This window comes from Mangifera indica, chromosome 18, assembly GCF_011075055.1.
Source record: "Mangifera indica cultivar Alphonso chromosome 18, CATAS_Mindica_2.1, whole genome shotgun sequence".
Taxonomy (NCBI): domain Eukaryota; kingdom Viridiplantae; phylum Streptophyta; class Magnoliopsida; order Sapindales; family Anacardiaceae; genus Mangifera; species Mangifera indica.
Window position 1 is genome coordinate 1784201 of NC_058154.1, and position 72089 is coordinate 1856289.

General features: G+C 31.7%; 7 protein-coding genes and 1 long non-coding RNA gene across 11 annotated transcripts in view; 1 reads left to right on the top strand and 7 right to left on the bottom strand.

Moving 5' to 3' along the window:
• Positions 1–8601: 8601 nt before the first annotated feature.
• LOC123201339 (transcription factor DIVARICATA-like) lies at positions 8602–11461 on the bottom strand. The gene is made up of 2 exons (XM_044616794.1): positions 10215–11461; positions 8602–9771 (listed from the first exon to the last, which is right to left on the bottom strand). Exons 1-2 carry the CDS (start codon positions 10640–10642, stop codon positions 9273–9275), a joined length of 927 nt encoding a protein of 308 aa, XP_044472729.1. The 5' UTR covers positions 10643–11461; the 3' UTR covers positions 8602–9272.
• Positions 11462–20956: 9495 nt separating this feature from the next.
• On the bottom strand, positions 20957–23367 carry LOC123201611 (laccase-4-like). Its single transcript, XM_044617186.1, has 5 exons — positions 23215–23367; positions 22841–22992; positions 22390–22763; positions 21388–22314; positions 20957–21299 (listed from the first exon to the last, which is right to left on the bottom strand). The coding sequence occupies exons 1-5, from the start codon at positions 23299–23301 to the stop codon at positions 21169–21171; spliced, it is 1671 nt and encodes a 556-aa protein (XP_044473121.1). The 5' UTR covers positions 23302–23367; the 3' UTR covers positions 20957–21168.
• Positions 23368–25605: 2238 nt separating this feature from the next.
• LOC123201619 (laccase-4-like) lies at positions 25606–28039 on the bottom strand. The gene is given in 6 exon segments (XM_044617199.1): positions 25606–26067; positions 26169–26519; positions 26522–27094; positions 27189–27562; positions 27645–27796; positions 27875–28039. Coding segments are annotated over 6 exon segments (1668 nt in total). The 5' UTR covers positions 27962–28039; the 3' UTR covers positions 25606–25936.
• Positions 28040–30296: 2257 nt separating this feature from the next.
• Positions 30297–32918, bottom strand: LOC123201553 (laccase-4-like). Its single transcript, XM_044617110.1, is given in 6 exon segments — positions 30297–30614; positions 30617–30691; positions 30772–31704; positions 31788–32161; positions 32244–32395; positions 32779–32918. Coding segments are annotated over 6 exon segments (1674 nt in total). The 5' UTR covers positions 32866–32918; the 3' UTR covers positions 30297–30561.
• Positions 32919–46815: 13897 nt separating this feature from the next.
• On the top strand, positions 46816–47778 carry LOC123202374 (josephin-like protein). The gene has a single exon (XM_044618282.1). The coding sequence runs from the start codon at positions 47032–47034 to the stop codon at positions 47422–47424; it is 393 nt and encodes a 130-aa protein (XP_044474217.1). The 5' UTR covers positions 46816–47031; the 3' UTR covers positions 47425–47778.
• A 660-nt stretch (positions 47779–48438) lies between these two features.
• On the bottom strand, positions 48439–51872 carry LOC123201842. Of its 4 annotated transcripts, none has more exons than XR_006498877.1 (6): positions 51626–51872; positions 51143–51196; positions 50962–51052; positions 49504–50754; positions 49192–49249; positions 48439–49083 (listed from the first exon to the last, which is right to left on the bottom strand). It is a non-coding gene; the product is annotated as an uncharacterized LOC123201842 (long non-coding RNA). The 4 variants fall into 4 exon arrangements; XR_006498879.1 differs by having other exon boundaries at positions 49504–49564; positions 50444–51052; XR_006498878.1 differs by having other exon boundaries at positions 49504–49564; positions 49668–51052.
• A 2629-nt stretch (positions 51873–54501) lies between these two features.
• LOC123201408 (glycerol-3-phosphate 2-O-acyltransferase 6-like) lies at positions 54502–57101 on the bottom strand. Its single transcript, XM_044616900.1, has 2 exons — positions 56418–57101; positions 54502–55579 (listed from the first exon to the last, which is right to left on the bottom strand). Exons 1-2 carry the CDS (start codon positions 57033–57035, stop codon positions 54686–54688), a joined length of 1512 nt encoding a protein of 503 aa, XP_044472835.1. The 5' UTR covers positions 57036–57101; the 3' UTR covers positions 54502–54685.
• A 14193-nt stretch (positions 57102–71294) lies between these two features.
• LOC123201417 (aquaporin PIP1-1) overlaps positions 71295–72089 on the bottom strand; it is a 2587-nt gene continuing 1792 nt past the window's right edge. Inside the window, exon 4 of the mRNA XM_044616913.1 lies at positions 71295–71634. Coding sequence (XP_044472848.1) covers positions 71542–71634 — 93 coding nt within the window. The 3' untranslated portion in view covers positions 71295–71541. The remainder of the gene's footprint in view (positions 71635–72089) is intronic.

Here is a 72089-nt window from a genome sequence, read left to right on the forward strand (position 1 = left end):
ATAGGAGGGAGAGAGGTTGGGCTAAAGATGGCGGGTGGAGATGGTAGTTGGAACAGTAAAAAACAAAAATAAACCTTAGAAGAGAAAATGTAACTTTTCAAAATTGGAAAAGTTGAGGCTTGGGGGAAATGAGAAATTTTTAATTTTTTTATATATTTTTTAAAATGATATTTTTACCTTTAATTATAACAGAGAATTTTAACAGAAATATGAGTATTTAGATTCTCGAAAGTTAGCGGGTATGAATGGGGTCTAGACCAAACCTTAGGTGGGAAATTTTTATTATTTAATTTAAAAAAAATGTATGATACGATATATAAAAAAAATTAAAATTTTAATATATAATATAATATATAATTCGAATACCGTACTAAGCCATTTTATGGTTTAATGTGTTAGTAGGGAAATTTATTGTAATAGCCAGTGAAATGGGGCTTAAAATTAATTTAAGGCCAAGGGACTATTTGCCACCCAAGGTAAACTATAATCTCAAGTTTCCATCATTTATCTTTGATAATACCAAATACTCACCCACGAGTAGTTAAAATTAGCGGAACCCTAATCCCTTAAAATTTTATCTCTTTTTGCCCCTCCAAACTTTAAAAACTAAAAGTTTTCCCCCAACCCAAGTGTTCAAAAACTGCATTTCTCCCTCTAGGGTTTCCAAACTTTAGATCCAATTTTTCCAACGACGACCGGTGATCTCTAAACACTTACTCTCCCTCTCCGACGACCCCTCCTTCCAGTCATACACTTCCAAAGCTATAGGTGTTGTCGTTGACGAAGACGAATCGTCTTCATCTCTAATGAAGACAAATCATCTTCGTTCAAAGACGAAGACACATCGTCTTCATTAACGACAACTCCTAGGAGGAGAAAACGTCGCACCGTGGAAAAGAGGAGAGGTCGGGGAAGAAGAGACGTTACCTGAAAATCGTCGATCGTTGTCGAAAAATTCAATCCGAAAGTTTGAAAACTCTAGGGGGGAAAATGTTATTTTTGAAAACTTAGGTTGAAGAAAATTGTTAGTTGTTAGAGTTTGGGGGTAAAAAAGAAATTAAATTTAAGTTTATTTTTAATATTACAGATAAAATAACAATTTTGCCCTTGAATTCGTTTTTTTAATAGCCCATGGGTAGACAAATGGATTTTTCAAAGTTAACGGATGGGAACTTGCAAAAAAGTAAACCTTGGGTGGGAAATAGTCCTTTGGCTTAATTTAAAAGTCTGTGAGAATTGGGTTGGCCCATGAAGAACAATAAATACTTTGGACTTACATAATGTCAATTTAATGGTTGGACCAAATTTAAACTGTCCAAATTTCACCAAGTAAAGCTTATCATGTCAACATTAAATGCAATTCAAGTCGTGTTGATAAAAAATTGATCCCAAAATTCTTTCAACCTTGGCCAACCACTTCTCCAAAATCCTTGCGATATTGTTTTTTTTTTTTTTCCTAAACACTAAAATTGCAAAATATCTTACATATTCAAGTTAGGGGCAGACCTAAGGGTCACCTAGGGCTAGACTTCAACTAAGCCCATTCAAATTCGAACTTGAGCTTGATTTGAATGAGCTCAAAACGAGCCAGTTTTATAAAAACTTAGTCAAGCTCGGGTTACTGATTAAATTTTTCAATTAAAAATTTTAATACAAAATAACATCGTTTTGATCAATATGTATTAAAACGACGTTATTTTAATAACAAAATAGTTAAAAACTTGAACTCAAAAAGAGTTGAACTGAGCCGAGTTCGAGCTTGACTTCCACGAGCTCGAGCTCAAGCTCGAACTCAAACTCTGCTATACATAAACAAAGATGAGCTCGAGCTCGGCTTGACTCATATCCAGCCCTAAGGTCACCTGACCCCCATTGGGTTTGAAAATTTAAAATTACCCTTACTTGTATAAAAATAGGTATTTTAATATCTTTTTAGTCATAAAAAATTACTAATTTAATATATTTAAAATATCAAAATAATCTATAAAATTTTCATTGAACTTTTTAAGATTTTATCATGTCTTAATTGACCCTCTATATTTTTACTTTTATTCAATTTTGGCCAATTTGTATTATATCTCTGGATATGCCATTGATTCAAGCTTTGAAAGAGTTTTGAAAATTCAAATGCCACTTGTTTAATCCAAAAAACTTCAAAATACCTTGGGAAAGTCCATTGGTGTTAAAATTCATTAGAAGCTAATGATTCTTCACATATCTAATTTTTATTTCAATTTAGATGATCATGTGTGAATCTAAGGTGAATACAAGCCATACATGAGCTCTCTCTCTCTCTCTTTGAATTCTTTTCCAAAGCTAAGGAAAATAGGTCCTCAAGTACAATTGAAGACTTTGTGAAGAACTCCGTAGGTCAATAAAAGCTCTATCATGATAATATCTTGTTTGTATTTAGTAATTCTATACGTATCTATTTTAAATATATAAATAAATATATATTTATATGTGTTATCATATGATTAAGTGTTATTTTATCAGTAATTTAAAATTACTTAATTATATAGTAATACATATCAAATATGTATCTATTTATGTACTCAAAATATATATACATAATTTTATCGGTTAGTATTTGCAATGAACCAATAATAAGCACCAAAAAAACACTTTATAACCTTCTAATGTAATAACATCCACACATCACCAATATATTCACCAAGAACACAGACAATCAACCCTAAACCTAACTTTTCCAAAATTATACGAGACAAAAATATAGATCAAAACAATAGTATTCACAAAATAAAAAACAATCTACTATCAAAACACTTAAAACTAACATTTTTTCCCATTGTTCAAACTCAAAGTCATTCTTGTTGATATATATATATATATATATATATATATATATATATATATATATATATATATATATATATATAATGGTTTAACTGGGATTTCTTCGACTAATAACGTTGTTTGACCTTAAACATTTAGTAACTTTCAAGAATCTTTACTTTGTAACCGTTAAATGTTGAAAATCAACATCTCTGATTGAAAGTCAAGTCAACGACAATAACTTTTATACATATTTTTGAGTAAACAAATAAGTATATATATAATGTGTTATAATTTGATTTTCAACATTTGTCATTAATTTAAAATATCTTAATTACACGATAACATATAATCTATTTACATATTTATATACTCAAATGTGTATATGTATAGTTTTATTGATTATAAAATAGTCGTTAAATAAGTATAAAGTTGAGATTTTTGGTATTATTTACTAGAAAATCCTTCAGAATATGATTATTTTAATTATTATTCTGAAAGAACTTTCTTCCGAATCGAAATTCAACAGAAAAAGTCTTCATGGCTCTCTGTTGATTATCTCCAGTTCTTGAGGGGCTTATTTTCCATTGTAAATTACATTGGGCCTCCACTCCTGGGCCTTGCTTTCTGAAAATAAACTAATTTTGTCAATGAAGCTTCAATGTAACAAATATAATAAGAAGTTTGTAAATCATGCTTAGTAGAACTATATGTACTAACAAGCAGTATCAATCTATGAATATATCATCAAATAATTAAGTGATAATCGTTAATATATAAATTAATACTTTATTTGTAAGCATAATTTTATTGTTATTCAAGAGCTTCTAACACACTGAACCATGACTAGCAAAGTTTGAATGTATTAAAATGCTAACGGGCTAACCCTAAGGGTTAATAAAATTGGTAGAGCATTAGTATTTCTATAAAGAAGATTTAAGTTTGAACTTCTATCACGTTTGTGAAACCTTCACTTATCTCTTACAGTGGTTGTGAGTTTGATCATTGTATCTCGAGTTTACTTATCCAACCAATACGGGTGGATCCCGATTACCAAAAAAAAAAATGCTAATGCATCATCCTGAATTGAGCTCACTTGCAATGTAATTGCTAATAAACGAATATTTCAAGAGATGATTAATAAGATATGCTTTAAAATGAATGATTTCATTTTTTAATATGTAGAACAAAAGATTATTGATCTTAGGCTGAAATAGTCACTGAAAACATATACCTTAACAGGCTCTCCTTAAGTGTTATGTATGGGTTAAGCAATTGGTTTTAATCAGCATTAACAAAGTTGGTACTGTGAGTGATTGGTAGGTGATATAGGATTGAAGTAATGCTAAGCGAACATAGTTTTAAGTAGCAAATTGGATATTTAGATGATGTATCATAATATAATTAGAATTTTACTTTTAATTTAAAACTATCTAATCATATGATAATAATATCTAATTAGATACTTAAAATTGGGTGCACATAGTTTTAGCACCTAGATTTTTTTTTTTTTTTGTTTTTTGGTAACAAGGAATTTCACCGGAGTTGGAGTGCCACATTGGAACCTAACCAACCATATCGAGTAAGATAAACTCCGAATTTAGTGACCAACCTCACAATCACTGAACCAAATAAGTCAAGAGTTTGATTTTGATATATTACTCAAGAGACTTGAACCCATATTTCTTATATATTGAATCTCCTCTGTTGTCACTCAAACTATCTTTTAAGGGTCAAATTGTGGCTTTATGATAAATTAGAATACAACCTCAATCATCTGACACTTTTCAAGCTTAAAATGTATATATAACTATAAATGACAATGACTTTTCTCATTCAATTGATATCAGCAAGATATTATCAGGTCATTATCAGATTACAGAAGTTGATTATGCATCAAGCATATTGCTTAAAGCATTAAATGTCAATCAAATAAAGACTTGGAGAACGCCGAGTTCTACACAGTTGCCTAGTCTTTTCACACTTCACAATGTATAAATGATCGATGGTTGCTCAATGAAAATGATCATTGATTGTTGAAATTAAACTTCAACTGCCTTTTTCTGCTTGCAATAATGTCGTTTAACACTTGAACTTGATAGGTTAAACATGAAATTTTGCACTGCAAATTTTTCTGCTTCATGTTTATTGATCTGCGGAAACTATGAGATCATTGAGTTCTTGATCTTCTTGGTATTCTTTCATCTGTATTGTAATTTTCAATGGCTTAAAAATGAGGAAGGTAGATATTTATTTTGACATAGAGCAAGATTCAATATGAGTTGGGTGTTAGAAAATTTCATGATGTAAACTAACATTAATTATAATTTTGGTTCAATAAAATTAGGTGACTGAATAGTTCAATGACAATTTATAAGTGAGCTTAAGTGATCAACAAAGTAAATCTAATATACTTAAAGTTATGTTCTTGTTAGCTAGACAATATTAGTGTGAGCCTATAAGGTTTATTGAAACTTTGATGACAAAGTCTAATAACTTACTAGACATTGGTTAGATCCTCTTTCTGAAACTCATACATTATGACTCTACAAGGAAGTTTCAAGAGTGAAAGACCTACAACTCTAGTACAGATAATTTCAAGAGCTCTATTGATTTAAAACACATGCTGTTCCTTATATTCTTATAATCTTAATATTTTTTATTTAGTCTTGTGGAATTTATAATTTATGCATAAATCCAGTAGAATTAGAATTGAATAATTATATTTTGTTCATTAGATTAAATCTTACATGGAGGGCTTGAAAATGGCATACAGACATGCAAAGACATTGCAACTTGACATGACCATCTCCAATGAAACATATCACAACTCATTACACAATCAAACTACTGTTGTGCTGAGCTAAATCCCATCAACTAGCTAGAGTTCAATTGAAAAAATCCAAGCAGAAAATGGATGCAACATCTTAGTGTGTTCAAACCAATCTAAGTTATTTCCTATAGATGAATGGACACAGAATCCAGGTAAATTTGTTTCACTTGTTTGGAAATGGACACAAAATCTGCTAGAAAATTTTAAATGTTTGCAGTTGTGATGAATTATAGGTACAATGATTTCAAAATCTCCACTTTTCTGTCTTCTCCTTAATGTTGAATCAGTATCGAAAGCACCCACAAGGGATCATTCTTAGATACTCAAAGGCCTACAATGATGCACCACAGAAAAAACAATTGAAGTCCCAATATCAGCTTTCATTCTTTTTATGGGTTCTTTTGTTTTTGGTTTTTCTTTATTACTCACAGGCTCGGTTAGGTTTGAATCCAACTCTCACAACAATAATATCGTAGAAAGAATAAGAATATTGGTAAACAAAAAGGAGAGAGAAAAAGAAGTGGGAATTGAGATATGTGGTCCTGCATCAACCAAAGTGTTTGATGGAAATCAGAATAGAGTAGCCAAAGTGCTTTCCTATACAACTTGCAAAAAATATTCTTTTTAAAAAGAAAGTGGGTAATTTTGTCAATTATTAGAGATGAAGCTTCGAGGAAGGATCCTTGTATTTTGCTCCATGTTGCCTTTAATTGTTTTGTCTAGTGGGTGGGTCCAAAATTGTATGTGCAAACAATGTGGTGGGCACTGGGGCTTTTTCTTGGATGTGCTTCATCTACAGTTGATTTGATGCAAGAAAAACAAAAGAAAGAGCCAACCCAGATTTTGATGTGATCAAAAGATTTATCAGAAGCACTTGATTTGTATATAATTTACAGAGAAAATTGTGAACACTGATCACAACAGTCCAAAACCACTGCTGACATATGAAAAAAACACAAGTTTTTCCTTGTTCAGGGTAAAAAACTTAATATGTGGCGGAGAGCTTACAGGGATTTTCATAAAGTTTTTCGGAAATTAATGTTTCAGGTGGTAGTGGAATTCCTGCAGTGCCATTAATATTGCTACCAAGCTAAGCCTATAGTAGAGATGTTTTACATCTAAAAGAATATAAATTTAAATTATATATTTTAATATTAAAATTTTAATTTGGTATAATGGTTATAGAATTAATCACCAGATTTAAAATTTTATTTATTTAATATAATTGATTGGATTTCAAATTTAGAGTCCAACTGAGATCATTCTTGCACAGTGGGAATGTCAAGATATTCGTTACCAGTCACGTCACTCATTCCACTTCACTCCACCTTTCACTTGGGCGGAATTTCTTGCAATAAAAGAGTTTTTTACAGAATGATCATACGAAAAAAATATTTACCAACCAAATGCGAGAATCTAAAGCCAATTCCCGGATCTTTACCAAAGAAAAATAAAACAGAGAACAAGATGGAGAAAAACCCTATGACTAAGGTTTTTGTATCTGAACCAAATGTTGAACCAGAAAAGAGACTGGTTCGACACAATTGATAGTCGGATTGGCAAACTATTTAAGAGAGATATTGTATTTTTTGTTTTGTTCAAGAGTCATTCAGTTGTTTCCATTTTGTGCAACAACAAAAAAAAAATCCTGTGTTTAAGATCCTCGTTGAACAACCTTAGTTGTATAGTGGTCTCCTTTGGCTTTTCTCTCCACCATCGATCTTATTAATAGCAACTCCTTTCAACAAAGAAATTGTGATTTTCATCTCCTTTAGAAGTTAGATTTCATCATTTGATTCATTTTTAATATCAATTTCTTGATCTGATTCATTTTTAATGTAAATCTCATCATTTTTAATGACTCATTTTTGTCGTAAACAAGTGATTCATATGCGAATAAACACAAGTTTTCCAATTGAACCATGGTTAAATATGGTCCCAAGCCATTGGATTATCAATATTGGACCAATGGGTCATGATCAAACTGGTTAAATCAATCGATCTGATCTGAATTTTAAAATATTGCTGTTAACTCTTTTTTTTTTTAATGAAGAGTTATAGTCCTAAACAGGGACGCAAGACCTCAAAGCAACTATCAAGATTTGTTTATTCACCATGTTGAACTTAAAAGAATCACAAACCAAGATTCCATTGATGAATAGTAAAAGGTTTATGCGGAGTTTGAGTCTTTAAATTAATTGGCTTGGTGGGCAAAAATATTATCTTACATACATGAATAAATGAGTGGGAAACACAGGCCGCCATTGTTCAGTACTATTACTCAGTGATGCATCTGATCTGATCTGATCTCCTACCCACCATCTAATCCATTAAAAGGGAACAAACAGAAAACACAATATGTCATCTTCAAGAAGAGAACCAACATAAAAGAAGACAGAATGAAGCATGAGATGCTTATTTTAGTGGCTCTCAAGTCTTAGGTTTGGTCAAGATTCCAGCTTCCAAATTCAGTCAACTTATTGCCATAAAAACTATACTTTGGCAAAAAGGCATCAGAATAAAGCATTTATTAAAATAATGTCAACACTCAACAGAGAGAATGCAATGTGACTCAGCTAAATTGATCCCAAGCATGCATGACTTTGCCTAATGTCCAAATCAACTACTTCCACTTTGCATTTATGACCGCATATACAACACACTAAACTTTGAAGAATAAAATTATGCATGCAAACTTTTTTGTATAAACTAAAGTGACGGTTTGTGATTGGGTGATGTGATTATTTATTTTTTTTCTTACTTCAAAATCACTCAAATCAAATACTACTATATCAAGTTGTATAAATAAGTTTGTATAATTTGCATATATATGTCGTATTACTCTACTATGAATGTGAACCATACCAAGGGTTTTGAATTCTATATTCATTCAAAATAAAAAGAAGTGCAAGCATCATAGTCTCATTCTTTATGTAGGATGAACTGTAAATGTAAGTTTTGCAGCAAATTAATAAAGATAAATAACCATTACTTCTTGATTTTTATTGACAAAGGTGGAAATTACAAAAGAACTTACAAACTTCATCTAAGAGATGGATTGGATATGCAGTTTCTGAGGGATCCAGCTTCAAATGCATCACAAAATTCATCACCAACAAAGACAGTAACAGAACAGATTTTGAAAATACTGCTTGCCTAAAATATACTAAAGATTATAATTCCACGCAGATGATATTATCCTCACATATGCCTTATTATATCAACCATGCACACATGGGAGTTGAATAATTTACATGAATCTACTCTGAATGGTTGGAGTCTGTAGCATATAATTTTAATCATTTCAGCATCTAGATCATCTGTACATGGCTTTTGCCTAAATGGAAATATTCATAATGCAAACAGAGTACCAGAATGCCTTTTGATTGCAAGGATATAACCAGTGCACAAAGCCAAAGGCTCAAGCTTCTTGCAAACAGGCTCCTCTTATGGTTCAATAGTCCAATTTTCCAATGGCAAATCACAGCACAGCTTAACTGATTCTTCATGGACTCATTCCAGGCTTCATCAACATATTCACATAAAACCAAGATGTTGTTTTGACAGAGTAATCTGAGATCACTGCCAATGAATAAGAATTGGCAAATAAATATCCCTAGTACTCCTATATATTATCTATGAATTACTGATGTTGCATTGATTGCATCGGATAAAATGTGCTGTACATGTCACACTGAGATCCATGAAGAGTTCCACCAAGCAGATTTTGCTCCTGCAACTTAGCTGCATATGAAGATATCCCACAAAAAGGGGGTGTGAAAACGTTGCTATTTGTTGGGTTGAAAACCATGGCTGCTCCTTCATTTGGTGGTTTCCAATCAAATCGCTCATTTCTTATGCTAGTCAATTTTGGTTGCTGTTGCAGCTGAATGACAGCTGTAGAAGAATTTGCAGATGAAGGTTTACTATTTTCTGGCGAAGAATATCCTGTGACTTCCAAACTGACAATAGTAATGTCATGAATGCTAGATCTCCTCTTATCCTTCCCCCCAGTAAGCTGCCGATTGAAGTACTTTTGAGCATGGCTTGCAACCTGAGTTGGTGTTCTAGTGGTCACAAAATTGCGGGAGATATTTCTCCAGTCCCCTTTTCCAAACCTTTTAAGACCCATTAGAAATTGCCTGTAGTTCAATTATCAAACACCCATCATGAGCTGCTGGAGTGTATTAAACCACTGAGAACTACATAATTAAACAAGTGAAAAAGACATCTTCATAAAGGATTCGAGAAACTGCTTTCATTAAATTTACCATTGTATCATACTTAGAATCACATCACTCTCAGGATCAGCCAGAGATCTTATGTAATAAAAAAGTTAATTATTTCAACAAATCAAAGCTTTATATCATAATTTCTTGTTACCAATGATCAGCAATCTCAAAAAATGAAATAAACTTACAACGGTTTATTCACAATAAAACTAATCCGTAGGAGAAAAGCCATACATATGATACAACAGAGTTTTAAAGTCATCCAACCAACTCTAATTAACTTTTCACCATTGCCATACATAAGATTCTGAAGGGAAAATAATATTATAACAAGAAAGAAAGAAAAAAATTACCTGTGTTCTTCTTCTGTCCATGGAATCCCTTTCTTTCTTTCTTGATCAGAAGGCCGAGTTGTGGTGCCTCTCTTCCCACCAGGACTATACAATTGCCTCAATCCATCAAATTCTTGATCACAATTAACCCACTCCAAAGTGAAAGAATCGTTACAATAGACAGGAATTGGAATTAAACCAGCTTCAATATCACTAACATCCTCTTCCAATTCCTTGTATTGTTTGATGACATCACCGACTGTCTTGCCTGGAATCATTGCTGCTACCTTAATCCATCGATCAGGAGTATCTTTATCATACAAAGCCAAAGCATTCTCAAACAGCTTGTTCTCTTGTCGAGTCCATCTTGTTCCTTTGCTTTCTTGAAACAACCAGTTTGAATTCTGTAGATATGAGGCCGGAGACAGAACTTCTACTCCTCGATTCATTTGTTTTTGTTTAGAGAGGAGTGAATCCCAGCTCAGTTTCTCTCTCTTTGAATTCAATGTTCAAAGAGAGAACCCAGATAGAAAATGCAGTGAAATGGAGGTTTTTATGACCAAAGAAGCATCGAATCAACAAGGCATTTGATAAGAATCTGACAAAAACTTTTTTCGCACAAGCACCAATTGAGGAATCTTAAAAAGGCTCAACTTTCCAAAAACAAAGGAAAATTAGTGAAGAAATAGAGAAAAATTCTTTTAAAAAGGCCTCAGTCTTGTACAAAACCTAAACCCTAGGCCATTACCACCGCCCCAAAACACACAAAATCACGAGAGAAAAAGCAACACACAAAGCACAACCCAGATAAAGATTCACCACACTAAACAAGATCCTGAAATAAATTAGAAATTTTGAAGCGAGATTGAAGGTCAGCTGAACCAAAAACAGGGAAGAAGTTGAAGAAAAACAGAGTAAACAGAAAGGTTTTTGAGAAATGAACTGATAAAACTCTTAAAAAAAACCGTGCTTTTCTAGCTTTTCCCCAGAGTTGGTGACCAAAGCAAACGAAAATAAAAAGCAGAGAGAAGAGAAAGAGTTCAAGAGAGACGTGAATAAAAATTCGGTAGCCTGGTTTGTAATTAGTAAGCAAGATAAAGAAGAGAAGAGAGAATGACAGGAAAATGAGTGAGAGTGGTGCTGAGTTGTGGTTGGCTGATATGGTTTTATGCGGGCACTGAAGCTAAACAAAAAGCTCTATAATTAATTATACACGAGAAAGCGCAGAGAACCAATAAGATTGAAGTTGCAGAAAGGACAATCCGTAATCGGCTTGCAGCCGAGAATTGGAGGGAGGTTCTGTTGGTGAAAGTGAAAGAAAGTTATGGATGAATTGGTCATTTATCAGTCCTTCCTTGACAATGGTGTTGACGTTTAGCTGTACCACGTGAGATGTTTGTCCATTACTGCAAAATTACTGTTAAAAAAACTCAATTTTCGCTTTCATTATTAAACAAAAAGTAAGACCTTTTTGTATGATTTTTATACACAATCTTATATATAAATAATAATATATTATTATATAATTAAATAACTAAAAATTAAAAATAAAATAATACTCAATCACATAATGATATATTATTATTTATATACATAGTTTTATTGTATTCACTTGAAAATGTAACTCAATTGGTATTTAATTTATGCGAAAAGAGGATATCAAGTTGAAAAGGAAGTACTCCATAATTCATTTTTTTAATGGTTAAGATTATGGATACATTCAAGTAAAATTAATTAAAAATAAAGATCAACTCAAATTTAATTCAAAACTGAAATGCCCAATTTGAGTTCAAATTCAGTTTGATTAATTGGTAAACAATAATATGGAAAAGAAGAAAACAAGTCGTTGAAAAAAAAAAACTCAAAAGAGAAGAAAAAGAGTTATTAGATAAAAAAAATTGTTGAAGAGACGAACTTTGATGCAATGATGTCAACACTCTTTTGATTTGGAACTCAACGGTTTGAGTTAAATATAGATTCGAACTCAAACTAATTTGACTCGAATTCATCATTTAAATAAGAATATATATTTATTATAATTATTTAAATCCCTTTTAAGGAAAAGGGTACAAAATTTATATTTCATTTCTCTACAATAAAAGAAATAATCAGAAGAGATATTAAAGCTAATTCATCTTAATAAACATATCGAGAAGAATAAAATTATATATATAAACAAATTATATAAATTTATCTGTATATATTAAAATAATAGTTTGTAATTAAGTAATATAATTGTTTATATTTTCTCTTATTTTAAAATCACTGAATTAGATATAACTAACTCATTATGTACAGAATAGTTTATACAAATAGTTTGCACGTATAATATTTCTCTACTTAGAATACTTGGATAGCATATTAAATTTATTAACAAATTTGAGGCTAATTTGTTGTGGGTTGCTTTCATTAATGAAGTCAACTAATATTTTAATAGCTTGTTAAGACTCCACTAATTGAAATTATGAATTGCCATATACTAATTCAACAATCTCATTAATGACCGAACTTTTTTGGTTACTCAATTATAGTTTTTAAGAAAATTGGCCGAATTCTTCCTCCAACACTTCAATTTGAATAAAGACTAGTCGCCTTGCCCTCTTAACACATACATATTTTTTAAATAAATTAATTATTAAGGTTGGTATTAGTGGGGTGGTGTCTAAATGGAGTGATCGGTCTTTATATGATTTATCTTAGAGGTGGATTTGAGTTAAACCTAAATAAATATCAATTCAAATCTAAAATAGCTCATTCGAAATTAAGTTTGACTCTTTTAATTAACAATAAGTTTATTGGAGAAACCTTCAAAATGTTGTTTAAAAAAAAGTCGTTAAAGATGAAAAAGAAAAAAAATTATCATAAAATAAGAAAAATTATTAGAGAAGATGAAAAGTTGCCAAATAAATGAATCTGTTGATGACTTTCTGACGACTCAATCTCAAACTAGAGATACCCTTGCTTAAGCTAAACTTGTTTTAGTCAAATACTAAGCCAAGCCAAGCCAGAGCCAGTTCAACTAAAATTTGACTATAATTTAGATTGATTCTTTGGGCCAACTCTAGTACAAAATTCGCCCGACAAGAATAGTGTATTTTCTTGTAATTGTAATTGTTAAGAGTTTCTTCATATGAAAAAATGAATATGTTTCTTGAAGCCAGACTAAGGCAAATAGGGGGCAGTGAAAAAAAAGTACGGCCAAACTAAAAGTTGGAATAAAAATTGTTTAAAAAATTGATCAATATGGGTGATATTGTATTTTTCGAATTTTTAATTAAAATTATTGTTGGGCTCGGTTAGGGCCTTCAGATCAGTCCCTATCCGAAAGCCTTGGATACTCAGCTCGATCTAGGTCTAATCAACCCTCCTCAGGTCCAGGCCCATCCCTTATGGCTCGGTTCGGGCTTAATCCAAGCTTTTTGTCCAACTCCACTTGAAACTTTTATATAAAAATAATTGAGGTTTGAAAATTTAACATCTTTGGTCCAATAATCTAATTCACTATTAAAATATTGTTTATTTTGAATATAAAGTTTATCATGGTTTTATTTTTAAGTCTTGTAACCCAAAATACATTTTGACAACTTAATGAACTCACTTGCGAGTTAACTGGTTTTATCATAATATCCCTAAAAGAAGTAGAATGCTCATATAAATCTAATATCTCTTTTATGCTTTGTCAATGTGGGATTTACCCAAAGGTATAACGCAAAATATCATAAAATCAAAAGATTAATGCAAAACTGTTAAAAAGTCAAATAGACCAATAGATAGAAGAATGTTACCGCGCTTATAGGTGTAGGCTCAACTCACATTTGCCTATTGTTTAGATTGATTCTTTGGGCCAACTCTAGTACAAAATTTGCCGACAAGAATAGTGTATTTTATTGTAATTGTATGAATGTTTTTTTCTTGTAATTATAATTGTAAGAGTTTCTTCATATAAAAAATGAATATGTTTCTTGAAGCCACACTAAGGCAAATGGGGGGCAGTGAAAAAAAGTACGGCAAAACTTAAAGTTGGAAGAAAAATTATTTAAAAAATTGACCATTAAGGGTGATATTGCATTTTTCAATTTTTTTAATTAAAATTACTGTTGGGCTCAGTCGGGGCCTTCAGATTAGTCCCTAGCCGAAAGCCTTGGATATTTAACTTGATCTAGGTCTAATCACCCCTTCTCAAGTCTAGACTGGCCTAGGCCGACCCCTTATGGCCTCGTTAGGGTTTAATCCAAGCTTTTTGTCCAACTCCTTTTATTTAAGGATAATCGAGTTTTCAAAATTTAATATCTCTAGTCTAATAATCCGGTTTACTATTAAATTATTATTTATTTTAAATACACAGTCTGTTATGATTTTATTTTTAGGTCTTGCAACCCAAGACATATTTTAATAGCTTAATAAACTCACATGCGAGTTAACTAGTTTTATCATAATATCCCTAAAAGATGTGGAATACTCATACAAACCTAACATCTCTCTTACGTTTTGTCAATGTGGGATTTATCCAGAGGTATAACACAAAATATTATAAAATCAAAAGACCAATGTAAAACTGTTAAGAAGTCGAATAGATCGATATAATGTTACTGAGCTTATAGGTGTAGGCTCAACTCACATTTGCCTATTGTTTGGATAGATTCTTTGGGCCATCTCTAGTACAAAATTTGCCGACAAGAATAGTGTATTTTCTTGTAATTGTATGAGTGTTTTTTTCTTGTAATTGTAATTGTAAGAGTTTCTCCATATAAAAAATGAATATGTTTCTTGAAGCCACACTAAGGCAAATAGGGGGCAGTGAAAAAAAGTACGGCCAAACTAAAAGTTGGAATAAAAATTATTTAAAAAATTGACCATTAGGGGAGATATTGTATTTTTCAATTTTTTTAATTAAAATTACTATTGGGCTCAGTCGGGGCCTTCAAATTAGTCCCTAGCCGAAAGCCTTGGATACTTAACTTGATCTAGGTCCAATCACCCCTCCTCAGGTCTAGACTAGCCTAGGTCGACCCCTTATGGCCTGGTTCGGGCTTAATCCAAGTTTTTTGTCCAACTCCATTTGAAACTTTTATTTAAGAATAATTGAGTTTTCAAAATTTAACATCGTTAGTCCAATAATCTGACTCACTATTAAAATATTATTTATTTTGAATACAAAGTTGGTCATGGTTTTGTTTTTGGGTCTTGCAAGCCAAAACACATTTTAATAGCTTAATGAACTCATATGCGAGTTAACTAGTTTTATCATAATATCCTTAAAAGATGTGAAATACTCATACAAACTTAACATCTCTCTTATGTTTTATCAATATGAGATTTATCCAGAGGTGTAACACAAAATATCATAAAATCAAAAGACTAATGTAAAACTGTTAAGAAGTCGAATAGATTGATAAATAGAAGAATGTTACCGAGCTTATGGGTGTAAGGAACTTTGTGCTAAAATTTATCAAACAAACAATGATGTAATTTTAAAATTTTACTTAAAAGGCACAAAACCCTAACCCTGGATTAGGGGTATGAATCAAAACATACAACAAGATAGAAGAAAATTAAGTCTGTGTTGACAACTCATTCTCTTTGCAATTTCTCAATGAAACGATTTTCCACAATCCTTTCCAAGTAGAGGAAGAATGCTTCACATCCACATTGGGCATCAAGGCCACCACTATCAATGGAAAGTATTAGAAAACTCAAGAATGTGCTAGTGATCTGTTGGAGTGGATTGATATAGAGAGAGGAAAGGGTTTTCAAGAGAAATATATGTATTTTTATGAAAAATGAACAGTAACAATTAAGGCAACATAATGTTTTAATTTATATTTTGCATAGAAAAAACATTCCACAATATGAAACGGGCATTCGTCAATGCAAAGCCTAATCAAACTCTTGTCCAACATATGGAATAAGTGTTCCTCAACCCAAACTAAGAATGTCATTCCTTGATATGGAACATGTGTTTTACACTCATAAATCAATCCCAAATCTACTACTTAGCTTTTAGACCCTGGCAATCAACCTTTATTCTGTGTGACTTATTGGTTCCCCGTCGTGTTGATAGTTAACATAATCATGACTAATTTATAATTGGTCCACTCTCTAATCATAAACCAAAATTGTCCTCAAGCAAGATATCATGACCTTCCAAATGATGAACAGTAATTGAAAGAACAATATATGTTTATTGTGCAATTGAATCTTTTCATCATCTAATATTTTATCAAAATTGAGACATAAAAATAGTGTTTATCTATTATCGTCGCTTGAGTTTATCATTTAATTTTCAAAACAATAACAAAATACAATTGGATTTAAGCAACAACTCGATCCCACTATAGCTATAGATTTTAGTGGTCATATTAATTCATCAAATAATGTATCAAATTATTTTTTTCTGTACCCAAGAGTGATTAATGTTATGTCGATCTATCATAGTCTTAATACACTTCTTAACATAGCCAACAATTACCACATTGATAGCCATAGATAAAAGACTATGTTAGGCTAATTTCAAACCATGCCTTAATGCACAAAGTGCTCTGATGATCTCAAGTCTAAGGATTATATGCACTATCGTTCATTAGAAGACTTGCTCCATAGACACTAGGGGTATTATATCTATATAAAAAACATACACTCATGTGTTGCATTAGGATGTCACCAAACAACCTTAATATGTGAGATTTGTCACTACCTCTCGATAGGTCATTCAACATTGATAGTTTTATTGTATTATATGCACCTATGGTCAAGATAATATTGGAGCTACAAACATTTTTAGGCTACTTGATGTGAGCATAGAGTCCTCACAAAATACACTTGGTTTTTTCATCACGATTCTACCATTCTAAGAGCATAATCATCTTATATATAAATACTTATGTAAATGAAAGATGTATAAGTGTTGTTATTATTAATGCATAAATATGATAAAGAAAGATACAAAATGTATACAATACAACCAAAACACAACCGAAAGATTTGGCTTTTCAACGTTGACTCTAACAATAGGGTAGAGTAAAAATAGAATAACCCTAGTTAGAGACTAATAAAAGTCCCTCTCTTAAAGTAAGAAAATCAGTTTTTAAAGTCCCAAAATGCTTGGAAATCAGGATTTATTGGACATTACTAATCACCTCACCCAAAAGAAAGAATCCTCACTGCACCAATTAATTGAAGTGATCAAAACCTAAAATGAACACTATTGTCTTGGCAGAAAATAAATTATTATAGATTAAGAGAAAATATAATGGTAAAATAATCATTGGAAAGATGTATAGCCCAATAAATTAGTAGGTTCACCTTTTAGTTTAAGAATGTGCACAGAAAGCTGAACCATAAAAAAAAAAAAAAAGAAAACTTTCGTTTAATGGATGATGACGAAGACAGTGGCTGTTTTTTCTTATAAATGTACATGATCAGTGGCCTGACCGCATACAAACTGTATTAGTTCCATTATTACACTTACAAAATCAGTTTCATACAAGAAGTTCTTCTTTTCCAGGGCTTTCAGTTTCATAATATTTTATGGAAGTAATTATTGTCTCCCACTCAGAGACTTTTAAAAGGGGTGTGTGGTTGGGTATGACAGAGACGGCTTAAACAAAGTGGGTTTCCATATAAGGGAAGGATTCTTCTTATTATTTTAATTAAAAGTGACATTTGTTTAATGTTTGTAAGGTTATGTTGTTAATCCAGTCTGATTTTACCAGATAGGTAAATATCGGGATACAATGATTGAACATCGGGTAATTATTATTTGGTTTTAAATTAATCAGTTCAAATTTTTCATATAAAAGAGATCATATTAAACGAACCCAATCTTTTTATGAGATAGTCCTTTCGTTTAACTACTCAAGCTAACCTATAGGGTTTGATTAAGTTATTTTGTTATCTATTGAAGGTAAAAATTACACTTTTTCAATTAAAATCCACCTCTATTGCAAGAAAATGACATTAGACAATTAATTTATCATATTGCCTTTTTTACTCCTTCCTTCTTTCTCCTCCACAATCTCATTCTCTTCCTTTTATTCTTCCTCCTATTCCTCCGCCGCCACCTTATGTTTCTTCTACTTCTCCCTTTTTTCATGGTATGGCGAATCCACACTTGGGCAGCGCCATCGAGCTGCCAAGTGGCCAAATCATGGAGGTTGATCTCTCCCGTACCTCCATCTCTCACCTCTTTGTCACACAAAATTTCGTCCAACTCATCCCTACCAACCACCATTTTACTTCCTTTCCCTTTTAAATTTTTTTTTTTTCAAATTTGATTAAGAATCTTTTTTTTTTCTATTTGTATGTTATGATTGATGAGATTTGTTTTGGTGGTTGGATTTGTTTTTGTTATAAAAACGAGTGTTGGAGTTGTGGGTTGTTGAGATGGTTGCATCGGTGGTTATGGTTGTGGGTTGTTGAGTTCGGCAATGGTGGTAATGGTGCAAAAGTGGTTGGGGGGGGGGGGGGGGGGGGGGGGGGGGGGGGGGTGGGTCTTGGTGTTGAGATGGTTGCGGTGGTCGTAACGGTTGTAGGTTATTGAGTTTTGCGATGGTGGTAATGGTGTGAAAGTGGTGGAAAGCTCTCGGTGTTGAGATGGTTGTGGTGATGGAAATAGTTGTGGGTTGTTGAGTTTTGCGGTGGTAGTAATAATGCAAAGACCGAAATTTGGAAATTAAAATTCTAGGTTGTCATGAATTCTGGTGTCTGCGAATTGTGGTGGGTTGTTGAGTTTTGCAATGGAAGTAATGCTCTGGCATAAGAGTAATGCTGGATGTAGACATTTTGAATATACAAAATAAGTATATAAATATGATGTGACATCACATGATAAAGTGCTATTTTATCTTTAATTCAAAATTATACATTTATATAATAATATATTATCTGTATATTCATTTATATGTTCAAAGTATGTATACTTAATGTTATTATTCTTTAATGCCAACAATTGCATAATTATATTTGTATTTTTTTGAGGAAAAACTAGGCAGGACAGAAACCAATCTCGTTAAAAAAATCAAAAAACCATGTCAATCCCAGGATCTGCAGGTAAAGCTTGTATAATACAAATTGAGCTGATGAGATGTCAACATACAAAGTCTTGTCCTACTTTTTTTAATGGTCAAGACTCAGGAACGAGCTAGCAAATTTAGCTTTTGAAGTGCAAGAGGAGGCTAGTTAATATTTTTGCAGTACAGATTCCTTCATAACTGAAACCCACCAGGTTAACCAAAAACATATATGAAATATGACAACCGCAAGATACCCAATTAGGAGTGGACAAAACAAATCTCCAATCTCTCAGTACATAAACATAAAAGCCTGTGCAATTTGCATCGATATAACTCAGACAAGGCAACGACAGGGAAAATGTGTCTTCTCAATTGATTATCCTATTTTGGGATGTCGAGGTTTAATGTTAAAAAAGATGAACGATTGCAAGTCTAGTGAAAAGGGAATTCAGCAAAAAAAGAATTATATTCAGAAATCTTGTGAGGCCAGGGTACATTACTTTCCCCTCAGGAATCCGTCACCTTTGATCAATCCATTCAAACCCTAAGTTTACATAACTCTCTGCTTATAAAATTGTAATGGTACGGTCTCGAGACATAGCTTAAGTGGCAAAATAGATGACTTATGTATAAAAAAATATAAATTCAAATCTCTTATGATAACATTTCAAAATTAAACTTTTGACTTAATTGGTATAATAGTTGTAGAGTGATTAGACTTCAAAATAAGTATATAATTAAGACATCTTCTGTATATATGCTACTGATTTTATACGTATAAATTGGACTTTCTATAACCAAATTTCTTTCCAACAAAGTTGCCCCAGCCTTTTTTTTTTTTTGAGAGAGAAACATTTTTTTTGAAATGGGACTCAGAGGATATTAAAAGAATCAAGCTCAATGTCCTCTGGATACCATTTACAACACACTTGCGTACTGGTCAATTTGAATGGGCTTTGATTTTGAAGGTTTAAATAAAGGAAATGGGTTTGGGTTGATAGGGTGTGTGTGTGTATATAGATTATATTTTTTTTCATCAATTAATATATACGATTTAGACACTTGTGTGAGATAGATTGTAACAATAATAGTAAGGATCGGTTAATCGATTCTATAATCCATTAGAATAAGAGAAAAACAAAATATATAGAAAATTGGATATATAATAGTTTTTTAAGTTTTTCAACCTATTACAAAGAAGCCTACGTTTATGATTATAGTAACTCTAGGAGAATGTTTTGATAAAGTGTAAACAATGATTAAAAAGAGATATCTTGATAAGTACTTGATTTTGAACAAATGTTACCAAGAAATATAATCGAATTTTTATGAGAGTTTTCTTCTCTAATTTACGATGATACTTAGTTATAATCTTATTAGTTACATTTCAAATTCAAATACAAAAAACTAAATTCATAATCTATTACATATGGGAACTATGATGATGATCGAGTATGGAAAGTTATCGCTTTCCATCGTGCGTATATGGAAGTAAAGTCAATAGATAGATTGCATTCTTTGGACAAGAAATGTTAATCCGCAACTTGAGACACATGTAATTGTTTCTATAGCTAGTCGCTATTCTAGAAGTTACTATGTGAATTGGAGTTTACTGTAAAGATAAGATTTTCTCCTTCTTATTTCAATTAGAATCCTGGATCAATCAGTTATATTTATTATTTTAATATGTTATCAGTTACTGTTAAAATAATAACAAAGATGATAGGGATAACCATTCTTTCATAATTCAAATGAAAACCCAGAAGAAAAAAATTCATTTCATATAATAAGATTCTCTTACATTAATTATTCAAATATGCTGAGTAAAATTTGCCTTTACTCAAGAAATAATATTTGCATCCTGTATCTAGTTTCTTCTCTCTGTTTCATTTTCTATTCCATATCTCGGTTTTGATGAAGAGAATTCTCTATTCTTTATAATAATGTATGGATTGTTTGTGCTTTTAACATTTTGGAAGATCACTCGGGGGTGGCAGAAGTGACTGGTTGGGGCCATTCCCATTGTCGACCAAAAATGCCATCTTAAGTCCCCAAGTTGTGTGAATTTCCAAGTGACAATGCATGAACCAGACTCCTGCAGAAGCAGAATTTGAAGAGACATTGTGTAAGAAATAGGCAAAGGACGATAATTTAAGGATTCTGAAGAAAAATAGAAAGTATACCAGGGTTATCGGCCAGGAATCTTATAGCAACCCATCCGCCAGATGGTACACCAATTGTGTTTCTTTCAACAGGATCAACGAGATTAAACTTCTGTTGATCTGTCTTTGGATTGTAGTTCCCAAGTCCCTTACCGACCGCAAAGAAATTGAATCCGTGCAAATGGATCGGATGGTTCTCCAGAAATATGATCCCTGTATCTTGCAAAACAAGTTGAACAGTAGAGTTGTAATCCAGCCTATAAACCTTTGTTCCGCTGCTGGTTTGCAAATTTGCTGGTGGGTTTCCAGTGTAGTTGAAAACGTTTGGTGGGTTACCAGGAAAGTCAGTTGTGAATACCCCACTAATGTTGAAAAAATGTGCCTGAAGTAAGGCAGTAGCTGGCATAACAAATGTGACATTATTCATAGAAGCCACCACCCGGCTACCATTACCAGCTTTGCAAGAGGGACAAGGATTGACTCCAAGTCCAACTGTAAATAGAAGATTGTGATCAACATTTTTTGGGACTCTGGCAGGGTATGTTTTTGAATTAAGGCTACGAAGAGAATCAATAAAGTTGTTAGCAACTGCAGTGGCATTTTGTGAAGGAGGCTTGGTGAGAGTTGTGGGGGTATTAGCTAGTGTGCCTGAATAGTGTAACGTCGCGGTGGCAGTCACATTATCGACTGCAATTGGGGAGTCCATGAAAGGAGAGGCTGTAACCAGGTATTTGCCAGAATTTTGGTCAGCAGTAACTAGGACATTAGTGGTTTGGCCTGGGGCAATTACAACAGTGTCGATTTTGAATGGCTTTACATAGCTGGCATCAACTTCCACAACTGTAAGCTTGTGACCTGCAATCTTGAAAAAAAGCTCTTCATTGAGTGCAGCATTGATTATCCGAAGCATGTAGGTTTTGCCGTTTTCGACAGGCAACGTAAAGCCACCTGCACATAAAGTTCTAAATAAAAGAAAGTTCATAGAATTGATATAATATCTGGTAAAGCCATTATTTTAAGTACCCTGTGAAGAACAACTGGAGACAGGCCCTGGATGGCCATTAATGGTGTGGGAATCAGAGACATTAGGAGCCACGCCAGATTTGAGAGCTTGATTGATGACGGCTTCAGTGTCTGACTTCCACCATTCACTGAGTACAACCACTACTTCCTTGTTGGGTTTTGGGAAAGGATATGGAACTCCACGCTGAGGTAAAATTACGATGGCGCCGTGGACGGTGGACCTCAGCCAGAGAATATGTGCGTGCCAGAGAAGTGTGCCCCGTTGGCCTGTAATTGTGAAATTGTACACATAGCTTTGCCCCGTCTGAATTGGACACTGTGTAATGTACGCTGGTCCATCAGCCCAACCAGTTCTGAGTTGCCGAATTCCATGCCTACCAAATCAATCACAGGTTAAAAAAAATCCAATCTTAACAATTTATTGAATCATGAATATGCTAAGGCATCTCACCAGTGGATTGAAACATTATACTTGACATGGTTGGTGACCTTGACTAGTACAGTATCTCCTTCCCTTGCATAAAGAGTAGGTCCTGGGAACCTCCCATTAACAGTGACAATGGACTTGCTTGAGCAAAGTTTAGTAGATTTCTTCAACATCACCTGTTCAAGTTACGAAGAATTGACAACTACATTTCGACATAAAGTATTACTATATACACAAACAAATTCATACAATCTAACCTTGATTTTGAAATAAGAGAAAAAATAAAATATCATCTAATCATGCACCGTTACCTTAGTTTGTACACATAGTTTTCAACTTCTACGTAAGGGAAAGGGTATTGGGGGAAGAGAAGCATTTTCATGATGTATTGTACTTACATCAAAGTTGTATTGGCGAAGTTTGCAGTGAACCAGAGCTGGAAAAAGACATGCTACAAGAAGCAGGAGCCGAAAACAGGAGTCCATTTTGTTGTCTCCTTTTCACCTCACTCTCAGAAAGTGTCTCTAGATACTGTCTTTCAGCTAGCTTTGAGGCTTGTTGCATTCATGTATGACAGGCTAACGCAAATTTATATAGGGGTATAAGATTAGGGAATTTGGTTCTTGCTGGCAAGTCGTTTTTGGTAGTTAGGTGTATGAACATTTCCTTGGAATACAAAATTTACCTAATTAAAACTCTCCAAATCCAATGATATCGTGAACATTACATAAAGTTGCTACTTAGGAACCAATTAGAATTATGAGAAAATTAACGATATTTCCTGTTGGTTGCAATTAATGTTAGTAGATGTAACTAATTGACCCCACTTCTTTCTCTTGTCTTTGAAAAATATGGTTCCGGGTGTTCAATTTAATTACAACGACACAAGGAACAATATTTATCTCATAAACAGTATTAATTAAGTATGATTCTCTGGATATTCAGTGCCTTGATATCTTAGTTTCTATATTCTAATGTTAGGTGTTAATGATAAGATTAGCGCAACGAGGTGAAGAGACACAAGAAGAACAAGAAACAATAAAATTTTTTACGTGGTTCAATTGAGAAACAAGAGTCTACGTCCACAAATGCAATATTGACAGAGTGCTTTAAAGAAAGAATAATATTATATGTACATATTTTTAGTATATAATTTGAGTATATAGATGATGTGTGATTATGTAATTGAGTGTTATTTTATCTTTAATTCAATATTATTTAATCGGATGATAACACATCACCTATGTACCTAAATTATATATTAAAAGCGTATACATATAGTTTTATTGTATTTCAATAAAATTATGTATACCCACTTTAAGTACACAAATGAGAACACATTTATTGTATGTTATCATGTGAATAAAATAACACTTAATCATGTAATAACACATATAAAATGTGTTGTGTATTCAAAATAGATACTTATAATATTACTCTTCTTCTTCATTGTTTTTGGGTGAGATTATGTCCTTGTCTTTACCTACGAGCTAATACGTAATCCATCCACTGATAATTGTTGATCACCTCGTCGATGTTGTATTAGCAAGTTTGACAAACCAGGTGTTTTTAACCACAAAACACTAGCATTCCATAACCATAGAAATATGTGAGTCCTAGAACAGTAAAAATTGAAAATTTAGAATGATTAGAATGTTGAATCTTTGTTAACAAATTAAATCTTAATTTTGATTACTATATTGCTTGAACAATTCTATGTGCATCTAGTTTTAAGTACTCAAATTATGTGTCATAATGTCATTACATGTTACTTTATCTTTAGTTTAAAATAATTCAATCATACAGATTATCTGAGTATCCAATCATGTACTCAAATCTGGATGTACATAGTTCAACATTTTGCATTATGTGTATTTTAATTAATTTTTGTACACTTTAGGGCCCAAGACATTTTCTTGATAATCATCAACTTTTTCTTAATTTTGTTTCTAACCGGACCTGAAAAGATAGAGGCAAAAGAACTGATTTATCAATCAACCTTTTTGTTTTCAATCATTACAAAGAGTGAAGAACATTGTGAAACTTAACCGCGTCAAGTCTTATAATTTTCTGCTATCTATTTAAAATAGCATCTGGAAAATGATTGATAGATAGATAGACATTTTCCATAGATGCACATCAAAGTTAATTTCTTCAAATGACATAAGGATTTGGGTTGAGGGGTGTTGGAATTAGCAACTACTTCGTCTATCAGATGCAGTATATACAAGGTCTTATTACTTAGTCAACGGAAGTTAGGGTTAGATTCAAGTTGATCCAAACTCAAACAAGATGAAACTCATTTTTGACTCGTTTTTAGATGAGCTTGACTAGTTTTTGGCTTGAGCTTCCTGAGCATAAAAAAACACCAGTTTATGTTTAGCTTGCTTCATAATTTAAAAGTTCATGATTGACTCACACCTAGCTTGAGTTAACATGAGATGTTTGGCTCAACTCTCCTAAATGACATCTTTCCCTCTAATTTTTTTAATGATGTGAGTCGAGCATGACCTCTATTCGGTTTGGATTGGGTTCGTTTTCCCTACTACTCTCTAGCTTGTATTCAAGTTTATGCTTATTTATCTCAAGTTCATGTTCGTGTGTTAGAGCAAAGCTAAAGCTTGAACGAGCTCTTTTTGAATCCAACACTAGTGGAAGTTATCTTATTTTTAGATAAATTAAAATAAATCACATGCTCATTCTTTTCACTATATATATTGTTTTCAGTGTAATTATTTACTTTATTGATTCTACATTTTCTCTAGTTCGTTTATACAAAGACATGAATAAAAATTAGAAACATATCATGAACAAGTTTTTTATTCAATCTGTCCGAAAGAATCACAACAGTATATCAATTTTTATTCGACAAGTGAAATGGCTAGGTTCCCTATACAATTAAGTTGTGAAAATTGAGTGTAATTTTCTTTAACAGAGTTTTTGTAAAAATTTAAATTTACTCAAGAAATAATAGCAGATCCGTATATTGCTTTGTTAATAACTCTCTCTTCCAGTCTTCTCCTTTATACTGCATAATCCTCCCTGCAACCTGTTTGAATGAGGAGATTTATATTTTCTCTACACTGGATAATTATGCATAGAATACTTCAGTTGAGAGCTTTAACATTTCGGAAGATCGCTTGGAGGTGGTAGAAGTGACTCATTTGGGCCTTTGCCGTTGTCAACCAAGAACGCCATCTTCAGTCCCCATGTTGTATGCACTTCCAAGTGACAATGCATGAACCAGACTCCTGCATATTCAAAGAAATTAGCATTTGTATAAGAAGCTGTAATTGCAGAGAAACTCCTGAAGAGGGATCAAAGCGAATTTCCTAAGAAAGATCAGTATCACCTGGATTATCTGCCCGGAACCTTAGAGCAACCCATCCACCAGATGGTACCCCAATTGTGTTCCTTTCAACAGGATCAACAAGATTAAACTTCTTAGGGTGTTTCTTTGGATTAAAGTTCCCTAGTCCCTTACCAACCGCGAAGAAATTGAATCCATGCAAATGGATTGGATGGTTCTCAGGGGCTATGATTCCTGTATCTTGCAAAACAAGTTGAACTGTAGAGTTGTAAGCCAGCCTGTATACCTTAGTTCCGCTGCTGGTTTGCAAATTTGCAGGTGGGCCTCCTGTGTAGTTGAAAACGTTTGGTGGGTTACCAGGAAAGTCAGTTGTGAAAACTCCACTTATGTTAAAAAATGTGCTTGAAGTAAGGCAGTTGTTGGCATAACAAACGTGACATTATTGATAGAAGCCACCACTCGGCTACCGTTTGCTGCTTTGCAAGAAGGACAAGGGTTGACTCCGAGTCCAACTGTAAAGAAAAGGCTGTGGTCAACGGTTTGTGGGACTTTGGCTGGGTACTTTCTGGAATTAAGGCTACGAAGAGAATCAATAAAGTTGTTGGCAACTGCGGTGGCATTTTGTGGAGGAGGCTTGGAGATGATTGTGGGTGCACTAGAAAGTGTGCCCGAGTAGTGCAATGTGGCGGTTGCAGTGTCATTGTCGACTGCAACTGGAGCATCCATGAAAGGAGATGCTGCAACCAGGTACTTTCCAGCATTTTGGTCAGCGGTAACCAGGACATTAGTGGTTTGGCCAGGGGCAATCACAACAGTGTCAGTTTTGAATGGTTTAACGTAGGTGGCATCAACTTCCACAACGGTGAGTTTGTGTCCTGCTATTTTGAAGAAAAGCTCTTCATTGAGTGCAGCATTGATCAAACGAAGCAGGTAGGTTTTGCCATTTTCCACAGGTAGTATATAGCCCCCTGCATACACATGACAGAAAAAGAGTTCCAAAAATTATCAAGTCATCTTTCTAATGAATCTTAACAAAAGATTATTCACATAATCTGATCTTACGCTGTGAAGAACAACTAGATACGGGCCCTGGCTGGCCGTTAATTGTGTGGGCATCTGAGACATTTGGGGCCAATCCGGATTTGAGAGCTTGATTTATAACGGCTTCAGTGTCCGATTTCCACCACTCAGCAAGTACAATTACCTCTTCTTTTTGTGGTTGTGGGAAGGGATAAGGAACTCCACGCTTAGGCAAGACAACAATGGCACCATGGACAGTGGACCTTAGCCAGAGAATATGTGCATGCCACAAAAGGGTGCCCCGTTGGCCTGTAATTGTGAAATTGTAAATGTAGGTTTGGCCTGGCTGAATTGGACACTGTGTGATATATGCTGGTCCATCAGCCCAGCCGGTTCTGAGTTGCCGGATACCATGCCTGGCAAATTAACAGTAATTTAATACATCAACATTTTAAATTGTGTTAATGATTTAGCAATTCAATCTTCAGGATTTCTCACCAGTGGATTGAAACATTATATTTGACATGGTTGACGACCTTGACGAGCACGGTATCATCTTCCCTCGCATAGAGAGTGGGTCCTGGGAACCTCCCATTAACAGTGACAATGGGCTTGGTCGAGCATAATTTAGTGGAGTTTTTCATCACTACCTGTGAAGGTTTAAAAATAAATTTAAAAAGGGAACTTATTTGAAGTGTTACAGATGAATTATGGATCAATTTACTTACATTGAACTTGTAGTTGCGAACCCTGCATTCCACCATAGCCGGGAAAAAGCATGCTACAAGAAGCAGAATACGAACCCAGGCGTTCATCTGGTTCTTCCTTCTCAATCTCAATCTCAATGTCAAACTCAAATTCTCTTCTTGCTTTGAGACTTATTGCATTCATGTATGGCGAGCTAATGCAAATTTATATGGGTGGGGGATTGAAGGGAATTTTTTGTTGCTGCCATGTCGTTTTTCTGATTTGGTGAGTAAACATATTCTTTGAAAACAAGATTTTCCTATTTAAGTTTCTCCATGATATTGTTTACTGACGAACTAGATTGGAAATTTAACTGTTAAGCTTCTTAATTCCGTTATCTATTAGACAGATTTGGAAGCTGTTTATGACCCCCACTCTCGAGAGAACATATTAACACATGATTGAATCGAGCTAAAGATTTAGTTTGGTAGCTCGATTGAAGTTTGAGGGCTCACCAGCATCGCCGCATTGGACCTCTTCTTCTTCTTTGGCCTTTTTATGACGATTTTTCTTATTCTTGAGCAACTTGTCACCGTCTTTTTCCTGTGTCACAGTTCAGTAACTGGTTAGGAATTTTTTTCTTTTTTCTGTCTACATTTCAACTCGGTAATTTGTTGACTTTATTGGTGGATGCTTCTCCACGTTGTACCAAATATGCTTGTAGTGCACGAGTTGCAAACGATAGATATTTGGTGGCAAGTCTCCAGGGTATTTCTAATGGGATATAGAAGATCATTGATTGATTATATTCATGTTATTTTCATTCAAAAATTCTAAATTTCTTTGTACCATAAAAATGTCTAATTCATAAAAACAAATGTTGGTGAAGTATAGTTCATGTGCCCCTAAGAATAATAATGCCTATTTTCCTTGGATCAATACAACCATGAGTATTTAGTTTTGAATATTATATTAAATGTTCAAATGATATAATATCATGTAAATAACTAATTTTAAATTAATAATAAAATAACAATTAATCACATAATGATATATCATCTAAGTATCTAATTAGATACTTAAAATTATCATTAAAATACTCAATTAAATACTTAACATTCAGTGTTCATAATACTCTTCCTAGATAGTGGATACATTGATTTGAATGGTTCTATGCTCTGGATATTGATGGAATGGGAAGTGTCAGAAATACCCTGATAGCTATTATTATATACGAGGCAAAAAAGAGGTTATTTTTATTTTTCAATAGGCCAAAAGACTTATTCTCCCAAAGGTTTGTTGAATCTTTAAACTGGTGCTTGCTAAATATCGAAAATCTAAACTCCCACCCATAGGCTATTAAAATGACATAATCAGTTAGTTTGAAGGGTATAATTGTCATTTAATATTTAATATTAAAAAATAAAATTTCATCTTTTTTCCCCCTAAATTTTAAAAACTAACAATTTCCCCCAATCCTAGGTTTTGAAAACTTCATTTTCCTCCCTAGGTTTATTTTTTTCTTCCTTCTCCATCACGGGCCAACTTTGGCTTCCCACCTATCATCTTCTCTAATGCTCTCTCCCCTCTCGGTGCTCTCCTTGAAGAATGGTAGCCAAAGAATCATCAAATCGAAGCATGGGTCATGTGCTTTGTCAACCCATGCTTCGATTCAACGATGGCTGCCATCATGTGCCTTTGTTGACTCTAAAGCCATGGAAGTCCGTTTGTCTTCATCTAGGCTCTTAGATTTAGCTGTCAGAGAGATGAATTAGGTGGATTCATGAGATGAAGCAGAAGACAAATCGATTGAATTCTTCTTCTCACGAATTTCTTTGCTAATTCGTCTCTCTGACACAGAGAGAGAGAGAGAGAGCACTAGGCCATCTGTTGTTGATCTGGGACAAGACGGCCGAAGTGATTTGGTTGCCAGAAAATGTGTTGCATTTTTTAGTTAACCTTAACAAGGGCAAAAGTGAATTTTTCAAAACTTAGGGTTGGGAAAAATGGTTAGTTTTTAAAGTTTAAACGGGGAAAAGGAGACAAATTTTTATTTTTTAATATTAAATATTAAATGACAATTATACCCTTCATACTAACTGATTCTGTTAATTTTAACAGTCCATGGGTGGTAGTTTAAGTTTTCGATACTTGGTGAATATTAGTTTCGGATTCAACAAACCTTGGGTAGGAATAAGTTTTTTGGCCTTTTCAACATTTTACACATGTTAAATGATCAATATAAGAGTGAAAAAGAGATTAAATTTTATAATTTTTTTCTTTTTTTTAATCTTTTTGTATGAATTAGGTGATAATTGCAAAAGCCAAAAAAGAGGTTTTTTTTTTTTTTTTCCAGTAAGTACAAAAACAGAGATTGCGAATAACATTTCATTTGAATATTATTTTACCTTTAATTTTTAATTATTCAATCATATAATAATACGTTGTTATTTGTGCACAAAATTATTTACAAAAGTTATACAGATAACATTACTCTAATTTCATTTGGAACAACATATAGTTGTAAAAACTTTCATGTAGTTTTCGTACAAATATATTGAAACATGCTTGAGCAAAATTTGTATTTACTCAAGAAATAATATTGTATCCAGTCTTGTTATTAGCTCTCCTCATCTTCTTTTGTGTAATCGCATTGTTACTCTGCACCTCTTGTTTTTATGGAAGATTTCTCTACTTTGTATAATTATCTATGAATTGTTTTAGTGATTTAACATTTTGGAAGATCGCTTGGAGGTGGTAGAAGTGACTCATTCGGGCCCTGCCATTGTCAACCAAGAACGCCATCTTCAGTCCCCATGTTGTATGCACTTCCAAGTGACAATGCATGAACCAAACTCCTTCGTAACATAAAATTCAAAGAAATTAACATTTTATTAGAAGCTGCGGATTTTCAGAAAAGTTAAAGTGGTATAAGTACCTGGATTATCTGCCCGGAATCTTATAGCAACCCATCCTCCAGATGGTACACCAATTGTGTTCCTTTCTACAGGATCAACAAGATTGAACTTCTTCTGATCTGTCTTTGGATTGTAGTTCCCTAGTCCCTTACCGACCGCAAAGAAATTGAATCCATGCAGATGAACTGGATGGTTCTCGGGGGCTATGATCCCTGTATCTTGCAAAACAAGTTGAACTGTAGAGTTGTAAGCCAGCCTATAGGCTTTAGTTCCTCGAGAGGTGGCCAAGCTGAAGTTGGCTGGTGGGGTTCCTGTGTAGTTAAAAGTGTTTGGTGGATTAGCGGGAAAGTCAGTTGTGAATACCCCACTAATATTGAAAAAATGTGCCTGAAGTAATGCGGTTGTTGGCATAACAAACGTCACATTATTGATAGAAGCCACCACTCGGCTGCCGTTTCCTGCTTTGCAAGAAGGGCAAGGGTTGATTCCGAGTCCAACTATAAAGAAAAGGCTATGGTCAACGGTTTGTGGGACTTTGGCTGGGTACTTTTTGGAATTAAGGCTACGAAGAGAATCAATGAAGTTGTTAGCAACTGCGGTGGCATTTTTTGGAGGGGGTTTGGTGATAGTTGTGGGTGCACTAGAAAGTGTGCCTGAATAGTGCAATGTGGCTGTTGCAGTGACATTGTCGACTGCAATTGGAGCATCCATGAAAGGAGATGCTGCAACCAGGTACTTTCCAGCATTTTGGTCAGCAGTAACCAGGATATTAGTGGTTTGGCCAGGGGCAATTACAACAGTGTCTATTTTAAATGGTTTAACGTAGGTGGCATCAACTTCTACGACAGTAAGTTTGTGCCCTGCTATTTTGAAGAAAAGCTCTTCATTGAGTGCAGCATTGATCAAACGAAGCAGGTAGGTTTTGCCATTTTCCACAGGTAGTGTATAGCCCCCTGCATGCACATGACAGAAAAAGAATTCCAAAGATTATTATCTTTCTAAATGAATTTTTCTAATTCACATAATCCAATCCTACCCTGTGAAGAACAAGTAGATACGGGCCCTGGCTGGCCGTTAATTGTGTGGGCATCGGAGACATTTGGGGCCAATCCGGATTTGAGAGCTTGATTTATAACGGCTTCAGTGTCTGATTTCCACCACTCAGCAAGTACAATTACCTCTTCTTTGTGTGGTTGTGGGAAGGGATAAGGAACTCCAAGCTTAGGCAAGACAACAATGGCACCATGGACAGTGGACCTTAGCCAGAGAACATGTGCATGCCACAGAAGGGTGCCCCGTTGGCCTGTAATTGTGAAATTGTAAATGTAGGTTTGGCCTGGCTGAATTGGACACTGTGTGATATATGCTGGTCCATCAGCCCAGCCGGTTCTGAGTTGCCGGATACCATGCCTGGCAAATTAACAGTAATTTAATACATCAACATTTTAAATTGTGTTAATGATTTAGCAATTCAATCTTCAGGATTTCTCACCAGTGGATTGAAACATTATATTTGACATGGTTGACAACCTTGACGAGTACATTGTCATCTTCCCTGGCATAAAGAGTGGGTCCTGGGAACCTCCCATTAACAGTGACGATGGGCTTGGTCGAGCACAGTTTGGTGGAGTTTTTCATCACCACCTGCAAAAGTTACCCAGAAAAGCACCAAACCTCTGTTATAAATTTCTTGCATAAGTTACTGCAAATATTTACTTCTTCACCACCGGCTTCCCACTCATTTGCCGTAATAAAAAGTCCACTAGCAAGTTACCATGATTTACCATGTAGAAATATATTTCCCTATAAATATGGAGATTGAAACTCATATTATATAAAATTAATTAGTTTGTACTCAAGTCTAATCTATCATACTTATATATCACATACTTACATTATTTTTATTTGATGAGAGAATCTTTAACGTACAACAGTAAGAAAGTAAAAAAAAAAAAAAAAAAAAGATTAATGAAAAACTGAAGGAGTAAGGCTGCATTGTCACCAAGCATGAATTGTTGTATACTTACATTAAACTTGTAATGGCGAACCCTGCATTCAACTGCAACAGGAAAAAGGCATACAACAAGAAGCAAAAGTCGAAGCCAAGAGTCCATTGTCGATCACTTTCTTGTTTATATTGTCTATCGGTTCTTGCTTTCAGGCTAGTTGCGGTTGTACATTGAAACTTGTTATTATATAGAGGATAAGACAATTGCTGTAATGTCGGTTTTCATTGGTTAGGTGAATGAACAAATTTTATTCCTCAAAAATAAGATTTCGTAAAAAATACCCTAGTTCTTCTGTCTTGCATGTTACATAAAGTAGCTTTTTAGGTACCAATTAAGATTCGGAAATGAATCTCATCAGCTCTCTATATTCCCTTTGAGCATGCTATAAGTACCCACTTTTTGGTACACAAATACATATACACATGATATATCATTATATGATTAAATATTATTTTATCTATAATTCAAAATTACTTAATTACTTGATAACACATCAAGTTTATACCCATTTGTGTGCATAAAGTGGGTACACAAAATTTTATTGATTCTGTTTTCGATTTAAGCAATGTTATGTGTATCCACTTTTGGGACACATCCATTTGTATACACATTTGTATACCAGTAAGAGTGATTAATATTTATCATTAATCACAAATGTGTATACATATAGATATGTCATCATGTGATTAAGTGATATTTTATTATTAATTTAAAATCATCCAACTACATCATGATATATCCATATGTATATATATTTATGGGAAATATTTTGGTGGGTAAGTCAAGTATGAATAGAAAAATATAATATAATGTTAGTTAAATTAGAACTGTTTATATTTATATTGAATTTTATTTGGTACAATACTTGAGCAATGAGCAATATCAGTTAGAGTGATTAATGTTCAACCCATTTTAATCAAATCCTAGAAACAATAACTTGATAGTTTTACAGCTTTCTTGCAAATTTTATAGATGATAAGTTCCAATAAATTGACAGAAACAAGAATTGACATGTAAAATCGTAAATTGTCCCATTGTTAGAATTAAACTGGCAAAGGTCTCTGGCCCACCCAAGCTTTGATGAAATGACATATTTCCATCTTTAAGTTTGAAAAAGTCTAATTTTCCACCCACCTGTTAAATTTGTTTTAAAAAATTATTAATTTTTTTCTATAAAAATATTGAAAAAAAAACTCTTTAGGTAAATAACATTGTGCCCCGAAAAGTTTATTAAATAATTTTTATACACCTAATTTGGATTAATTTTAATTAAAAATAAAAAATTATTAATATAAGTATAGATATCGGTGTTAATGGTATATAATCATGTATTTCGAGTAATAATAAAAATTTAGGGGGTTTTTGAAATTCTAAAAAGTTTGGAAGTAATTTTTATTTTTTTAAATTTTAATATACTTTTCAATAGATGAAAAATTTACAATTATACATTAAAATAAATAAATAATTTACAACAAAGTAGAGATGTAAATGTTATAAAAGAGCTATTAGGACTATAAAATATTTTAAAAATATATAGGGTAAATATGATAATTTTTTAAACAATATATGGGAATTATCATTTATTTCTAGTCAATTTTGAAAAATGATAATTACACTCTCATTTACGCTTTATAATATAATATTTAGATAAAATAATATAAATAATTTTTAGTCGTGAAAACTAATAGTTAATTTTAATGTACACATAAAAAATTCATTTTTTTCCAACATGAAAATCTGTCATTAATAAACTACCGGTCATCTTCCATAAGGGGTAAGTTTTTATTTACTTATATTTTTTAGGTACTTTATTGATCATTATGAATTAAAAAAAAAAAAAATTATTGCTTCTAGATTGCATTGATAGAACACCTAAAAAGCATTTGACCGATGCTGGGCGCTAGACAATTGAACAAAAGCTTTGCACAGTCTAAGCTTCTTCCTCTTCTTCTTCGTCTTCTTCTTTTCTTTTACGAAAGAGTGTAAGTATTTTGCTTGTATCCTACACCAATGCTTACCCATGAAGATAATCAACGGTTGAGAAATGGCTTTCATGTCATGCATCAGATTGTAACACACCAAAGCACCATCTTCATCATCATGACTTGATTGAAAGTTAAGATTAAACCAACGGTGGGTAAGTAATAGTGGGCAACCCTATTTTCTTATCCATTTCTCGTTTCTTTTCTGAATGAAATCTATACAGTGAAGAAACAATTAAGTAGCTTTGACAAGACTGAAAGTTCGTTTTAACATAATAAACGGTGACGGCAATGTATATATTGAACTGCTTCTTGTTGACTTTGTGGATGCATGGCAGATTTTGTTTCACTTTCATGGTCCTTTTCTTTGAGCTCAAACCATTAGCGATTGCGAGTTCTCAACTTATTAAGAACTACTGTTTCTTTCATCTTCACCATTCACATTTACAGATGAAAACAAATTAGATTCTCGGGCTTTTGTCTGCTTGATATTCAAAACTTGAAAACATTATAGAAAAAGAAAAGTGTTTCATATTGATATATATATATAGAAACTAGGGTTGGATATATTAAAGTTAAGCCAAGTCTACACATGGGTAGACTCAAGCTCAATCTGAATTTATAATTTTCAACTCAAGTTTGAACTCGTTCAGATTGCTTAGAGATGTCATTGAAAGGTTTTCATGTTATTGGGGGATGAATGGTGTTGTTGATGAGATAAACAGTATCACCGGATAAGAATAAAACTATGTGTACAAATAAATTTTATTAATTTATTTGTTTAAACTGAGATGACAATTTTTGATTGGATGAAGTGACTGTTTAATTTTTTTCTCACTTCAAAATCACCTAAGAGTAATACTATATATACAAACTTATTTATATAAACTAAGGTAGTGTTATCTGATTAGATGATTTTGAAGTACAAGAAAAAGTAAACAAACATATTACCCAATCACAAGCTACAACCTCAGTTTTTACATATAAATTTATATAATTTATTTGTACGTATATTTTTATTCATCACCCAATTACACATTACTAAATCAGATTTTTGAATGAATTTGTATAATTTGTTTATATATGAAATATTACTCTATCCAAAAAATTCAAACTAAACATGTGTCGAACTAGTTTAGTTCGAATCCAACTCTAATAGAAACTTAAACGTTATGTTAATTTTTTGGTAAGTGTTTTAGGAATATGATTTTTTTTTTCTGCCTTGGAATTGAAGAAAATTAAAAGTTAGGGTATCAATACTTATCCAATTGAAAAGGGGAAGGCACGTGCCATGTGGGATTTTTTTTTTTATTTGCTAAGCTCCGTGTGGGGTGTTTGTTGATGATAAAATGTGAAACTGCCATTTTTATGAAAGGTGTCAACTTTATTTTCTATGTGGGACTTAGATTGTTAATTTCAAAAACCTAAACACCTAACTATAGATTAACTGTTATTAAATTTTCTTGTTATAGTTAAGGGTAAAATCATCATTTTACCAATAATATTAAAATATATATAATTTTATCTTATTTTCCCTCCTTAGGTTTTGAAAACTAAAGATCCTTAAGGTTCTCTACCCTCTCCAGTGACGATGATAGTAGTTGCCAACGTCTCCACCTTTAGTTTGGTCGTCTCCCTCCAAGGAAGACAACATTGATTAAGATGAAGAACTCCGTTTCAGTTGACAAAGACGAGACAAAATCGTCTCGTCTCTCTGTTGAAGAAGAGATGGAGACGATTTGTCTTTATCTCTTCATTGACGAAAACAGAAGATGACAAAAATTTTTTGTCTTCTATCTGCATTGATGAATAGTCTCTGTCTCTTTCTCGACAGAGCGACAAGATGACTTCGTCTCTGTCAACATCGTTTGTTGAGGAGGGAGATAACAAAGCTAAAGGAGGAGATGGTGGCGACCACCGTCTCTTGAGAGGGGAGAAAACTCTAAGAATTTAGAGTAAAAAATGTTACTTTTCAAAATTGAGGTTGAAGTAAAATATGAGTTTTTAAAACCCGGGGGGAGGGGGGAATGAGTTAGAATTATAAATTTTTTAATAATATTGATAAAATGATGATTTTACCCTTAGTCGTAACAGAAAATTTTAACAAAAGTTAGCTCATAGATGAATGTTTTAGTTTTTGAAACTTCGTAGGTGTGTATTCGTCTTTACATTAAAATTTGGGTGTGAAATAGTCCTTTTGCCTTCTATGAAAGGTGTCAATTTTATTTTCCATGTGGGACTTAGACTGTCAATTTCATCTAAATGCTGGTGATGGTGATGGAGTGTACCGTACGTTATGGTAACCTAGTACCCAATCCATTTCAGTTTTCCACCTTATAATTCTTAAATATTCAGACATCTTTTTCATAAAATATAATTTATCAACGTGTTACATTGGTTACTGAGCTAAAAAGTTACCAAAAGAATATATTATATAGTTTTTAGAAGATAAAATGTCATATTTATAATCGGCACAAATCAATGTGGTGGATTAAGCATTTGTTAATGTTATGCAATCTATTTTGAAAGGGAATTCAAGTGATACATCATACCTAAATTGGCATTAGTGTCAGCTCAATATTGTCAATTTTTAATTGTGTATTTAGCGATTGATGTATATATGCACAATCTAGCTCAATCAAAACAATAGCTTTTTGGATAAAATTACTTGCCACCTAATGTTAATCTCTCAACCAAACTTGTTTGAACTAATAAATAGTAACATCAAAGAAGGGAAACTCAATTCATTCAAGTTAAACAATGAGTTAAGTCTGATTCGATTCAATTTAAATCCATCCTTGCACTCAACTAATTGATCTTCATTTTTATGAGAATAAATATATTCTCAAATTTATTGATTACAACCATAAACTTAATTATATATATATATTTCATCCTTTCACTGTTTCACATTTAGAGTTTAAGCTTTCTTATGGATAAGATGATCCAATTATTAAACAAAATCAAGGTTCAACTCAACTATTTGAGCCCAACCCGTGGTCTCACTTATGGCCTAATGCCAGCTTTCACTGTTGAAGAAGCAGACGCAACGCAATCCCAGTACCCACACTAGTCATTCTAGGCGTAGATTCGAATCAAAATTGGAAAAAATGTCCATCTGCGTTCGGTACAGATTCAAAATAGTCTACTCAAAATAGAGCTTGGCTCATTTTTTTTGGTTAAAAATTGTTGGAATCCAGAAAAATCATCGGTGATGCAAACTCAGATTTGAGTCAAGTTAAGTTAGAGTTAAAATTTCTACTATCGAACTTGGTTTGGGACATAATCACTAAACAGCCCTTGCAATTTTTTTTTTTTCTGAGAATGACAATATTAACAATGTCAACATCTCTCCATGGACTGAAGGCAACGTGCGTTGAAACAAATGTTTGCCGTCGAACAGGGTTATAGATTGCAATACGTTTTTGTAGTCTCCATCATATTGTAAAAAAGGCTCCATAATGCTTGGAGTCTTTGCACAGTGAAGATTGCTTCCAATATGGGCAACTGGCATTAAAATTTTTAATGTAGACAGTCAAATGGGCACCTTGTTTCTCCTGCAAGGCAAAGCAATGGACCTTCACATGAGCAGAACCTCATTTGAAATCTCCTCAGCTTCACTTTCCATCTTTGACACAATCACTGTCATCTTTTGGGTACCAGTTTACGACAGTGAGGACCGTCTAATCTTGCAATTTGCATGAAAGTTTCCTTGGAGCTTGCGAGGCTCTGTGAAGCAAGGAAACACAATTACTATGAACTTAAACACATGCCAAAGTCAATTTTCTAGTAATGTAAGAATCCCAAATGTAAGGTATAAAACTTGGATCTCCCGTTAAAAATTATGGGCATCTAATATAGAATTTATATGATTTTGAGTTTTTCAGTCATTTTGAAGTATAGTTCTTTCAAGGTTCATATAAGACAAATGTCCCAATACTTCATTATAGGGTGTGCTCAAGTGTTCACCTTTATCGGGCAATTGGAATTCTTTTATGAGCAGGCTCCTGATGCCATGAGAAGCCTACTCACTACTGCGGCATTGGGGAACCATCTGAGCACAATGCAGCTGGGTTATATTGTTACAGATGTGAGCAGTAGGCATGGTAAATCTTTTGGTTGCAAAATGGAATGCGTACAAGAGGCCACTGGCATCCACTAACTGATTAATTTGCACGCTTCTGGCTAACTAATGGCGAAATTTTACCAGACAATGATGGGTTCAACTGCGAGGTAAAATTTCACAATCAGTTAACAACTTCCTCAGAGAACCAATGTGAACCACAAGGCAGTTTAATGTAAACAGAAGAATTCTAGTGTCAATCTCATGATGAGAATGCATTTTGAATAAGTTATTATATATAATGTAAATTATGTAAGCATGATGATATGATCATGTAGGGCAAAAAAAAGGTAAAACAAATGTGCAAGCAATAACCTAATCCAAACACACCAACTCGAAGTATGCATGCCTTCTGATTTGATGTAATGTTAAACTTTTCTAAAATAGTGGGAATTTAAAAGCATTTTCATGGTTATCTCAGGTTCATATCTTACCCATGCCCACTTTGGTATTATGTAAACTAGGGGTGGACGAGATCCAAGCTGCCTCAGGCTCAAATCGTTGTTCGGCTCGAAACTGATGTGTTGACAATATCATCACATCAGAGCTCATCTTACTAATGATTCTTCTTTTTTTTCTTTTTTGACAACTTTTTTTTCCTCTTTTTTGGTGAATATTCTTCTTCTCTAGCCGGTTTTTGTCTTCTCTAACAATTCTTTTTCTTCTTTGACTACTCTTATTCTTCTCTGACAATACTCTTAACCAACCACTTTTCTTCATTTTAGTGACTTGTTTTTTTCTCAAGCAGTTTCTCCAATGAACTCATTGCTAATTTGAGTAAAATGAATTCAAATTGAACACTATGGATTTGAGCCAAATTCAAACTAGTCTTTATCCAATGGTAGAATAATAACATCTATCATATCATGATTTTAATAATCAATCAAAATAATTTCAGTCATCAATCATACCATAAGTTCAGCCATCAGTCATAGTATAATTTCAATAATCAATCAACATAATTCTAGTAATAAATCGTAGCCTAATTTCAGCAATCAATCAATATTCATATCTTGTATATACTTTCATTCTTGTATATAAATACTCCCTTGTGCAAACTTTTATAATGAAATAAAATACAATGCAATATTTTTTTTGCTGTGCCTCATTGTCATACCCTGCCTTTCATGCAACTCAATCAATCGGCCATCAATCTGCCCTGAGCCGCCTTTGTTGTTACCAGTTGCCAGCGGATTTGCTTCCTTCATACTTTAGACATCAGCAACTATTCATCCAAATAGCTCACCCTTAGAGGGCGTTTGGTTTGGACAATATTTGATTACTAAAATAGAAAGATTACCTTGAAGATAGATTACTTAGAAGATTACTTGGTATAAATGATTACTATGTTTGATAAAATTTGATAGGTATAAATAATTACAAGGTTTACAGTAAATTATTTTACAATGCCCATATTATTTGTCATATTAATTAAAAATAAATTTATTTTTATCTCAAAAAATTAATAAATAATAATTTTCTATAATAGACTCAAGATTACCCCAATAATCTTTAAATACCTAAGGTGAAGGTGGTAATCAGATTACCACCTATATTACTTGCCACGTCAGCATTGGTAATAGAAGATTACTGTAATCTTTTATTACTGACAAACCAAACAAGAGAATAAAGGATAGATTACCAAGGTAATCTTAAAAACCTTTAACCAAACGCACCCTTAAGTCTTAATATCAACAACCCACAATTTCAGCAACCCACAAGCCCAACCATCCATCCAAACAGTAATCCAACCATACTTTATACTTTAGATATCAGTTGCCAGCTGCCAGCGGATTTGATTCCTTCATACTTTAGATATCAGCAACCATTCATCCAAATAACTCACCCTTAAGTCTTAATATCAACAACCCACAATTTCAGCAACCCACAAGCCCAACCATCAATCAAAACATCTTCCAGGTCCTTTCCATGATCTTATTTTCAAATTCAAGTTGGCCCTACTCTGCCACCTTGAGCTTGAGGGGAGGGGAGTGGGGGAGGTTAGCATAATAACATCAATTATATCATGATTTTAGCCATCAATCAGCATAATTTCAGTCATCAGTCATATCATAATTCAGTTATCAATCAGCATAATTCTGATTTGGATACAATCAGATCATTCTTATAAAATGCTAGTACTCTTTAACTAAGGCTTAAATCATGACAAACCAAAGGAAGAGCATTCTTATAAAATGGTTTTTAAGTTTTAATGTTTTAGGGCAGCTAGACTGAGCGTCTGTTGTAGTCTTTCAGCAGTTTACCCAGACTGATCCTCCAAGGTGATCCACCCCAACAACGTTTTCGGTCCAAAACTCACCCGACTGGTAAACCAATTCTGATTTGGATACAATCAGATCGGTCACATTAGGCCACGTGAAAAATAAGACAGCCATATGGGGTCCATTTTACAAATCTTGTCTTCAACATATATCATTATGAACCTCAACTTTTATATCACATTTTACACTGCATGAAAATATGATTTCAAAAGCTTTAAAATGACAAGAACATTGCTACTTGGAAATGGCAGCTGTAGCTAGATTGACTATGTAACATGTTGGAAAAGTGGAACAGCAAGACAGAGCAGAGACCTCGATTGTGCGACATGGAACAGCAGCTTGCCTGAGAACTAAAGTCACTGTCTTTTGGGATTTTTATTCTATGAATTAGAATAATCCCTCGAGACTCATCGAACATTTTGTAAAGATAGTTTAGGAATAAGAGCAATAAAATAGATTGCGATTGTAAAAACTAGAGGTAGAGAATACTTGCACAAAAATAAGTTTTATATATTTTGGTACAAAATCAAGACCCGTAACATTTAGGGGGTGATTAGTTGACGTTATTTAAAATTAGTTTGATAATTTATATTTTATTATTAATATTATATTATTTAGTTTATTACTAATAAAATATTTCGATAATTTTTTATAATCAATGATAATGTAATACGTAATTTGATTAACACATCTATCTTTGATATTCAAAGATTATCATTCTATCCTTATTAATTTTTTGGAATGAAAATACTATTATATTCAATTAATATATTAAGATAGAGAAAAATTTTAAATAATTATAATCAAAGACATTTAAATAAAATAATATCTTAATATTTTTTTTATTAATTTCAGTCAAATACATTAATTATTTATACTTATTAATTTTTATTTTTCAGGTAATTTTTTTTATAACGAAAGATTCTCTCAATTAAACACACATTACAATAAAACATAAGAGTGTTAGCATTAAAGGGATATTGCTAACCCAAAAGGTAACTTGAGTTATAAAAGAGAAGATTTTATATATAAGAGAATATGAATTTAAGTCACCACTGACAGTATATCAAAATCAAACTCTTAACTTATATGATTTAATGGTTATGAGTTTGATCATTGAATCCAAAGTTTGTCTTATTTAGTGTGGTTGATTTGGTACGAACAACACTCAATCACATAATAATATGTTATTATTTATGCACATAGTTTTATTGGTAAAAAAAAAAGATATTGCTACAGGAATAATTTTCATTTTCTTGTGAAAAGGTAGCAAACAAAAATTAAAGTAAAAGAGATAAGTTGAAGTTCCAACTTCCAAGCTATTGTACCTCCTCATATTCAAACAGAATCTCTCTCTTTCTCGTGAAAACATGGGGGCCATCTCCCACTTCAAACTCCATAAGAGAATCAAGAAATATGGCAAACAAAAGCTCCTCACGCCTCTCAAGACTATCAATTTATTGTCTATGGGTTGTTCCCTCTTCCTCTTTTAATTTCATTTCTACTACTTCTTTCTTAATTTCTCTGTTTTAATGGCTCCACCACCCTTTTTCTTTCTTTTTTTTTTTTTTTTTTCTTGACCAACCCCATTTCCCCAGGTTTAATTGCTGGCATACCATAAGCGAAAAGTGTATAAAGCTGATGAATAAGCCAGCTTTAGCTACGTATTCTCCAAGAAATTCCAAAGCGTATATATATTTTTTGGTATAAAAGAAAGATCTTAAATTTGATACCGGTATATATTTTGAGTATAGTAGCCAAATCATATATCATATTATATATCAAAAACCTAATTTTTCGTATCATATATTGAGTATCATATTATATCATATGACACAGTTTAAAAAATGAAATAAAAAATTATAATTGATATATCATCATTTTACAAAATATTACAAACACTCTTGAAAATCTAAAATTTCTTATATAGACCTCCACTACATCATCATTTTCTCTAAAAACGTATATCGCTTTATATCAGTAAAATGCATCTTCTCATATGATATATATCGATTTATATTAGTAATATATATCATATCGTATGATATGTCTATTGTATCACATTAATTCAATATACTTTATGATACGTATTGTTTTTTACTTGTTTTATATTATATTATAAAACACGTATAGTGTATCGTAAGATTCTAATAGTTATCATTTTGAGACTATTGCAAACAATAACAAATGAACATGTAAAAAAAAAAAAATGGCATGTGATGATTGTGATAAATAATATTTAAATAAAATTTATGATTGAATATTATCAAGTATAAATAAATTGATGTATCAATATATGATTTTGGATTATAAATTAAGTAAATAAGTAAATCATTTAATCACTTGAAAATACATTAATTTGTTTATACCCATTAGTATCTACCATTTGTATGTTTAATATTACTCCATAATAATTAAGAAGGTTTTGCATAAAATAGGGTTACAAAGGGGCCATATGCATGGCTACTGAACATATATGAATTAATTGAATTCTCTTATTGGAAAGGATAAATTTGATTTGATATAAGGGTGGATCTAATCTAAGCAAGCTTAGGTTGAATCTACAACTCAATTCGAACGAGTTGAGCCCAAATTAGAGTTTTAGTTTAACTTGAGATTGATTCGTTTATTTATCCAGTAATGATTATTAACCTTGTTAATAACATTGTTCACCTTTTCGACAATATTGTTCACTTTATTGGCCTTTTAGAGACATTATATATTAACTCAAACAATTTCAAACTTGAACTTAGGCTTGACATATGCCTTTGATGCGAACTCAAGCCGTCCACACTCAACTTGTTTGTTATTAATATGATTCCCACAAGTTAACTCTGCCTGTTGCTCATTTCAATGACAAAACCCAATCCAAACTTTTTATCTCTTTCTTCAGTGCTCTGTTTCAACCCCTTTCCCTTTATTTATTCATCAATAGATTCTCCTTACAACCTCACCAAACTGCGTTTCTTCCCTTCGGCCTCTTCCTCTTCTTTCAAAATAAGAAGACCCATTTCTTCTTCTTCCTCTTCTTCTTCTTCTTCTTCCCTTGATACTCTCTTGCAAGCTCAGAAATGTCAAGTAGAGCCAGTAAGCGAGTGAGTTTCAGCCCAGATGTTAATGATAAACCAACTGTCTTTCTCAAACACGAAGGCAGTAAAAAATTATCTGGAAACAGGAGGCGAGTCAGCGTTGAAATTTTCAGCTTTAGAGTACCCAAGAGCTCAAAATTTTCTCCGGGAAGGTTACTCAGGCGTCTCGGTGCTAAAATGTCAAGAACTCTCTGTTTTCTGTCCACCCCAAGGAGGTCTTCGTGTAAAGTTTCTTCATCCACTCTGCAAAGATCAAGGTCTTTAGCAGACTCAATCGACTCTCGCAGAGCTGAAGCTATCGAAGATTGCATCGAGTTCTTTAATACTTCTTCCACCATGTCAAGATCGAACTCAGTTTCTGCAAGTTCTTGTCAGAACTTCTGCACCCAAATGGACAAAGCATATAAAGGAAACCAATAAAGAGTATCATTTTAACAGGTTTCTATCAGATGCCGTGTAAGTTCCATGCAGTACAATTACTGACCATAGCTCCACTGAACCGCATCAAGCTGAAGTACAGAAAGATGATTGTATTAAGAAAAAAATGAATTTGTGAGAGAGGAACTAATGGGTGATTTGCTTGTAAGAAATAGGACAAATAGCAGTAAAACACGTTTTGTGATGATTGCATTATAGAGCAAACTGTAATTTTATGGAAACATGTTGTGCACCTCTGTTCATGCTTCATGCTTGTGCCATGTGAGACTGATTCGACATGTTGGATAACAAACAGTAAACAGTTTCTTAATCAATAAAGGCGAAAAGACTTGTTCCCCCCCAAAGTATAGTAAAATCCCAAGTCTTACTCTTTAACTTTCAAAAACTTAAACGTTTATCCGTAAACAAATTTCTGTTAAAAATCTCAGTTAGAGTTAGGGGTAAAACCGTTATTTAATAAAAAATTTAAAAAACTAAACTTTTATAACGTCCCGCCCTCAATTTAAAAACTCACAATTTCTCCCCAAATTTTCCTTTAAAGTTTGAAAAAAAGCTATTTCCCACCTAGGTTTTTTCTCCTTTAGCAATTCATTCTTCCTGACTATTGGCCGGCTTTCCCTCATTCTTCTCCCTTAGCCAATCGCCTCTACTTGCTCTGATTTTGCCTTCGTCAAAGACGAAGTCTTCGTCTCAGATGAAGTTGTTTTGTCTTCATCTGAGATGGATACAATGGTCTTTGTCTTTGACGAAGGATGGAAGAAAGAGGCGATTGGCCAAGGGAGTAGAAGGAGGAGAAAAAATCGATCGTCGGAGAGAAGAAGAAAAAACCTTAAGGGGAAATTGCCACTTTTCAAAATTTGAAGGAAAATTTAGGAGGCAAATTCTGAGATTTTCAAATTGAGGGGGGACAATGCGATAAAATTTTAGTTTTTAAAATTTTTTTTATTAAATCACAGTTTTACCCCTAACCCTAACTAAAATTTTTAACAAAAATTTTATCATAGGTGGGTGTTTGGGTTTTTGAAAGTTAAAGGATAAAACTTTAGGATTTCACTATACCTTGGGTGGGAATAAGTCTTTGGGCCATCAACAAAACTATGTATAAGCACTTTAAGCACACAATATAAGTATACAGATATGTTATCATATAATTGAGTGATTTTAAATTAAGGATCATATGATAATACATTATTTGTGTATTTATTTTGTGTATTCAAAATGTCCATACCCAGCAGCATAGTTTTATTTATATTTTTGCTAGCTTGCAACTCGAAGACATGGACATTAAAGAGGTAGGACTGGGGCTGCCCTATTTTCGATCCTATCCTCAATATAGTAGTCAAAGGAACCAGAGCTACCAGAAAAAATAAATGAAAACTCAGCGAATATCCTGAATTTGATTAATGCTAGACCCTTTCAAGTTTATCTGTTGGCTATGCTCACAGTTTGGGGGGCAAATAGATAATTATGGCCTGGGAAAGAATTTAAGGCTGATGAACAAGCCAGCTTTAGCTTCGTATTCTCCAAGAATTTCCAATACGCGTATGTATGCGTGTGTGTATATATATATCGGATGGTATTATATATATAATTTTATGTACAAATAATGATATTGATGTTTATATATAAAAGAATTTTTAATAATAATTAAATAATTAAAAATTAAAGATAAAATAACACTTAATTATATGATAATATATTGTTGTTTGTATATAAAAGTTATGCATATTATATTATTAATATATATTTCTACAGTATAAAAGAAAGATCTAAATTTGATATTTGTATATTTTGAGCCCATCGTCAAACAATAACAAATTAACATATAAAAAAAAGAAAAAAATTGGCACATGTGAGGATTATAATAAATAATATTTAAATAAAATTTATAATTGGGTATTAACATAGCCAAATAAATTGGCAAATCAATGTATAATTTTGAATTAAAAATTAAGTAAATAATTAAATTACTTAATTACATAATAATATGTTAATTTATTTATATTTGTTAATATCTATCATTTGTACCTTTAATCACTCAATTATCAATTTTCTGGTGATATTATACACTAACTCAAAACGAGTTAAAACTCGAACTCCAGTTAGACATGCCTTATTAATATGATTCCCACAAGTTAACTCTGCCTATTGCTCATTTCAATGACAAAACCCATTCTTTCTTTTTACCTCTTTCTTCAGTACTCTGTTTTTCCTCTTTTCCCTTTATTTATTCATCAATAGATTCTCCTTATAACCTCTCCAAACTGCCTCTCTTCCCTTCCGGCCTCTTCCTCTTCTTTCAAAATAAGAAGACCCATTTCTTCTTCTTCCCTTGAAACTTTCTTGCAAGCTCAGAAATGTCAAGTAGAGCAAGTAAGCGAGTGAGTTTCAGCCCAGATGTTAATGATAAACCACCAGTCTTTGTCAAACATGGAGGCAGTAAAAAATTAGGTGGAAGCAGGAGGCGAGTCAGCGTTGGAATTTTCAGCTTTAGAGTACCCAAGAGCTCAGAATTTTCGCCAGGAAGCTTTCTCAGGCGTCTCGGTGCTAAAATGGCAAGAACTCGCTGTTTTCTGTCCACCCCAAAGAGATCTTCGTGTAAAGTTTCTTCATCCACTCTGCAAAGATCAAGGTCTTTAGCAGACTCAATCGACTCTCACAGAACTGAAGCTATCGAAGATTGCATCGAGTTCTTGAATACTTCTTCCTCAATTTCAAGATCAAACTCAGTTTCTGCAAGTTCTTGCTAGAACTTCTGCAGCAAATGGACAAAGCATATAAAGGTAACCAACAAATAGTATCATTTTAACAGGTTTTTATCAGATGCCCTGCAAGTTCCTTGCAGTACAATTAGTGACTATAGCTCCACTGAGCCGCATCAAGCTGACGTAGAGAAAGAGGATGGCATTGAGAAAGCAAGGAATGTCTAAGAGAGGAGCTAATGGGTCAGTTGCCTGTAAGAAGTTTTAGCTAAGATATAGGACAAATAGCAGTAAACACGTGTTGTGATGATTGCATTATAAAACAAACTGCAATTTTATGATAAAATGCCGTGCGCCTCTGTTTATGCTTGAAACATGCAGGACTGGTTAAACATGTTGTGTAACAGGTCTTGTCCAATATATTAATATTGTCTATTTTAAACATATAATTTATCATATTTTTAATTTAATGGTGTCACATTTATACTTTACAAGACTCAGAGTCCTCATAACCATTATAGTTTTACTTTTGAGTTTTATAATATAAGGATTTGCTTTTAACTTTACGATCTAAAACGTATTTAAACAATTTAAGAAACTTATAAAATATTTAACCAATTTTACTTGTGCGAGATTTGCCTACAGGTGGCATATGTTAGACAGCAAATAATTGATAGTTTCTTGAATAATGGAACAAAAATTGAAACAGAAAGAAAGAAAAGCCATGTGGTAAAACTTCATGAACGAATACCATTTTAGCTGGCTTACAACTCAAGAGACATGGGCATTAAAGCGGTGGGACTGGGGCTGCCCAATTGTCGAACCTATCAAAAAAATAATATTCAACGGAACCATAGCCACGAGGGAAAATAAATGAGAACTCAGCGAACATCCCATTTCTTATCTGCTTTATTATAATTTATCACAATTCCTGTAAATCTTCTTCAGAAAAATATTATGTATCCTGAATTTGATTAAATGCTAGATCCTATCAACCTTATCTGTTAGCTATGCTGACAATTTGGGGGACAAATAGACAATTATGGCCTGGGCAAGAATAAATTATTTTTATACAACAGTAAAGGTATATAATTTCAATCAGAACAATTTTGGTGTGTCCACTGATAACTTGATTTTTCACAAAACTAATTGTCTCAAAATTTTCTAGCCCATAAATGAAAAAGCAACAGGAAAAGTCATTATCAAGAATCCAAGGAAAGCTTTTCAAGCCCTTGGATACCTTGACTGGAAGGTATTTTTTTCATTCCAAGAGCTCTCTCATAAGCAGGGGTAATTGGGTTGTACAGGATCCAAGCTGTAGTAAGTTCCTTCTGCAACTTTCGGCAGTGGATACCAACTGTTGTTGTATTGCACAGAAACAAAGACGGGGAAAGAAATTTTACCCCTAAAGGCGTCAAGCATTTGGGTCTTATTCTCAAATGGAAATTATAAAAGCTTGGAAATGTTGCCCACACTGAGGCCTGACCAATCACACTGGGTCTCGAATGAATGCCCTCTCTTTGACTTGGGATTTCACAGCCTTTACTAGTCAAGCTACCCATTAACCGCAACATAAAACAATGTTATTCATACCCTTACCATGATCATCTTCTCCCCAGGGGCTTCTAACCTTTTCCAAAAGACAGCAGAGGTCTTTCGGATTAAATCCTTCGGGAGGGGAATAAATTTCACCAACTGCAAATGCCTCTGCATAAAAGATAATACTAGTATAACCTTAGAGTAGAACAAACTACCCACATGGGCTACCACATTAAAAAACTGAAAAATTAAGGATGGATAATAAGGCAAAGTTACCTACGCTGGAATTGCGACTGCTTTTTGGTAAGGTCACAACAGGAAAAAGTAATTTCAACTGCAACATGAAACACAAATGAACAACTTCATTTGATGCCATCAGGGTTATTTCAGAACTAATAAAATCAAATGAAATAAAACTACAGCTAAAAACATAACTATTCAGATCTTTAGATTACACTGAAATTCATCAGCTGAAAGGACAAATTGTTGTTTTCATTAATCAGGAACATGAAACTGAAGATACAAAATGCAGAACGGTAAAAAATGAACTTCAACGGAGGATCACAATGTGAAACCCTATACACTTACAGGCTTACAGCTAGTATGAGTTGGGATCGAACAAATTCATCCATGTCATGACGGCCAGTTACTGCAAAATACAATCGAATACAGCAAGTATGTCATAGATCTGAAAGCAGTAAGGTGTTGGTCCTTAAAAAACGGTAGCTGCAAAAACATAAAGCCATTTTTACCATCAGGAGCACCATCACACACAGCCAAGTCAGTCTTGTATTAGGATCCCAAGTGTAAGGTATGAGACTTGGATCTCACATTGGAAAGCATGGGCAACTAATATGGGGTTTATATAGTCGTGAGCTCTCAAATCTCAATAACTAGCTTTTGAGGTGTGGTTCTCTTAAGGTTTGTATCATTTGGTATCAGAGTCATTGAGTTTATATGTGCATTTTATATCACTTAATGATTTTAAAATAAGATTAGTTAAATAACCTGTGAACTCCTTTTGACAATATGCCAAGTTATTGAACCAAGGATGTTAAATTATTCATGCAATTAAGAGTGTGGTAGATATATGAAACTTTCATATCAAATGCTTATAGTAGAGATTTTCCAGAAAGCTTTTGTATATTTCATTAGTGAGTGTTCTCAGATAAGGAGTTGTTAAATGCAAATATCACATGCTGGACTTTTACATGACTAATGAGGATCTATCTAAAGATGCTTCAAAAAATTATCAAAATGGGGGATAGGAACAAGAATCAAGTATATCTTTGAAAAGCATTTCTGAATGCCTCCAACTCAAAATTTATTCAGAAATTAACACAAACACAAGAGATAGCAAATTAGTCCAAGACATGTTATTTCATAGAACCAAAACTGATTTCATTGCATTCATAACGTGCAATTATTCAACCTCATTTTTTAATAGGCAAAGAAGCGAAAAAGATCAGTGTCAAATATGAAACTTACTTCCAAAGCTGGAAAGAAATATTCACAAGATGAGAATTACCCTGAATGAGCCTACAACTTTGCTGGGAGATACAATTTACGATTCAAAACCTACAAATAAGAAGCGAACATAATCTAGTCCATTTTGATATAAAAACTGTTGTAAAAAACATGCCAATGTTGTAAATCAAACACAATAAATTGTGTAACCGAAATTTGACGAATCTATTGTTTGATTGATCCACAGCGTCTAAAGCGTAGTTATTTATTTTCCTCAACACAATTTGTTGCGTACTTTGCATGGATTCCATGAGAGAAGAAGAGTTTGCCATTTAGGAGGAAAAACGAAAATCACTTCTGTACTTCTGAGTTCTGCATTCTTGGCATAATTAGTCAAGAGGGAATACAGTTTTAGACATTATATATGTGTGTGTGTGTGCGCGCACCCACAACTGCCCTCCAAATATTCATTGACAGTTAATGCAATCAAGTCAGGTTAACTCGTCATGGGTGAACTTTAGCCCAATAAAAATAATTAGAAGTAATTAGAGCATAGAGAAGATCTGTTATGAATCTTACCTTCAAAATTATTGAATTCTTCATCTATCTGAAGGGGGAAGGCATTTCTAGCTCTCCAACTTTCTTCTTCTGCTTTTCGATAATACATATCCTGAAAACCAACTAGTTTATTAGTAAAAGTTTCAAACTGGAAAAATTCCAAAATAGCATGAAACTGAATTCCAAAAGAAAGAAAATCTACCCTCTTGTCCATCGAAGCCTTGCCCATTTTGAAGCTCCAGTTGAAAGAAAATTCCTGAAACCAGAGTCAAATGAAAAATATAACATGCTCATAATATTTGTAATAAATAAAACCAGAATAAACTTTTCCTGCATGATCAATAAGTATCTGAATAAACAAGACTAAGTTTTTTGTTGCATCTGAGAACTCATTCTGACTTCAGTCAATCACTGACTAATTTCATTTATATTATTCAATTTAATCCCAAATTTTGTACACTTCCTATGAAGGATGCTTAATAAACCCAGTTGCTCTCAGTATCTGCATAAACATCTATGCATGCATCTTACTGAATCATCGCCTAACCACTTCAGTATTTGGACATACAGCCTAGACAAAAACAGAATACCAAATCAAATGCACATGGAAACTACCTCCTTTTCCCTCAAATTAATAAAAATTAAAAAAAAAAATTTGAGATATCGAGATTGCTTGAGAACCTACTTTTTTTCTTTTCCTTTCACCTTCACCGTTTTTTTTTTTCTCTTTTCTCAATTTCAAGTTGCCGTAGATGATTTCACCCTCTTCCTTTTCTTCCTTTGTTCCCTTTCCATTCACCCTCTTCATCTTTTTCTATTATTTAACAATTTTAGACTGTCATCGACGAAAACTCATACCACAACAAAAGAGAGAGTGGTAGGGGTTAAGAATGATGAGATTGTGCAGTAGTGTAAGAGTAACTCGACTACTAGGGTTTCCAAAGAATTGTGGGAACTTATTTGTAAGTTTTCTAGCATTTTAAGTATTAAATTATTATGTTTAAAATATTTGGGTTTTATTAAAAAAAAAGTTATTTCATTTACTAATATAATTTATGGATCCAATCTTGTGGTCCACTACCCTTCATTTTCCCAAGAGACATCCATAATTGATTCTTATAGCTACAAAATTTTCCAATTGTTAATCACTTGGATTGATTCAACTGGGTATTTAATGCATTTATACTTACGAAAGATGTGAACATTCAAATCTACTGAAATCTAGTTTTCTTCTTGCTTTCCCAAGATAACAAGTTAGTTGTTAGGTTTGTCAAATTATGTTGAATTTCAGTCTCTAGCTTATAAATTTAATACATTAAATTTGCCGAATCAACGCCTCGCCTGTTGTTTCGTTGTGCATGGATGTCTCAACAGAGGCAAGTCAACTTCACGTCCGCATTGAATTGGCTTCGTTATTAGCTGAAGAAATTTCCGCGTACAACAGACTGAGATTGTTGGAAAAAAATCTGCATGCAATATATACTGTTGCGTGCCTTCATATTATCTGCTCAAGATGCATTTGTTTCGATATCAGTAGAGATGTTATTGAAGCCATCAATCAGAAGTAAATTTGTTGGCCATGCATGCCCAGGCTCCAAAAAGTTTATGGTTTGACTTTGAATGCATTAATAAGACTGTTGAACCAGTGAATTAGATCGATGCTGAGTTATTTAATTAGATTTGTTGACCTTATGCCTCTCTTTAAGATTAAGTTATTATCTAGCGCTATTTTCAAACTTTAGAATTTGGTTGTCAACTTACCCGCCGACAATACCGTTCCAGCTATTATATAAGTAAATAATTTTAAATTAGAAATAAAATAAAATCTAAATAATTATTTTTCACCCATAGTTTGATAAAATAATAAATTTTTACTTTTTTAAGTTTCAAAATATCAAATTCTCACCTACAATTTTATTTCTAATAATGAATATGATTGTTTTGTCTTTTATGAAATAGTAATGTTATATATATATATACTTTTAATACACAAATATATATACACATTGATGTGTTATTATATGATTAAATGTTACTTTATCATTAATTTAAAATTAACCAATCACATGATGACACATTAACGTATGTACATATTTGTATATAAAAAATATGTATATATAGTTTTATCGTTTATTAAAATTATAAAATTGTGATTAACATTAAATATAAATGTCAAATTACAATATATCTTTACTAATATAAAAATTTATCACTTTTAAAAAATATCAAAATTCTAATAATAATTTTAAAATATTGTATTTTAATTAGTTCTTTAGAGGTATAATTATCATTTTAAAAAATTATCGGTGGGAATTAAAATTTTAAAATTTCGTAAACACCTCCACACTTTTTAAATTAAAAAATAATATGAAAACTTTCGTTAACACCGCTACTATATTTTAAAATGACAATTTCCTCCTAAACTTTTGAAAAGATGAAATAGAAAAAATAAAGGGTAAAAGAAAATAAAAAAAAGAAAACAGTGAGAAAATGAGAATATAAAAAATATATGTAAAACTATTTTTTTTACCTCTTTACTTAACAAAATTCACTAATAAAATTGAATAATATATGAGAATTTGTCTTCTTGAAACTTAAAAGTGAAATTTTGTAGTTTAGTAAACATTCGGTGGGTTAAGGCTTTTGACCATTTTATGTTATATATTGTCCCAAAAGTAGTAAAAGTCTTGTTAAGGCATGAAATATCAAGCTCTAGAGTTAGAGTAGTCATGTTATATCGACTTTGCACTCTCACAATTGGCTCAAGTCTTGTATTTAAGTGAGAGACTCTACAATGAGTTGTCGAACTAATCTCCTCAGTAGTTACTAACTTTGTGGTCCGGCTTCCCAAAAAAAAAAAATGTTATAATTGTATCAAACAAGCTATCCGAGGCAATGGGGCTGCCGAGGAAGTTCATAAATTGGATCCTTGCCTGTGCAGCTAGGCGTTGGAGACAGAAACTCAATGAGAGTTGCATTCAAGTGTTGAATTTAACACTATATTGCATGTGAACCAGTGGTTCTGCACGTGGATTTCAGAGAAATTCAATGCCCTAATTTATTCATTTCAACAACCCACCTAGGTTAATGAAAGCCGCTTCATGATCGGGAAAGAAACGCAACATAAACCAAGCAAACACGCCTCCAATTTTCATATATATTTTCCAGTATAAGTAGTAAATAGATAAAACAATCAATTCATGTAAAAAATAAATACTACTCATGTATGATAGATACCTAAGTTAATCACTTTTTAGACAATTATAGGTCTTTAATTGGCTTATTATAACAAGATTAAAGCTTTGCAGGGACATTTGGTAAGTTGTCATTTTCTGTCATCAGAAGATACTATAGCCGATATTAATTACTTTAATGGCTTCACAGTTTGATCATGTATATCATTTATTCTATGTCTCCTTTAATGCCCTACCTCTTAATTTTTTAATGGAATAATGTACTTGTACATTAACTTAAAAATTAATGTTGAAATAAAGTAATTGGATATGAAATAAAACTATAATAAAAACTCCAAAGTAAGCTTTAATATCAGAAATATTGATCTTTTCGGTAAAGCCAAATAATTTGTATTTGATCATGGCTTCTGTGTAAAACGAGGTATATTTGTATACAGGAAAGGATTATTGAATAATTATGATCATATTGAATAATTTTTATTGTTTTGATAAAGTTTGAAACATATAAAAACCAATAGAAAATTAACCATACTTGTCCTTTTCTTCCTTGATTAAGCTTTTTCCAATTTCTTTTCCTTCTCCTTATCCTTCTTTGATGGAACTCGGCCATCTGTGCCTGCGAGCATAGCATACTTGTCCTTCCTTGTCAGATTGGTGCACTCGAACCCTAATGTCCCCGCGAGAACCCTTTGAATGTAATTAGCAACTTCAATGGCTGATTTCCCACCTTTGCAAGTGAGCTCTGGAGGCAGTTGCTTCAAGAAGGTGATCTCATAAGTAGGCATTGGATTCATGAAGACGAAGTAAGGATCCAACAATTTATACCCACGAACTGTTGTCCCATGAAACACACTTTGCTTTGTATTAATGGCGACTGGCACAATTCTGTCAGTTAACTCAGCGAAAAGGGCACTAAACCTCAAGAGAAATGGCTCTCTGCAAGTAGTTCCCTCAGGACAAATCACCAAATCACCTTCTTCCAGCAAACTCTTGATATGAGCGGCATCTTTCTCTCTTTCTCTTGATAATGCAACCGCTTTAATTGGTGAAATAATCTCAGTGAATTTACTTATACTATATGTGACACAACTGATTTTCCTTCCCAACGCAACAGCTGTGACCACAGGGTCTAAAACTGTGCGATGGTTGCAAATAAAGAGAACCCCACTTTGGCCTTTTTTGGGAGCCGGTGGAGGAGTTCCTTTAACAACAACTTTGATGCCCAAGAGTTTGTAATTGTAATATGCAATACGTTCAGGCAAAGGGATGTTGAGATAGACTCTAAGAATTGATAAAATGATGCCAATTGGCATCCATAGGAAGGTCAAGAGAGCAATTAAAGGAGTAGGTCTTTGTACTAACCTACCCTCGTGAAATATCACAGGGCTTAAAAGCTTGTTTCTCGGCAGTGGCTCACATTTTGTCCTTGGCACCATGAAACCTTCCTGCAGTTAATTAATTACCACAAAATAAGAATCTCAATTTCACAAGAAAGAAAAAGCTCCAATATGGGAAGTCACGAGGAAAGCGTTCAATTGGTTGGATCAATGATGAGAAGAGATATAAAAATAAGCTTCGTATTGGTTACATGAGTACCAAATTATGCAGGATTAGTTAGTAAGAAAGAGTTGTCGGAAACTTAGCCAAAAAAAAAAAAGTTGTTGGAAATGAAGAACGTATAGTGCCCGTAAGGGGTTACTTGACTGATAAAAATAGTAGAATCCTCGTATAAAGCCCCAGAGAGGGCATAAGTTGGAGACCCGTTGGCATAAGACGAGACTCTTGAATTATCCGGTTCAATAGTAATAAGGCTAATAATTATATTCAGGGTCTTACCTGTCTAATGTAGTCAGTCAGGCCTCAATGCAGGGAGGCCAGCTCATCACGTAAAAAAAATGAAGAACAGATGGTGGGATAGGAGTCGGTGGTCCAGGAAGGAAGAAATAAATGTCTTTAATGATCCATAAATTAATGTTTGCCGCAATTTATTGACAAGTTAGGAAGCGAAACTGGAGAAGACAAGCAAAGTTGTCACAAAATAGAAGTTGTTAATAGAATTTAGACGTGAAAACAACCCTAAAAACGACAGGACTAATCTTATAATTAATAGATAACAAAAGTTTATGAGAAAAATTGGTGCTATGAAAGCTCTTACCAAACCTAGAATAAATGAAAAGTTTAATTGACAGTTAAAATTAGTGCCACCGATACTAAATAAAGCTAAGAAACAGCTCACAGAATTCAAGAAGGAAAAGTTGCAGAAGAGTTGGATAGTTCATTAACCTTGCATAATGACATAAAATCATGGTCAGTTTCTCTGTCTCCCAGGCCTAAATCTGGCAAACTGGAACCAAATTCCTTTAAGACGGCTTCTCTTTTGTGTTCTGCAACAAGAACTCCAGGAGACTTGGTGAACCCAGTTGCTCTTCCGGATTTTGACACTTCTAATTCAGTCCCAATAACTTTATCAGCTCCAAGAAAGGTCCTGGCAAATGGCTCCACCATAATTCTCGGATTGGCAGTAATAATGTAACGCTTTCCAAAGGAGTTGAAAACTTTCCAGGTTTGAGGATGAACATCATCAGCATAAAACTTGGGAAGAACAGACCTGGAAACCAGCTCAATGTCTCTAATTTTCAACCCCGCAAAGGCAATGAAAATTAACGTATTGATGGCTACAGATTCAGATATGAATAAGTAGGTTAAATAAACAAATGGAACCGAGGCTAGAAGTAGTAAAGCTCTGAAAATGCTTCCAGCTTCAAGAGCAACAAGCAAGAAATAAGGAAAAGCACTTCTTGACACAAGAAGAGTGCCGTCAAGATCTGCAGCCACAGTCTGATTAGACCTCCCCTTTGTGCTACATTTGGAGATTGGTTCAAAATGGCGATGAGCCCCCATGACCAAACTAGAGACGTCGAGAAGTTTATGAAAATGAAAATATTATGTGGTTGAGAGAAAAACAGATGGGGACTCAGGCTTTATAAAGCAATTGTGAGAAGGTTAAAGATGGTAAAGACAATTTATTTTTTATCTTTTTTTGTATTTGCCATATTAATATAAATTAGGGCAGTTGTGAAGAGGGTCGAAGTAGTTGGAAGTCGATACCAACACCTTCATATCATTCAATTAGCCTACTTTTTAGTTTTTGGACGCCGGCCACGCCGCTTGCTAGCCATTAATAAATCCTCAGCTCCATTGCTCGCTCAGTCTCTTTATTAATTAATTACTCTCACTTTCACTATTACTTTTTTTTTAAATTAAGATCCCGGACCACACCTTTTGAAGCTGAACCAATTGTATAAAGCAAGACAATGACTGAACTCACTATTACTTTATTAGCTTCAACTTCAATACTCATAAATTATTTATAACTCATTATAGTTCACATTTGTTAATCTGGTTGATAAATGTCTAAAGGCTGCCTGTGGATTGTTGAGCTGATCTGGTTAATTCGTTACTGTGTTTATAGTGATTGAAACCTCTCTAATTCCCATCTTCTGTCATTACGGCAGATTAGAGCAGAATTAGCTTAGGTTTAGTTTCATGTTTGCCCTGAATAAGGCCATCTCGAGTTGAAGAATGATCAACTCATTAAATTCAGGATCAGTGTCTCATTGACATCATTGCATCAAACTTTATCTTTCTAACGATTCTTTTTCTTTTTCAATGATTCTTGCTTTTTAATTTTTCAACAACTCATCTCCTTCTTTGGCATTATTGTTCACCAGTTAGCTAACCATTCTAGATTCAAACCAAACTCTAATTATCCCTTGCTTAGACTTGATACAACTCATATCCACCCTTATCTGTCATGTTTTATTATTACTAGTTGTATCATTAATTTGGTAAATAACTAAATACTATTATATAATTGCTAATACCCAAAAAAATTACTTAATTTTGTGTAATAATCATATTATGATTAATATTGTTGTCATAAATCAACAATGTTTGAAATGAAGCAGAAGAGCTGTACCCTAAATTCTGATTCAATATAAAATAACCTAAGTTTTACTAAATCTTACATCTAACATTCGGCTATCCTTAGTATTTTGGCCCTCAATAAAAAACTGGGTGGACAAGCAAAAATAGGTTAAAGGCAATTGAATTCAGTATATAATTAATATTCTGAAGTATAACATATTCTTCAGTAAATATGTTTGTATTTTTTGTCCACACAAATAACATTAAAACTATGCGTATAAATTTTTTATATATAATTTGAATATACAAATAATATATACTCATATGATTAGATTATTTTAAATTAAAAATAAAATAACATTCAATCACATAATGATACATCATCTATATATCTAAATTATATACAAAAAATGTATACACATAATATTGTTAAACAAATAATTTACTATTCAATGGTTGGTTCATTTTCTTTTTATATATAAAATTGTCATCTGTACTTAAAATTCCTCCTCTGGTTAAGTCACAGACGTGATTTTTAGTAGTGACCAGCAAATAAGCATCATTCCATCTCTCCTTCCCATGAAACGAGTCTCAAACATGATATTTTTCTAGTAAAAGTAGTGAATCATAAAACATAGGTCAAATCCATCATGATTGTTGCAGTCCATTAGACATTAAATAATTGTTTGATAATTGTCAAGGAATCATATACTTCTGGAATATCGGCTATTACAATTGAAGTACAGTACTCTTCTACCATATTGGGACTATAGAAACACTTATTAATTCATTAACTATTATACTGCCCTAAACAATTATGGGTATTACCTTAATTTGTACTACTTTAAATTGAAAACAATATGAAAAAGGATGAACTAAAAAACACTTGACAACACACTTAATTAAATTATCTAGGTGAACATTGTAATTATTTCTTTATTTTGTAATCCTGTATTACTTAGATAATAACAACACAGTGGATGTGGAGTAATAAACTTTTTAGTAGAATCACATAAAAACCAATTGTCTACAATTTACTTTACAATGTCATTATATATTTTTGGGGCAAAAAAACTTATTCCCACCCAAGGTTTGATGTATTCTCAAACTTCCATTTGGTAAGTTTCAAAACCCCAAATATTTATTCTTATGTTAAAATTCTCTATTAAAATTAAAGGTAAAAATATCATTTAACTAAAAATATTTTAAAAACTAAAATTTTATCACATTCTCTCCAAAGTTTAAAAAACTAACAATTCTCTCAATCCAAAGTTTAAAAAGTTACCTTTTCCTCTAAGTGTCTTTTTTTCGCCTCCAATGACCATCTCTATTTTGACAGACAGTTAGCCTTCCCACCATCTTTTTCTCCCATCAATCTTTAGGCGACGATGGCCATTCTAGGAGAAACGAAGACAACAAAGATGGATATGGGAGAAACGAAAACGAATTTGGGAGAAACAAAGACAAAAAAGACGGATCTCTTTGTGATTAATCAATCAATTGAATGCCCTCAAAGAAGAAGTTAAAGATGGTCATCTTTGTTTTCTCCCAGATCAGACTCTCCCAGATCAGACGCTCCCTCTCTCTCGATGAAGACTATGGATGTTTGGTCTTCCAGATCGAATGCTCAATGATTCGTTTTCTCTCATATCATTTGCTTTGTGGCTAGGTTGGCAGAAAAAGTGGCTGATCTTATTCGTTCAATGAAAATGGTCATCAATGCTTGAAGGTTGGCTATTAATCGAAATGGAGATGGTCACCGAAGAAGGAGAAAAAAAATTAAGAGAAAAAGGTAACTTTTCAAACTTTGGGGGAAGTAATGCTATTTTTTAACATTTAAGGGAGAATATGATAAAATTTTAGTTTTTATTATTTTTGGTTAAATAATATTTTTACTTTTAATTCTAACAGTGAATTTTAACATAATGGTAATAAGACTTTTGGCCTATATTTTTGCAGCCAAATTTATCCAAATACGAATTACTTCTCAGCGGTGCAAACTTCCACACCAACAAAAATAATTTAAGATGCCAGCGAGCCTCACCTTTTTTCTCACAAAAAGAAGAATAATAATCTCTCTTTAATTGGGGTGTAAATGTTTTGGTAATTAACTTAATTAGTTGCCACATTAACAAATTTAATTAAACCATCAATGATAACACCAGGAAACTAATGAGTGGCATCTTCATTTAATGGATATTTACTGTTTTAGGTTAAAGAAGAAAAAGGCAAAACTCCATTTACGTAGACAATGCTAACATGGAGTATTTACAGCGTTGTTGTTTAGGGTTTAAAAAGAAGAAGCTGATAAGCTGCAGCTGAGAGCGCCCAATCCATTTATGGCTTCGGCAGCTGATCACTTAATCAATGCAAGCCAACTAATTAAGCAAAATATTTCTATAGATTTCAAGCTCGCAATTATTGACTAACACCACTTAAAATAAAATAAGATAAATGTGAGTTTTCTTCTGTATTCCTGCCCATTCCTTTTAATTAAAAACCTGAAAATCCACCACTTGATAAACGTTTTCTAGCAGGTAGATATTGACATCAACCGAAATCGTGTCTCTTGCCTCTCAAGAAAGGCTTTACTTGAAAGCAATAAAAACCACACAACAATTTTGAAGCTGTGGGCTGTAAATTGTTGTTGAGGTTAGGAAGATCTTTGCCTTTCCCCACTTCCCATTTAATAAAGGGCAATACTAGGTGTACATAAAATCAATAATTAACGAAATTAGTAAAGTATTAGAATTTTCGGATAAAATATTTGGGTTCGAGTTTTTGTTATACTCATTCACAAAAGTTTGTACAATTTATTTATATCAATAATTTATTCTAAATAAAAGCTACCTGCCAACAACTTCTAAATGGACACGTTCTCTTCAAGTTTATTTTTCTTCAAAGGGCATACGGGCATTAATATTTCTGTCTATAATCTCGTTGATCCAAGCAGTTTTTGCGTTTTTTTCCATTGCATTTTTCATGCGGGTTTGATTAGTTCTCTGATTTTAATGCGTCGAAACAAACTAATTTCGTCATCCATTCATTTAAAAATCATGATTAATTAGGTAAATAACTGTTTTTGCATTGTAAATTATGAATTTCTTTATCATTTTTCTTTAACTCTTTTCAGTGATTAATTAAGTTTATGCCACATCAATATTCATAAAGAAATTTATATTTGTTAAGTATTTTTAAACAGTACTGTGATAATATATAGCTAAAGAATGACAAGGTTTAATTTAAGTATTTATAAACTATATTATCTTCAAAATGATAAATTAATCAACCTGCGGCAAGAATCTCACCAACCGGGCGGCTAAAAAGGGTCAAAGTCAAAAAAGAATTAAGGATAAGAAAAAAACAAATTCTGTAGGTGAGAAATAAGACCTCCAAAAATCTTACTCTTATAAATGAAGCAAAACCCGTAATTACTTTCAAGAAGTCATACTTTTAATTTGCTTAATACCCCATTCCTGTTACAAGTAGATATTAATTCCAAATTTTAATTAATTAATTCAAATTATAGAGCCATATTACGAATTCTATTAATCACGTTCTTGCTATTGAATAAAAGTACCATCTGTTTTCATGTGGTTTAAGAACTTTTGTAAATTAATTGAAAAAATAGTTTAAAAAAATTTCAAATCAAATTAAAATATTTTAGTTTTTAAATCAAACCAAGTTAAACCAAAAAAATATTATTTGGTTTGTAGTACGGTTTGAATCTATTAAGAATCATTCAATTTCAAATAGTTCATACTTAATAAATAATAATTGAATTATATTTATTTAGGATATGAAATAAACATATAAAATGAATATGGAATACATATGCAATAAACATATAAAGAAAATAATAAAATATATAAAAAAACAATTGGTACACCTAATTTCTTATTGAATTTTTTACAGATATGGTTTTATATATATATATTTTAAAAAATATGGTTTACAATTTGATTTGATTTAAAAAACTATTTAAATTGTAACCAATTGCAAACTGTTTTTGTAAAATTTATCAATTCAAACTAAACCGTTTTAAAAATCTAACCTAACCAAACCGAACCAAAGCATAATTTTTTAATGGGTTAGTCTGATTTTACAATTTAAACTAAATTATATACATCCCTATATCAATTCAAAGAATCTTTAGCATTTCAAAGTACTCTGATTCAAACAGATAAAATTGTGATATGATCTAGCAATTAATATTGTAATTCATTTGCCGGAATCTTGGCATTAGGTAAACAAGTTTCATCCTGATCAGTAATGGCAGTATGGCACACCGAGGAGTTCCTTAGGAGGAGAAGAAAAGAAGGCCTTTGTCTCACCTAATAAATCGGCTTGGTTCTTTCACTTCTTTAAGACACCCCAAATTATCAAACCAAACCGAATAATTCCTGCAAATTAAATCTATGATTATCGCCAATTATTTTATTGTTAACCATATGAATAATTTATGAAATTTTTGGTACAACAAATCTATATGAAGTCGTTAAAAGTCATGACATTCACCGGAGAGAAATATTGAAACATCTCCGGAATTATATATAATAAGGTCCCAAATGAATCAACTGAGCAAAGTGTACGTTGATAAAAGAAATTTAGGTTGAAGAAGCCGCCTGCGGAGGCCAATAATTGAAATACTTAAAAGAGAGTTAATTTGTAGGCATTTACTTATAAACAATTAAAATTGAAGTTGGACAATTCAAATAGGGTCCTAACATTTTTAGTAGCTAGCCCTGGCAACAGCAACATTAGTTGTATAAACTATCATGGTGCATTTAGTTTAGATAATATTTTATTGTCGATATTGAAATATTTTTTTGAAGATAGATTATTAAAAAGATTATATTTGATAAAATTTGATAAGTATAAATAAGTATTATGTTTGGTTAGAGGTAATAAAAAAATACTACTATATTATTTTACTTAAATTCTCTGGGATATAATTATTCTAAAATATTTTTTTATGTTAACTGTTATATTAATTGAAAATAAAATTATTTTTGTCCTAAAAAATTAATAAATAAGAATATAATTATAATAAAATCAAGAATATATTAATAATATTTTAATACTGAAGATTACTTAAATTCTTTTATTACCTCACAATCAAACAAAAAATTTCAGCATTAAAAAATAGATTATTAAACTATTTTTTATATATTAAAACAAATGCTCCCTCACTGTAAAAAATAGTTCATAAAGGTTTGTTTACTATAAAATTATAAGATATTTATTTATTCAAATCTCCAGCAATTTTTTTTAAGATAGTTTGTGGTGGAAAACAAATCAAGCAAAAAGAAAGTGAAAATCAAAATCAAAATCAATCACATAAAAACAATACAAGCAGATTTACCTAATTAAGCTAATAGAACTTACGTCCACAACTGCATTAAGTTTCTTGTAAAATAGATATGTCCACACATATTTATATATGAACGTGCAGAAAAATCCCTTATTTAATTTTGAGACCAACATTTTTTTAAAACCCTAATTTTTCCATTGGTCACTACTCATTACATTGCGGCAATGAATGAAATAAATGAGACAATTTTAGGTCTAGAGTACTTACTAGTCCACATTTATAAGGGTGCCCTTTATTATGAGCAATTAAAGTTAAAATTGCACAATCTTATTACAATACCAACATTATTATCTTTAGCACTTCACCTTACCAACATCAAAACATCTTGTTGGTGATCTCTAATACATCAAATAAGTTTAGATTCAAACTGAGTTTCTTTGAGGTCGAAAACATGCTCCACTAAAATGAACTTAAGCTTGAGTTCAAGTTTAAGAGTTAAAAATTTTCAAGTTCAAACTTGTGAGATATTCGATTTGTCAAGCTCACAGGCTTAAAAAAATTTTATATGAATTAACTAAAAGGACATTCTTTTTTGTTTTTTTTACTAGGCTACAGTATCAAGTTTGAACTTGAGCTCAACTCCTCTTAAACGAGTCAAACTCTAACAATTTTGAGACAAACTCGAGTTTAGCTCAAGTTCTGCTCAATTCGACTCAACTCAATTTCAACCCTAATGTCAAATGAAAGTATTGAATGAAAAAGATGAAGAAGGCATCCTTACTTAATGAAACCAAACGAAATGAAATTGTGGTTGCTGATTTATAACGTACATAAAATTAATTCCTAGATATTGATGGATTGTTTCAATAATTGAAAGAGAAATTTCTCAAAACTAGAATTACAGCTTTTATCACTCTTGAAAAAGATGGACAATTATTGAACCGAAAGAAGCTTAAGCACTTGAATGCTAACTCTCCCTTTCTTTTCCCGACCAACTTTTGCAACTTTCTATCACTTTCAAGATAACTAACTAAGTAGGCAACAATTCAACATGATGGATTGTGAGATCTCTTTATTCCTGCTTGGTTCCACAATACAAAAGAAAGGGATCACTATTTGATTGACTCTTGAATTAGTGTTGCAAGTTTTCTTCATGAAAATATGTAATTTTTTAATAAAAATAAGATAAAATAGTTTTATCCATATGGTCCTGTCATAATAATACGTTTACAATTTGAGTACAAAATATTATATCATCATGTGATTACAGCAAGACTTAATTATACAATAAGACTTTCTCTATATATTCATAATGAAAATTATCTGTATATCTAAATTATATATTAAAAGTGTGTACATAAAATATTGCTCAATAAAACAATAAAACTATGTATACCCATTTTAGATACACAAATATATAGACACATTTTAAATTAAAAATAAAACAATACACAATCATATTATGACACGTATAAGTATATACATATTTGTATACTGAAAATAGATATACATAGTATTACTCATAACAAAAATATATAATAAGATTATGAGATATCAAATTATTTTTTAATTAAATAAATCAAACTTTTATTTTTTTAATAAAGAGATGAAAACTTTTAGATTTTTTTATTGAGATTACCAAACTTTCTGATTTTCTCATTTAATGGACCAAAGTTTCACTATTTCCTTTAAAAATATTGAATTATCAACTCAATCCAAACAGTATTAAATAATAATGATATGATTGTTTTTTCTATTAACAACATTGATATAGTGATTTTGAGGCATTGATGTGGATATTTTTTATGATAACATAAACAATTTCTATACCGATATAGACAATTGAGAAAGCGGTTATTTTGGGGTTTTTGTTAATTGCAATTAGACACATATCATTAATAGATAATGTCATTATCTATTAATAAAAAAATCATGTAATTAATTTTTAACGGCGTTAAAACTTAATACAATTTTTGTGTGATAAAATTCTCATTTAATTTCTTTAATAATTAAAAAATAATAGTTCAATACCTTTAAATATTATCATCTCTAACTGGTATATTATTCAACATAATAAAAAACCTACCATACATTAGATATTAGGCTAGTTTCTCTTTTTCTTTGGTCATTATCCATAAAGCAATCAACATGATCTTCGACCATCTAATAACCTACCTTCATTTTCAACCACACACAAAGACCTAAATTGAACATCTCTCATGGATTTTACGTCTACTTCAAGATTTATAAAAATAAAAAATATATAAATCTTTTTTCTTTCCAATTAAAAACATAAAAAAATATAATAGCAAGTCGCTTATTAATTATTGTCTAAAGCAATGGATGGAGGAGCCACATCTATACTCTAGTGGAATCGAAATTAAAAAATATATATTTTTAAATTATGTAATTACTTCTAAATCCCCAATTTAGTGTATAATATTCGAGATTTTTTCTTTTTTGTTAAGGTATCTTGTTGTAATAATTCATTTTAATTCTCTAATTTCTCAACAACTTCTCTTTTGTTGGAATTCATTTTATCCCATTTATTTTCTCTTATTTCAACCGCCTTCTTTCATTTGTCTAAATTCTTACTTTAAAAATTAATTTATATATAATTTCTATGTTTTGGCTTAATCCTTCGCGTGGGCTATATTTGCCCAAAACATAAAAGAATAATTACGCATATAAATAAATTGTATAAACTTATTTATACAAATTGAAATGACAATTTATAATTGGGTAATGACAATTGAACAAAATATTTATTTTTCACTCACTTTAAAATTATTTAATCAGATGCTACCATTTTAGATTTATAAATAAGTTTATACGATTTATTTATACATATAGTATTACTCAATATAAAATAATTTCAAAATCAAACGAGGGTTGGCCTAAATACAATTATACAAATTATCCATTGTTGGGCGATAAGGGTGTGGCCCTATTTGAAAGGATTTAGACAATATTTAACTAAAATATGACTACAAAATTATCTATTATTGATAGTTTAGGAGAGTTGGCAAGAATTATTATATGTTTTGTACATAAACCCTCCATTTAAGTCTAATATAAAGTCAAAATACAAATTGAGCTAAATTCTGAAAGCTATGTACAAAATCCCATCATCCTTATGCTACTTCATTGGTAATACTCAACACTACATTTTTGTATAACAACAAATAAGATTAGAAAAATGTTACACATCTAAAATTGAAATACATCAATCTAGTGATTGAATGAAGATCGAAAGATCTATTGTCGATGACAAAGGAAGATAGATAGGAGTAAAGATAAAGTATTTAAGGTTTTGTTTAGATTCAAATGCTTTGTGAGAATAATTAAAATAGCAGAGGTGTTATTCCATGAGAAAAAAATAATAAAAATTGTAATTTCTCAATTTAAAAGTTTGTGAGAATAATTATTTTCGTGTTTAATTTCAAATGCTTTGTGAGAATAATTAAAATTGGAGAAGTGTCATTTAATGTGAGAGACAAAATAAAAAGTGTAATTTCTCAATTTAAAAGTCCTAATAATACCATTATTTATAATTTCTTAAAAAAATTAGTATCCTTAATTTGATATTTCCCTATAGTATTTTGTTAATAAAAAACCTTTATTTGAATTAGACTATCATTTTTATATAAATTTAGGAGTTATATTTTCAATTTAATTGGGTTTCAATTGATCATATTAAACAAGGAAAATCTTACATTTACTAACCAATCTCATAATTATTATATTAGATAAATCAAAAGTTTGATCTAGAAATAATAATACTAGCTTTCAAACTCATGCTCTCTTGTTGCTTTGAGTGTCTTTATTTTTAGGGAAATTGAAATTTTTACCACTATTTTATTCCGTGTATACAAAAATGCCACCTATCCTAAAGCTTTTACAAATATACCACAATAGTAATCACCTTCCTCAAAATACCCCTCTTCAACCTTTCATGCACAAATTCTCTCTCTTCTTCTCTGTAACTTTTTTCTCTCTTCTTCCTCTTCTTTCAAAGTGATAAAGGAATCACTATCTCTTCTTTCTCATCTTCAAAAACAAAAGCAAGAAGGAAAATACTGAATTCTTCAGATAAAAAAATTCTTCAAAGTAAGGATTAAAAAAAAAAAAGAGTAACTCACAAAAAAACTCCACCACATTCACTGTACATACATGGAGGAAATGACGATCGGAGAAGACCATGTAGCAGTATTTAATTGGAAAAAGAAAAAAAATTGAAATTTAAAAATAAAAACTGAAAAAAAAATTTTGCTTTAACTGAAAAAAAAAAAAAGGTGAAAGTTGCTGCTGGGTTTTCAAGGGTTGGCGTACATGCCAACCCTTATTATATTTTTTATATATATAATATTATATTATATAATATTATAATATATATTATATTAATATAATAATATATTATAATATATAATATTATATTATAATAATATTTAAATTCAGGGGTTGGCGTTACGTCAACCAATAAAATCCAGCAGCTTTCATCTTTTTTTTTTTTTCAGTTAACATAAAATCTAGCAGTTTTCACCTTTTTAATTTGTTAAATTAAATTTTAATTTAATTCAAATTTAAATTAATTTAATTTGGTTGGATTAATTTGAAATTTGATTCAAATTTAAATTAATGCAATAAAAAACAGGAGAAAATGATACTGAAAATTATATATTTTTGGAAGAGTATCATTTTCTTATGGAAGAGTTACATAAAAATTAAAAATTTAATTAAAAAAATAAAAAAGTTTGCCTTCTAAACGAAAAAAAAAATTAATTCAAAATTGGTGCCAACCAACCCTCTTTTTTTTTAATATTATTATAATATTTAATATAATATTATATATTATAATATATATAAATATATTATAATATTATATATAATATATTATAATATATAATTATAATATTTTAATTATATATTATAATATTTTAATTATATATGTTATATAATATATAATTATATATATTATATATATAATATATAAACCAAGAGTTGGCGGCATCGTTAACGCCAAGGGTTGGCGATGCCGCCAACCCTTGGTCAAAATAATAATTATATTATATATAATATAATATAATTATATATATATATATAATATTATATCATAATAATATTATAATTTAATTATATAATTATATTAATATATTTTAATTTTATATATTATATAATATATTATAATATATAATTATAATATTTTAATTATATATGTTATATAATATATTATAATATATAATTATATATGTTATATAATATATAATTATATATATTATATATATAATATATAAACCAAGGGTTGGCGGCATCGTTAACGCCAAGGGTTGGCGATGCCGCCAACCCTTGGTCAAAATAATAATTATATTATATATATATATATATATATATATATATATATATATATATATATATATATATATATATATATAATATTATAATTTAATTATATAATTATAATATATTATATATTATATTAATATATTATTATAATATATTAGATATAATACTAATATATTATTATATTATAATATTATAGTATATAATTATAATATATTAGATATAATACTAATATATTATTATATTATAATATTATAGTATATAATATTATAATATATTATATAAATATAATAATATTATATATTATAATATTAATATTAATGTTAATATTATTATATTTTTTTATATAATATAATATTATAATAATATATATAATATTTTATATTATAATAAATAATATAATATAATAAGGGTTGGCGTTGCCAACCCTTATATGTATGTATCTTCAGGGGTTGGTGTTAACGCCAACCCCTGAAAACCCAACAGCAACTTTCACCTTTTTTTTTTTTTCAGTTAAAGCAAAATTTTTTTTTTTCAGTTTTAATCCTTAAATTCCAATTTTTTTCTTTTTCCAATTAAATACTGCTTCATGGTCTTCTTCGATCGTCATTTCCTCTATATATGTACAGTGGATGTGGTTGAGTTTTTTTGTGAGTTACTCTTTTTTTTTTTTAAATCCTTACTTTGAAGAATTTTCTTAATCTAAAGAATTCAATATTTTCCTTCTTGCTTTTGTTTTTGAAGATGAGAAAGAAAAGATAGTGATTCCTTTATCACTTTGGAAGAAGAGAAAGAAGAGAGAAAAAAGTTACAAAGAAGAAGAGAGAGAATTTGTGCATGAAAGATTAAAGAGGGGTATTTTGGAGAAGATGATTACTGTTGTGGTATATTTGTCAAAGCTTTAGGATAGGTGACATTTTTATATACACGAAATAAAATAGTGGTAAAAATTTTAATTTCCCTTATTTTTATTTCTTAAACACGAGAAAAAAAGTACCTCGGGATTCTTTTGTCAGTGGGCTGAAAAGTTTGGTTTCAATGTGTACTCAGAATTTAGTATTATGTATTTACAGACAGTACAACTGTAAAATGGATCAAATGCTACAGAAAGGTCTATCAATATTTGTTTAAGATGGCTCAACTATCCAGATATGGGCGGGCTCAAACTCTTTAGATGAAACAGCAAAAACAAGGGAACCCAATAATAGATGCACTTGTTAGCTGGTAGAGCTGTCAAATGGGCTGGGCCAGCCTGCAGCCTGGCCCAGAAGGGCTGGTCTGCTATGTAGCAGGCCAGGCCCATGGGTCTTTTGAACTGGGCCTGTTACTGTTTTTATAATTAATTAATTAATAATTATAATATAAAAAATATTTTTTATTAAAATTAATTAGTCGACCTGTTACTGTAGGGTCTAACCCTACTCTATATATATAGGTCAGGTCGTGGGTCTTATACTTCCTATGGGTTGACCCTACTCAGCCCATCATCATCCCTACTAGTTGGAGATTCAATTTTTGTTAAAAGGTATTCGACCATTTGCTTAAAAATATAAGTGAAAAATCTTAATCTTATATTAATTCACAAATTTTATTATTGTTTGAATAAGATTCAATTATTTATCTCTTATTATGGAACTAGAGGCTTGATTAATGTTAAGTTAAGCTTAAATAGTAGGATGAATGTTATGCATGGTGAGCTCGCAAGTTTATGGTTTGACTCACGTAAAATATCAATATACTGTTAAGTATTTCTATTTTCATGCTTCCATTATTAACTTATTAGATAATTGAGAAATATATAAGTTATATAATTAAAAATAATTGTTTAAAAATTAAAAAAATTAAAATATAATTTGTTGAGTCGAATTCATGTCAAACAGTCCTTTCTCAACCTCAAGCTCCAACTGAGAATTAAACTACTGAACAAGTTCGAGTTCAAACTCAAACTTTACTTTTATTCTAATGAAGGTATTGATCAAATATAATAAGAATTATATTTTGTTTTGTTTTTTTTAACAATGTAATTAATCTAAAAGTTTGACATTTTCAATAGAAAATTTTAAATTTTCTATTTTAGAGTTTAGTGCTCCGATTAAAAAAATGCAATATTTTGATAAATTAAGTGCTATTAATTCCTATTTTATTATGGCCATAAATAATTATTATTTGATTAAAATAATTAATGTTTTCAAAACCAAACTAGACTGACCGGTTCAATTAGCCAATAACTTATGGTCTAATATAGCTTTCACTAAAAATTGGTTTGATATAAGACTTGATCAAACTCAATCAAAACCAATAGAACGAAGTTTGTCCAAGTCTTATTGTTCTAACCCCTAATTTTAATTTCTATTATATTTTTTGACCTTTTTGTTTTTGTTTTAATGAATTAAAATTTATGTTTGAGAGAAGTAAATATACTTTATTGTTATTAATAATTATACAAACTTGACTCTGTTGAACTTTATATAATTTATGGTTAAAATATTTATTAAATATTAAATATTATTTAAACATTACTATTAAATACAATCGATTTAATCATCGATTTGGTTTTAAAAATATCGGAAAAAATAACATTCTAAGCAAGTGTAAATTTATTTATAGTAGGAACTGGGTTGCTAGCTAGTCGTTGAAACAACACCCATCTTTACATTAATTTTAAGCCCCACGAACAACCAATTCCCCGTGAGCAATTCACTGTAAAGAAACACCATTACCACACGGTAGCCATTTTCTTTCTTCAATTTATTAGCCTATTGCACGAAAGAGAAGAAGCCAAACAGGTGAACAAAGCAAATATCAAGCTTGTTTGAAAATATTTGATCATTTTGACTTGAATGGAATGGCCCTGATCACCGTCTGATGGTATAAGGCTGCCAGTGCTGCTCCAATGAATGGACCTACCCAGAAAATCCACTGCAAATGCACAATACAGCAAAGAAATTACCATGTATACTATATTTTACTTAGAGCTAACAATTTTTTATACAACTTGTTAATCTAATATAATACAATGGGAAACAAATCGAGTTATGATTGAGTTTTTTTACATAAAATTTAAAAACAAATTAAAATAAATGTTTTATATATTGTATATAGTTATATCTTTAAATGGTTATAATTACTTTAATTATTCTTAATTTTTATATAAAAAGTTCATTTTATTTTTCAGTAATAAAAATATGGTTTGGTTACAAAGAATATTAACAAAGAATATTAACATATTTTAAAGGTTTTGATATGTAAAATTTTTAGAACTGTTAAAAGGTAATCTTTTGCATATTTTTAATTATAGATTGGAATAATTTGATGAACAATTAAAATGCTAAAAATATAATATACAACTTTAAGTTATTTTGGATACGCCAGGT

Coding starts and splice junctions, on each gene's coding strand:
- LOC123201339 (XM_044616794.1), bottom strand. CDS start 10,642: ATGAATCGAGGAGTAGAAGTTCTGTCTCCGGCCTCATATCTACAGAAT. Junction 9,772..10,214: donor TGGACAGAAGAAGAACACAG/GTAATTTTTTTC, acceptor ATTGAACTACAG/GCAATTTCTAATGGGTCTTA.
- LOC123201611 (XM_044617186.1), bottom strand. CDS start 23,301: ATGGACTCCTGTTTTCGGCTCCTGCTTCTTGTAGCATGTCTTTTTCCA. Junction 22,764..22,840: donor TATAATGTTTCAATCCACTG/GTGAGATGCCTT, acceptor TTGATTTGGTAG/GCATGGAATTCGGCAACTCA. Junction 22,315..22,389: donor CTCCAGTTGTTCTTCACAGG/GTACTTAAAATA, acceptor CTTTATGTGCAG/GTGGCTTTACGTTGCCTGTC.
- LOC123202374 (XM_044618282.1), top strand. CDS start 47,032: ATGTCAAGTAGAGCAAGTAAGCGAGTGAGTTTCAGCCCAGATGTTAAT.
- LOC123201408 (XM_044616900.1), bottom strand. CDS start 57,035: ATGGGGGCTCATCGCCATTTTGAACCAATCTCCAAATGTAGCACAAAG. Junction 55,580..56,417: donor ATTTTATGTCATTATGCAAG/GTTAATGAACTA, acceptor AATTAACTGCAG/GAAGGTTTCATGGTGCCAAG.